Source organism: Trachypithecus francoisi, unplaced genomic scaffold, assembly GCF_009764315.1.
Source record: "Trachypithecus francoisi isolate TF-2019V2 unplaced genomic scaffold, Tfra_2.0 Lachesis_group17, whole genome shotgun sequence".
Lineage (NCBI taxonomy): Eukaryota > Metazoa > Chordata > Mammalia > Primates > Cercopithecidae > Trachypithecus > Trachypithecus francoisi.
Window position 1 is genome coordinate 100,870,519 of NW_022681462.1, and position 72,089 is coordinate 100,942,607.

A 72,089-nucleotide genomic window follows, 5' to 3' on the forward strand; every position below is an offset into this window, starting at 1 on the left:
TTGAGCAAACAAAAACAATTGGCAGATGTGAAATTATACCACAGCAGGCATTGCCAAATTAACTTTTTATCTGTTTCTGCACAAGCATCTTAGCTTTGGCCTTGAGCATTACTACCATTGATATTTTGATTTTTAGGGAACTAATTTGAGAATTTGATGTTTCTTGCCCAGTATATTTTATTGGGTTACACAGCTCTCTTCATGAGCTGATATGGTTTGGCTCTGTGTACCCACCCAAATCTCATCTCAAACTGTAATCCCCACATGCTGAGGGAGGGAGGGAGGTGATTGGATCACGGGGGCAGTTTCCCCCATGCTGTTCTCCTTAGAGTGGGTGAGTTCTCACAAGATCTGATGGTTTAATAAGGGGCCCTTCTGCCTTTGCTTACACTCTCTCCTGCCGTCTTGTGAAGAAAGTGCCTGCTTCCCTTCTGCCATGATTGTAAGTTTCCTGAGGCTTCCCCAGCCAAACAAAACTGTGAGTCAATTAAACCTCTTTCCTTTATAAAGTGCCCAATCTCGGGCAGTTCTTTGTAACAGTGTGAGAACAGACTAATACATAAGCTAATTAAAATAGTAAAGTGCAAGCTGATCAAAGCTCCGCCTTCCCGCTTAGGTACCCTTCCTGCAAAGCAGTCACTCCATCATTTGTTCATTCATGCCCTTATCCACTCTTTCATTTAATAAAAACAGTGAACAAACACCTGCTGTCTCCAAGGCACACCGCTAAACAATGTATTGCATCCAGAATTCATAGTAAATATTATACTGGGGTTATATATAAGGTGATACAAAAATACAGAAAAAATAATTGTAGACAGGTCATGACATTTGAACTGGGCCCTGAAGAATCTCCTCAATGATCCCTTTAAATGAGCCCACTGTTTCAAAACAAACATTCCCAGCCAATAGAAGGGGCTGGCTCTATTCGAATTCTGGTCCTTAGAATTAGCTCAGACATTTTTACTGCCTTGAACACCACTTGACTGAAATGCAATGCAGGCATCTTTTCTGGTGTGGAGCTCAGCCGTTTTCTTACCCGTAGTCACCAGCCCTGCTCCTCCAAGCCTGTGCAGCATGAGTAATAGGAAGGATGTACCCATCTGTGCCCCTGCCGGCTGTCTGCTCCCTCCTCCCACATGTAGCCCCACAAAGTGGATGGACAACTTCCCCCTGCACACCTCAGTGCTACGCTGTGGGTGTCTATGAGCATTTCACTCTATCTCTTTTTTTTCTCTTTTTCCCCTCCCCACTTCCCAACTATAAGCCAAAAATGCATCTCTATCTCCGATTTAGCAGCTTTACTGAACGAGGCCTTGGGCACACGCAGTGGACTGTGCCTGGGAGACAGACTTGATGCCAGGAAGGTTTGTTTATTCTACCTGCACTGTTCTTTTCTCTAGGCACAGTCAGGCAAGGACCTGCCAGGCCCGGTGGTGTCAAGAGTGGGACCAAGCCCTTATTCTTCCTACTGCAGAGGCACAGGCAGAAGATTCCATGTCTGGAGTGATGTCCCCGTCAGACTTCCATATAGCTAGAGAAGGAGAAAGGGTGGCGGGCCACATATCTAGGGGCTCCACTCTGCGGTTCCCAGGGGACCGTAGGGCACAGGGATGCTTGGGACTGGATCTGGGTCTTTGAGGCTATTGCATGGGGAGGATTTCCGCACCAAGCCCACCTTTATTTGTGCACAAAATAAGCAAATGTACTTAAACTGGATGATTTCTGAAGAGCATTCTGTACATGATAAAATCTTTGAAATACTCACAAAGTGCTAACAGGTCATCAGCAACCCCAGTCACCTGATCTGCAGGGAAGGTCTCATTGCAGGCTGCAGCATCTGCCCTGGAGGCTCCACATGGAGTCCCCTCTGGGCTGCACAGGGGGGGCTCCCAGCAAGCACACTCGCCCCTCTGTTGTGTGTGTCTGTACTTATGTATGTGGTGTGTGTGTGTATGTGGTGTGTGTTGTGGTGTATATTGTGGTATGTGGTGTGCATGTGTGTGGTGTGGTGTGTGTATCTGTGTGCTGTGTGGGTGTGTGGTGTGTGCAACTGTGTGCTACGTGTAGTGTGGTGGGTGTGGTGTAGTGTGTGCTGTGGTATGTGTGTGATGTGTATGTTTTTATATTGTGGTGTGTGATGTATGTGTATGTTGTGTGTTGTAGTGTATGCTGTGTGTGGTGTGTGAGATGTGTGTGATATGATATTTTAGTGGTGTGTATGGTGTGTGTTTCTGTGTTGTATATGGTATATGTGTGTGGTGTTTGTGTAGTGTATATGGTATGCATATCTGTGTGGTGTGGTGTGCAGTGTGCATATGTATGTAGCCTGTATGGTATGCATATTTGTGTATTGTGGTGTGTAGTATATGTGTGTGTTGTGTGTTATGGTGTGTATGTGCCATATGTGTGGTGTGCATGTTTGTATGTGTGTGTTGTGATGTGTGGTGTGTGTATATGCTATGTGTGTGGTGTGGTGAATGTGTATACACTGTGTGTGTGTGTGTGTGGTGTGATGTGTGTGTGTGGTGTGCATGTTTGTGTAGTGTATGGGATGTGGCATGGTGTGCATGTTTGTGTGTGTTGTGGTGTGTGGTGTGTGTGTGCTGTGGTGTGTGGTCTGTGCAGTATGAGTGCTTGTACATGTATGTTTTGGTGCATGGTGTGTGTGTGTTGTCATGTGTGTTGTGTGTGCTGTGTGTATGTGTTGTATTTGGTGTGGTGTGTCATGTGTTGGGATGTAAGGTGTATCAAGTGCATGTTTGTGGGGTGTGCTGTGAGGCGTGTGCGTGTGGTGTGCATGTTTGTGTGGTGTGTGTTTGTGTGTGGTGGAATATGGTGTATGTGTGTGGTGTTGTGGTGTGTGGTTTGTGTGGTGTGTTGTGTGTATTGTTTTGTGGTGTGTGTTGCGTGTATGGTTGGTGTGTTGCATGTTGTATGTGGTGCACATGTTTGTGTAATATGGTGGGTGACATGTGTAGTGTGTGTGGTGTGCATTTTGGTGTAATGTGTATGTGTGATGTGTGTGGTAAGCATCTTGTGTGTGTGTTGTGTGTATAGTGTGTGTGGTGTAGGTGTGTGTGTTGCATTGTGGTGTGTATAGTGTGTGTGGTGCAGGTGTGTGTTGTGATGTGTATAGTGTGTGTGTAGTTGTGTGATGTTGGTGTTTGTGTGTGATGTGGTGTGTGTTGTGGTGTGTTTGGTATGTATTGTGTGTGTCATGAACATGTCTGTGTGGTGTGTAAGGTGTGTGTGTGGTGTGAGTGTTTGTGTGTATTGTGGTGTGTGTGATGTGTGGTATGTGTGGTGTATATGGTGTGTATGTTGTGGGGTGTTTGTGTATGCTATGTATTGTGTGTGTGTGGTGAGGGTGTTTGTGTCTTTGTTGTGGTGTGTACTGTGTGTGGTGCGGGTGTGTGTGGTGTGGTGTGTGTGTGTGGTATGTATGGGGTGGTTGTGTGTTATGGTGTGGTGTGTGTAGTGTATGTGTGCAGGTGTGTGATGCAGGTGTCTGTGTGTGTGGTGTGTTTGGTGTGTACAGTGTGTGTGGTGAGCATGTCTGTGTGGTATGTAAGGTGTGTATGTGTGTGGTGTGGGTATTTTTGTGTGTATTGTGGTGTGTGTGGTGTGTATGATGTGTGTTTGTGTGTGTTGTGATGTGTGTTGTGGAGTATAGGGTGTGTGTGTGTCGTGTGGTGCAAGTGTCTGTGTGTGCAGTGTGTGCTGTGTGTGTGTGTTGTGGTGCACGTGTCTGCGTGTGGTGTGTATGGTTTGTGTGTATGGTGAGGGTGTGTGTGTGTGTTGTGGTTTGGTGTGGTGTGTGTGTCTATGTGTGGTGTGTATTGGGTATGTGTCTGTTGTGTGTTGTGTATGTGTGTTTTTGATGCAGATGTCTGTGTGTGTTGTGGTGTGGGGTGTGTGTGGTGCGTGTGTCTCTGTGTGGTGTGTATGTTGTGTGTGTGTGTTGGGGGGGCGTCTGCTGTGGGTGTCTGTGGGTGTGGCGGGAGCCGTGCTCCTGGGTGAGGTGTCTGAACCCCCTTACACTGTTGTGAACGGCCCTGCGCCCACGTTATTTGTTCAAAAGCCCTGTTTTTTGTTCACCTTGTCTCAGTGAGAGCAGGTGAACTGTGAGGAGAGCCCAGGGAAAGCCAGGGCCCCGGGCAAGGGGTGAGCGAAAGAGCTCGTGTCCTCAGTCTGGACTCTTGGCCGGGGGATGGCTTGGGAGCTGCCCACAGAAGGTACAGGCCCGCTGGGCACCGTGGGCAGGGGACACAGGCGCCACCTGCCCCGTGCCCAGCGCCAGTACCTTGGGTGCCGGCTCTCTGCAGGAGAGGTGCCTTATTTGGTAGCACAGCTGGCCTCACCGTGCTTGGCGGTCTCCTGGCTCCTGCCTGGGGGTCTGCGGTTCCTCAGAAGCACTAGGCTATGCTTTCTCAGGGTAAACACGCACTCCGGACAGTGTAGCTGCGACTTGGCAGGTGACGGCTGCCAGACAGCAGCTCACACAGTCAGGACTAATTTGGTCATGGGGAGCATCCTAGGGTGACATTTACTGGATCTTCTGGAGGTGCTGACAGAGCACACAGCGAGGGGGGGGCCTGCAGAGGGACGCCCGGTGGAGTTGGCAGGTAGACAGGGCCTGGGCCGGGCTGCCCTGCGAGACCGAAGCCAGACCAATGTTGTTTCTGGATGGTGGGATGTCCAGGACTCCCTGCCGCTGTGACTGTCCTTGACACTGAGCAGGCAAATCAACTTCATCCTCTGGAGGAACAAATGCCGGTTCTCTCACCTTTGGTTAGGACAGGAGCTATTAAACAAATAATTCCACAAATTAAATCTGTGTTTGATCCCAATGGCCTGCTATGAAGGAACATCTTCCTTTGAGACATTCATCTTTCAGCTCTGGGGCTGTCAGACGTTTCCCATCAATGGTAGGAGGTGAGACAGTGAATAGTTTCACCTTTGTGAGCCTATGGTTTCTGTTGTAATCACTCATCTTTGCTGGACGTAATGCAAAGGCAGCTCTAGAAAACACGCAGAGGGATGGGAATGGCTGTCATGCTGTGGGGCCTTCCTGCACAAAAATAGAAGCCTGGCTGGATGTGGCCTGTGGCTGTACATCGCCCACCCAGCTTTCATTTGTCACCAAATATGTAGTGGATGCCTACACATTCTAGGCCCTGCAGATAAAATGATGATCTCAAAGACAGAACTGTTTCCACAATAGAGTTATATTTTTATGGGAGAAAGAGGCCAAAACTCAAGTAATTATGAACTAAATGACAGAGTACTGATAGTTACTGTCAAAAAGAGTAGCACAAAAAAAAGTGTGTTAGCACCCAGTCAACTTCCTTCTCTTTAAGCTCAAATCTTTCATTTAACCCTGTGAGGACAGGGAGCTAGTGTCTGATTTATTTTGCATCCACAACAGCTTGCTTGGTATCTCCCTATCGTCATTTCTGACATTCTGGTGAATGCAACTAGATAAGAGAAAGAAACTAAAGACATACTAACTAGAAATCAGGCAGTAGTAGGGACCTTTTGTGGCTGGTGTGATTATATGCTTGTATAAGAAATACTACAAACAGTAAGGAAATTCAGTTCATAAAAAAGGGCATATAAAATTAAAAAGATGACATATATACCTTCCATATATGAAGAAAAGATATAGAGGAAGAACAAATATTAACAAAAACAATAAAACAATATTTAGGAACAATTTTAAGATATATGTGACTTACAATAAGAAAATTTGAAAATGCTCCTGAGGGACAGAAACATACAAGACTATGACAAACAGAAATTCATACTGTATTTTTGAATCAGAAGATTTTATCATTTTAAATGTGTCAATATTTTCAGGGTAAATTATATGTGTAATACAAGCCCTATATATCATTTCATATATATTCGTATTTGATTCATATATATTTATATATGTAAAGTAATAATTATTGCATATATAAAATGTTTAAACTATTACACATACAAAATTTAGTAATTATTACATAAAGGGAAGGTAAAACAAGAGTCTTTTCAAACTAGCAGCAACTTGGCTTTTTTCTAATGGAGGTGCTGCTAGTTTGAAAGGGCTCTTGTTTTACCTTACCTTTGAAGCCGTGGTGACACACAACATTTCATAAAGATGACTGGTCTACTGTTTAGACTCTGGCACGCTATTATTTTTTTAACAGAGCCTGTTTTCAGTCAGTACTTTTAACTTGACAAGAAATATGGGAGAATAAACTTCCTAACCCTGCCTACGATTGTATTATGTTAGTTTTTTTTATTGTTTTTGTGAGAAAAGAAAGTAGCCAATTTCATCTATGAAAAGTGGTGTAAAAATTCTAGATAAAATTTTATGATGCTCAATCTGATAATGTATAACAATAATCAAATAGGGAGTATCCAAGTAATGTATTGCTGGCTCAATATCAAAATATCCATTAGCCATGATTTGACACATGAATGATTTAAATAAAATAATCATTTTAATAGATGTGGAAAATTGAAGAAAATCAGTAAGCTGTATTAATTTTTTAAATTCTTAAGAAATAAGAAATAAAATGTAAGTGTCTTTACCAGAAAAGGCATCTATCAAAAATCTACATCATGCTTAATGGTGAATTATAAAATACATTGCACTTACCTTAGAAAAAGGTAAGATTTTTCATTATCATTGATATGGTTTGACTGTGTCCTCACCAAAATCTCATCTTGAATTCCCACATGTGGTGGGAGGAACCCAGTGGGAGGTAATTGAATCATGGGGGCAGGTCTTTCCTGTGCTGTTCTCGTGATAGTGGATAAGTCTCATGAAATCTGACGGTTTTAAAAACGGGAGTTTCCCTGCACAAACTCTCTCTCTTTTTCTGCTGCCATCCATGTAAAATGTGACTGGTTCCTCCTTGCCTTCTTCCATGATTATGAGGCTTCCCCAGCCACGTGAAACTGTAAGTCCAATTAAACCTCTTTCTTATGTAAATTGCCCAGTCTTGAGTATGCCTTTATCAGCAGTGTGAAAATGGATAATACAGTAAATTGGTACCAGTAGAGTAGGGCACTGCTGAAAAGATAACCCAAAAATGTGGAAGCAACTTTGGAACTGGGCAACAGGCAGAGGTTGGAACAGTTTGGAGGACTCAGAAGAAGACAGGAAAATATGGGAAAGTTTGGAACTCCCTAGAAACTTGTTGATTGGCTTTGAACGAAATGGTGATAATGATATGGACAATGAAAGAAATACAGATTGAGGAGCTCTCAGATGGAGATAAGGAACTTGTTGGGAACTAGAGCAAAGGTGACTCTTGCTATGTGTTAGCAAAGACACTGGTGGCATTTTGCTCCTGCCCTAGAGATTTGTGGAACTTTGAACTTGAAAGAGATGACTTAAGGTATTTGGTGGAAGAAATTCCTAAGCAAGAAAGCATTCAAGAGGTGACTTGGGTGCTGTTAAAGGTGTTCAGTTTGATAAGGGAGACAGAGCATAAAAGTTTGGAAAATTTGCAACCTGACAATGCAATAGAAAAGCAAGTTCCATTTTCTGACGAGAAATTCAAGTCAGCTGCAGAAATTTGCATAGATAACAATGAACCAAATGTTAATTCCCAGGACAATGGGAAAACATCTACAGGGCATGTCAGAGATCTTCATGGCAGCCCCGCTTATTACAGGTCTGGAGACCTAGGGGGAAAAAATGGTTTCTTAGGCCAGGTCCAGGGCCCACATGCTGTGTACAGCTTAGGGAGTTGGTGCCGTGTGTTTGAGCCACTCCAGCCATGGCTAAAAGGGGTCAAGGTGCAGCTTGGGCTATGGCTCCAGAGGGTGGAAATGCTGAGCCTTGGCAACTTCCATGTGGTGTTGAGCCTGTGGGTATACAAAAGTCAAGAATTGAAGTTTTTGAAACTTTGCCTGGATTTCAGAGGATGTATGGAAATATATGGATGCCCAGGCAGAATTTTGCTGCAGGTGTGAAGCCCTCATGAAGAACCTCTGCTAGGGCAGTGCAGAAGGGAAATGTGGGGTCAGAGCCTCCACACAGAGTCCCTACTGGGGCACTGCTTAGTGGAGCTGTGAGAAGAGAGTCACCATCCTCCAGACTCCAGAATAGTAGATCCACTGACAGCTTGCACCATGGGCCAGGAAAAACCATAGACACTCAATGACGGCCCGTGACAGCAACTGTGAAGGAGGCTGTACCCTGCAAAGCCACAGGGGAAGAGCTGTCCAAGACCATGGGAATCCACCTCTTGCATCAACATGACCTGCATGTGAGACATGGAGTCAAAAAAGCTCATTTTGGAGCTTTAAGATTTGAACTTCCCTGCTGGATTTCAGACTTGCATGGGGCCTGTAGACTCTTCACTTGGGCCAATTCTTCCATTTAAAGCAGCTGTATTTATCCAATGCCTGCACCCCCATTTTATCTAGGAAGCAACTAACTTGCTTTTGATTTTACAGGCTCATAGGTGGAAGGGAGCTGCCTTGTCTCAAATAAGACTTTGGACTTTTGACTTTTGAGTTAATGCTGAAGTGAGTTACCACTTTGGGGAATTGTTGGGAAGGCATGATTGGTTTTGAAATGTGATGACATGAAATTTGGGAGGGGCCAGGGGCAGAAGGATATGGTTTGGCTCTGTCCCCACCCAAATCTCATCTTGAATTTCCACACATTGTGGGAAGAATCTGATGGGAGGTAATTGAATCATGGAGGCAGGTCTTTCCCATGCTGTTCCAGTTATAGCGAGCAAGTACAACGAGATCTGATAGTTTTAAAAACAGGAATTTCCCTGCACAAACTCTCTCCCTTTTCCTGCTGCCATCCATGTAAGACGTGACTTGCTCCTCCTTGCCTTCCTCCATGATTGTGAGGCTTCCCCAGCCGTGTGGAACTGTAAGTCCAATTAAACCTCTTTCTTTTGTAAATTGCCCAGTCTTGAGTATGTCGTTATCAGCAGTGTGAAAACGAACTAATACAATCATCAACACTTCCTTATTCTTCAATATTTTCTTTAAGTACTAGAAAATGCGTTACAGCAACAAAAAGAAATAGGAAATATAATAATCAGCAAGATAGTAACAAAATTCTTGTTTGCATACAAAATTCACGAAAATCTATAAACATGCTATAAGAATTAGTTATAGTTTAGGAAAGTCGCTAAATATACGAGTAATATATAAAAAGGGAGTTTTTATGCCAGCAAAGGCAAATAATTAGATGTAAAAAATACAGTACTTATAATAGTGACAAACTATAAGGTACATAAAAATACATCTAATGAAAGCTGTTTATGGAAACTTTTTTATAAAAATTATTGATTTAGACACTTTCAGTTCTAGAAATGTCAGTCAAGATAAAACAAACTCTCTTGAAGAGGACTGCAATAGCAAAAAATGTATTATATGGAGTTTCGTTGTGAAGAGATGAAATGGTTTAAAAATAACTGTGGGGGAATGGTTGCACATATATTTACATATGTTGAAACCACTGAATTGTATATTTTAAATGTGTGATTTATATGGTATGTGAATTGTACCTCATGAAGGCTTTTTAAGCAAAACAAAAACTGCCATAACTTAGACCAAACCAAAGTTTGCGTCAAATCCTGTTATGTAATATTGGTTAAATTTTATAGTCTAAAATCTAAGCTTTATTTATGAGGATACTCACTTCATTGCTGAGGTGTGCCAACAAGACATATTAATAAATTTATAGAAACAAAATATTAGACCTGTTACTGGGAAAATACAAAACCTGGAAATAGGAATATATCTTTAAAAGAATCTTTTTTAGAGTCAAGGAAAGTTATGAAACATATCAAGGAAATTAGTAGTTGGTAAATATTGAGTTAGTATGTTAGACATTCCTTGTCAGTGATTACAGAATACTTATATCAAATGAAATTAGATTAAATATATATTTGAAAGGTAAACATCCAAAGTAGAATAAATGTATCATTTTGTATCCTAAGTAATAGAATTTCTTGCATTTACTTTCAATCAACAAAATAGTTAAGTGCTCTATTGCTACTACTTTGATTTATTTCAAAACCTCTTTGTACATCTAAAAGTAACTTTAATGTAAATTTTTTTATATAAATTGTGACTCTTAAAATTAAAAAAAAAATACAAGAGGGGAAGAGGATAGTTGAAACAAGTATAGCAAAATGTTGATGGCTATTGAAGTTGAGTTATGAGTACCTAGGGGGTTTTATTGTATGTTCTACTGTTATGTACATTTGAAAATTTTAATAAAAATTTTTAAAGCTAATAAAAGAAATAGCTGGGCTAAAATCTAACAGAAGATGATACTTTGTACAGATAAATTCCATTAAAATGTGCTTCTTTTTCTTGAAGACATTTGCTAATGAAGAAGAAACAGCAATAAAATACAGATTATAGGATGGAAAAATAAAATAAAAGCCCAGTATCTGTCTGATGCCTACCCACACAGTAAGCTGGTATTCAAAATGGCTGCAACCACAAATTAAACATAATTTGAAGTTATTCCATTATTATGTGGGTTCTATTAGGTTTGCACATCCTGGATTTCCAGAATATCTCCTGGATTTGAAATTGACGTGATAGTAGAATGTTTCTCCTGTAGCCATAAAAAAGAAAAGAAAATATGTTGTTAAGAAATATTACATTTTTATTACCTGAAATTATTTCTAGGAATAATTTTAAATATTAGGATCAGCACACAAAGATAAACAGTCAGACAATAAATAAAGGTTTATTTATGCATGCGAGTCAGAGAAAACAATAAACAACAGTAATACAATGACTCGGATACGGGAAACATACACAAACTCTAAAGTAGGTATGCCTATTATATATAAAGGTCTTTTTCTAAGAGGGAGCAAAGGAACTTATTAACATTAAACTTTGGTAAGTCAAGGGAGCTTCACAAAATTTCCAAATGTCCAAGTTGTTAAAGAGGCAAAAATTGGAATGGTAAAAATTCTCCATCAAGCTAAACAAGACAAAATAAAATGGTTAAGTTAATTCAAATATAAAAGTAGTTACATTCAAGCAACAGGTAATAAATTATTCAATAAAAAGACAAAGATGGTCTTAAAAGGAAAAAAATGGGGGAAGCAGGCACAGCTTATATACAAGTATATTAGTCCTTTATTGCTTTGTAAAAATTCTCCCAAATCTTAGTGACTTAAAGCAACACACGCTTATTAGCTAACAATTTCTGTGGACCAGGGATCCAGGCATGGTCTAGCTGGATCCTTTGTTTCAGGGTCTCTCACAAGGCTGCAGTTAAGATATTGGCTGTGCTAGAGTCCATCTCATCTGAAGACGTGATTGAGGAAGGATCCGATTCCAAGCTTGCTCACATGGTTATTGGGGATTTTCATCTCCTTCAGTGATGTTGAACTGGTGGCCTGTTTCCAAATGGCTACTCACAGTTTCTTGCCTCTGCATAGGGAAACTTGCCACATGGCAGCTTGTTTCATCAAAGTGAACATGTGAGAAAAGTCAAAGAGGGAGCTTAAGCAAGGCAAAAGTCACATTCTTTTATGACCTAATATTACAAGTGATATTCCATTATTTTTGCTGTGTTTTATATCTAGCAGTGAATAACTAATCCAAACTCAAGGGTTGGAGATTGCAAAAGATTGTGAATTCCAGGAAATTGGAGGCAATCTTAGAAGTCTGAATAATAAAATATATTATCTGTTGAAAATTAAAAGAAACAAAAAAAATCCTTTTGAGCATCAGATCATATGAACTCTAAGTCAAGAAGCATTGTAAAATACAAATGATTTCATAAGAATAAAAGAATGAGTTATAATGATGACAAATTCTCCAAGTATATGTTTCTAATAACATGGTGTCAGATGAACTGAAAACATTTAATACATTTACAAGAAGAAGTAAACTGACAAACTCTTGGGTAATTTCAAACTCCCAATGTTTTCAGATTTATAGATAAAGTAAGCTAAACAAAAACAATGATTATATAGTAGATTTGAATAATTAGAATAACAAATTTCTCTCAAATACATAGACTTTTACACATAATAGATGTTGAATATATTTTAAGTACATTTATATATTTGGAAAATAGAATGGAAAACAGATGATGTCAAATAAAGTCATATGGATTATGTTCTCTGATAACCAGGTGATTTTGGTGAAAATCAATAATGAAATATATGACTAGAAAATTACTATATGTTTGGAAAATAAAAATTACACTCCTAGATTTTGAGTGTGTCAAGGAAGAAATCACAGTAAAAGCTGCAAAATACTTGGAACTGAATAATGATAAAAACACTATGTACCAAAACTTCTGCAATGAAAAGAATATTGAAGCAAAATTTGTGTTCTTTAACTGAGGTGGGGGGAAAAGAAGAAGGGCTGAATGTAATTTATCACATATAAAATTAATGGATTTAAAATTAATGATTATATTAATAAATGCAAAATGTTATACCTTATAATATTTCACATCAATTAAAAATTAGCAGCATTATAAAATCTATAGTAAAATTACATAATTGGGAAATATCAAAGTTTTCTCTTTGTGATTTTTAATAAGATTGACCACTATCATTTTATTAAACTGAAGATTCTACCCAGCATAGAAACAAACTTATAAAATTGTAAAGGGAAGAAACTCATCATTTTCAAATGCTATGCATTTACATGCAGTAAACAATTTACAGAAAATGATCAGATTTAGCTCATTTGCTGAAGACAATATTAATGTATAAAAATCAACTTTTTTTCTACATACCAGCAACAAACAGTGAGAAAATGAGATTTAACCAACATTATTTGCAATATTTACAAATATAAGTAAGATAACTCTGGGAAAAAGTACACAATTTTGTTAACAGATATTAAAGTAGACCTTAATTTTTTTTTTTTTTTTTTTTTTGAGACGGAGTCTTGCTCTGTCGCCCGGGCTGGAGTGCAGTGGCCGGTTCTCAGCTCACTGCAAGCTCCACTTCCCGGGTTTATGCAATTCTCCTGCCTCAGCCTCCGAGTAGCTGGGACTACAGGCGCCCGCCACCTCGCCCGGCTACTTTTTTGTATTTTTTAGTAGAGACGGGGTTTCACCGTGTTAGCCAGCATGGTCTCGATCTCCTGACCTCGTGATCTGCCCGTCTCAGCCTCCCAAAGTGCTGGGATTACAGGCTTGAGCCACCGTGCCCGGCCAGACCTTATTAATAAACAGATGTACCATGTTCATGGATAGCACAACTGAATTTGTGTGTGCATGTGTGCACTTAAAGGTGTGTCTGTTAACTTGACGTGCTGATTCTAAAATTTATAGGAACATACGTTTTTGTATTTAGAGCTGTGAACCCACTAATCAAACATCCTTGCCATCTCAGAAGCCTCGTGATTAATAGAAGAAGCAACAGAGCAATAGAGAGTATTGGAAAACTTCTTCCTTAAACTGCAGTGGTTTGGGTACCTACTTTAATTGATGGCTATTTGTGGTAAAACCCAGCATAAACACTGTGATCCTTTTAAAATTTGGAATTAATTTGAAAATTGGCAAGTGGAAGGTCTCACAGACAGTCAGTTCAGAGCTCTGAGTCATTTAAGGATCCGAGTCCTTGGTAGAAATGACTATCCAATGTTGTTCTTACTATTGTTTCCCTTCTCATATATTTCAGTGAAAGTATAAAAAAAATTTGCATTACATGAACATTGATTTCAAAACCTGGTTTTGCTTTTAATGTGGAAACTGGTGTTCAGGTTCTGTTACTAACTAGTCATAGAGTATTTAGCTAAAAACCTAGCAAAAGTTGGTATGTATGACTTTAACTATCCTTTTATTAGAGATTGATACTACACACAAGAGAGCCCAACAATCAAGAGTGAAGGAAAAGTGTCTTCTATTGTTTTATGACAGCCAGCAAGCATAGGTGAAAAGAATGACAGTCCAGAATCCTCAGCCTAGTCCTGAGCTCTAGAACTAAATTGTCACCTGCTTCTTAGCTCCATATGTAACTCATTGCCAAACCTACTCAGTAAACCTTATTGTGTTTACCCCTAAAGTATGTCTCAAATCCGCCTGTCTCCCCATTCCCAAAGCTTCTATTCAAATCCATCATCACTTTCTTAAATATTTGCAAGGACATCCTCTAAAGTCTCCTTGTTTCTAATGCCATTCTCCCATTCACCCATTTTCTACCCATAATTTAAAGTCATATTTGGAAAATTTTTAAAAATCTACTTATAACTCCTGAGTAAATTCCCAATCCACTTCCAATTGAAACTCAAAAGCATGTAGGGCTACAAGACATACATGATCTAGCTACCATCTATCTTCCCATCTTCTACTCAGACTCCTTTGCTTTTGGGTCATTATATTCCAACTATATCAATATGTGTGTATTTCTTCAAACACGCCAAACTCTAAGGCCTGAAATTTTTTGCCTAACTACTATTCATCTTTCAGGTTCCAGCTCAAGTGTCACTTCCTCAAAAAGAATCTGCCTGAAATCCAAATGTTCTCTTTCATTATTTTTTCTTGTAGTACTCTGTTCTTTCTCTTTGTTGCACTTATCACAATTTGTAGCTATGTATTTATTTGTCAGATACTATATGAAATGTCTCTTTCTCACTGGTGTTGAAGGTCCCTGAGGACAGAACCACAAAAATATTTATTTATTTTTGCTTACCACTGTATATCCAGTATACTTAGAAATAGTAGACAGTGAATAAATATTATTGAATTAATTAATAAGCAAAATCATATGATCTCAAGCAATTCATTTACTTTCCCTGCTATCTAGCTTATTCAAATGTATCCAATGACCTACTGTTTTACAGAGTATTAATGGGACAGCAATCGATAGCAGTGAGAAAATAAATGACATTATCTGACTTTGTTTATATAATATAATTTTCATCGCTGTTTGAAGAATAAGTTGTAGGGAGGCAGGAGAAAACAACGAATCTTAGGATGAATGTGGAGACAAAGATGTCATTAAATATGACACATGCTTTGATAAAAGAATCGATTAATTTTGCTAATAAGTTGGGTTTGGGAGTGAAGCCAAGGAAGTAATTAAGGATTCTGAATATTGACTTGAGCAACTGAGTGGCGATTTATTTCGACATGAATAATATGAGGATGAACACATTTGAAGGACATATGACTTTTGAAATGACTTCTACATCACGTGGATACACCCAGTAAAGACTTGATGTTCTTCACATCTCCATTATCCTGAAATGTACGTCCTTTTCCTGGGATAGTTCTTCAACTTCATCTTTTATCACTCTGACCATACTGATCATGATTTGAGTAAAGCGAATGTATTCCTCCTAAGGGTGTTCTCCCCCAGTGATTATCATTGGCTGGCTCCTTCTTAACATTCAGTTCACAGCTTCAATCTTCTGCACAGAGCAGCCTTCCTGGACCACAAAATGTAAAGTATCTAAAGCTTGTTGTCATCTCTACAGCAGCTCTCCACATGCCATCTCTCACTATCAGATGTGTTCCCCACTTGCTTATTTTTACCTATGACCATTCTTTCAAGTAATGTTTCCATGAAGGCAGAAACAATACTGGTTTAATATGGAAATAAACAAACACACAACCTGAAAACACCTGAGAGGTTGGCCAACCTTTCCAGGGAACCGGGTAAACTGTTCTTCCCAAGAGGAGATAGCAGAAAACCAGTGAACATTTTTACAGATGCGGGAGCAATGAACCAGAGTTTCTATGATTTATTTTGTAGCAGATGTTCTTTCTGTTCTCTGACCTCTGTCCTGGGGACGGCAATTTAGAAAATGAAGGGGTGGCAGCACATGATTATGTCACATACACTTATTTAATTGAAATGATCTCATTTTGTAATAGAGACTGCAAACTGAGAGAGAGCTCTGAGTGGCAGCTGTTGCTGTCCTCCATGGGCCCTTCACCTGGACTCTGGGCTCATGGATAATTCTTTATTAATCTCTTTTCTAGCATTCTTGGTCTTTTTTTCTCTTTACTTCTCCCATCCTCCATGCTTTCAAGACTACTTGTCTTCCTCTTCCAGCAGTTAAATTTTAGTTATCCCTTTCCTCAAAATCTCATGGTATAGAATTTGCTTTACTTACATAAATTCTGTTCAATCTCTAATTTCAGGCATCCTGTTACAGACTGTGCACAGGAACAACCTCAGCCCATGCTCAGAATCTACCTCCCTTGTTGCTCACCAAAATCCTCCAGCTCTGTAAGTTCATGAACTAGGACTGAAGCTTCTGTGCCCTGCAGTGTGTTCTCCTTAGCCTAGATGTGCTATAAATTATTTGATAAAGTTGAAGATTTTGCCCTCTATCTCTTTCAGAATTTCTGTTTTTTGGGTCATTTGCTATTCTCCCATTATTTCTTATGCCTCTCTACAAAGCATCCCTGGACTACCAGCTAATGTAGAAGAATAAGAACGGTTAGCTTCTGCAGTGATTGTGAATTTCAGTCACAAACACAGATGTTCAGTTAATAACATTTTCTTTTCATGTATTCAAAGATGTTCAAGCACATAGTTTTTAGAGTCAAGTAGCTCTATAACGTTTATAACAAAAACAGCTAATTCTACCTTTCTCAAGTCTCTTACCATCTCAAAGAGGTGGCCACTTCCAACCCATCCAGCTGATTTTTCCTGTAGTAGAATATATTTACTATATATTGACTAACGTATTTCTATAAAGTATCCATATACTTCTATTTCTTAAGTCTTCAGTTTCAGATGGTACCAATGGCTTCCTAAGGTGTAAGACGAAGATTCAGCTTTCTCGTAACACCACTCCAATGCAGACATATGTGTACATGCCTGTATAGATGTGTCCCTTCCCCCTTTCCCAAAAATGTATTGATTTGTGTCCATTATGATGATCATTTTCTTTCTTGTAGAATTTGTTTTCCCTTGGAACCAATGCTTTGTCTCTTTCTACCCGTTTAGATCTCTAATTACTGTTAATTAATGCATGGTCTACCTTCCTGACAGAAGGATAAACCTCCTCTTAACATATTGAGGTTTTTTCCTTGAAGACATCCACTAGGAGTCTTCTGTAATCCTCCTCGAATAAGCCAGGCCTGTGCATAGTTGTTCCCAGGGGAATTTTCTTTATAAACATACTGGAAATTTACTTATTCACATATTTTTGTATCTTTTGGGTTACATATTTCTTTTCTGGTGTAAGAGCCAAGGAAAAGCTTTCGCTTTCACACTATGAGGAGTCACTGAAAAATCACCTGACAAAAGGCCAATTCACTGGAGAAAAGTCATAAAAATGTATTAACGTACATATGGGGGAGAACCACAGTGATTACCCTAACCCCCCAATGAGGTTCAGAAGCTTGTATACCATCCCGAGGTAGAAAGAATTGGGGTTGGGTCCTGACAAAAGTTATGAGAGAGGGAGAAGAGGAAGCCTGAAGAGCAAAGATGGTCCTGTTGTCTAGGTGAAATCTCAGAGATCACAGTTCTCAGAGAAAATAGATGGCAAATTTTTGGGGGGGCCTTTAAAAATGCCAAACTCTTAGTCTTTCCTACATCTGGACAAGGGCAGGTGTCAGAGAAAACCTGACTGCATTGATGTAGATTCTCCCCAGATGCAAATCTCCTCCCAAGAGACAGATTTTGGGGGCTGATGCTGGTGGCTGGCTCTTTGAACACCCAACTCAAAATATGTCACAGAAGTTTATTTTGGGGTGAAACATTTTGATTTTCTTCACTGTAATCCATCCTTTCCTCTTTCTTGGTTTAATTCCTTATTTATTGTAGTCCATGTTCCATCAAAGATTTCATGGGAAGTAAACATTTGAGAACTTGTTTGTCTGAAGGCATCATTATATCCTTTCACTTAATTGATGGTTTGAATGCAAATAGGATTGCAGGTGAAAAATAATTTTTCTCATTATAATGTGAAAGATGCGGCTCATTTTTTTCTAGATTCTTCTGTTGCTGTTGAAACCTCTTGTTTCGATTACTTCTTGCTAAGTAGCAAATCATCTCAGATCTTAGTGTGTAAAACAATGATTTTTTAAGATTTTATTTTATGTTCAGGGGCACATGTACAAGTTTTACATAGGGAAACTCGTGTCATGGGGATTTGTTGTGCAGATTATTTCATCACCCAGGTATTAAGCCTAGGACTCTTTAGTTATTTTTCCTGATGCTCTACCTCCTCCCACCCTTCATCATCCACCCTCACCCTCCAAAAGGCCTCGGTATGTTGTTCCCCTCTATCTGCCTATATGTTTTCATCACTTAGCTTCCACTTATAAGTGAGAAAATATGGTATTTGGATTTCTGTTCCTGTGTTAGTTTGTTAAGGCCTCCAGCTCCATTCATATCCCTGCAAAGGACATGATCTTTGTTCTTTTTATGGCTGCACAATATGCCATGGTGTATATGTACCACATTTTCTTTATCCAGTCCATTGCTAAAACAATGATTTATTATCTCTTACGATTCTCTGGGTTGGTTGTCAGTTTTCTGGCCGGATTCACATGTGCTATCTAACATGACACACTCAGCTGAACTGGGCTGAACGGGGAGGGTGAGATGGTTGAGTCTTTCTCTGCTTGTGATACTTTATCCCTGAGGGGACTTGTCTGGGCTGGACCTCTTTCACATGCAGTCAGCAGTGCTCCAGAAAGGCAAGACCCCGAGCACAATAGCAGTTTTTTAATCATCTGCTTACATCACATTTGCTGATGCCCCATTGGCCAGAACAATATCCATGGCCAAACCCAGCATCAGTTTGAGAGATGATTACACATGTGCATGGATACCGGGAGATATGATTCACCTGGCAACTTTAGTGTAACAATCTGCAATAATCTAGCCTCTGGCCCCAACGGTACATGTTCCTCCATGTGCAAAACATACTCATGACCCCTAAAAACTCATCAAACCACAGCATTGAGCTTAAAATCCACTGCTCTTATTACCTACATCAGCCCAGGTGTGGATTAGGCTTCTCGCTTTGATTCAGAGATGCATGAATTTAAAAAAAAACATGCTATCGGCCTTCTACACATCTATACATGATGGTGAGACAAGGGCAGGATATGTGCAACAGACATTCCTATTAAAAAGGAGGAGGAACAAGAAGAACATAGAGGTCACTGGTCCATAGCATTTCTGAAATCCAGATGATCACATATTGTAAGGAACCTGTGTCTGACCACAGAAATTTTTTCTTTATTAGGCTCAATTCTGTCCCTTGAAAGTAGTTCTCTGGTTAATGGTTTACCATGTTTCTTAAAGAAATCCTCTGGGATTCTTACCTCTGAAACATGTATTTCTTCCTATATAAAATGGGTCATATTTTCACCTGAAGAGCCTCCTTGTTTCCTGTGGAAAGTTGAGAACTCAAGAGCATCTTTATTTTTTGAGTGATTTCTACCTCTTTTGTTCCAAACTTATACAACTCCTTTAGAAAGTTTGTGGGCATTTTATAAATCTGATTGTGATTCACTCCATGTCCCAAAAACCACACCCATGATTCTTTTTGGGAGAACCACAGGCCATATGTACAGCTGCAGTGAAATAACACTTTTAAGAGTCTTAGAATGATTTTTCTCTAGCTGAAGGAGTCTTCTAAGCAGAGGTCTTTTCAGGGTCTTAACAAAGGATCTTATGAACACATCCTTGATTTACTCTTTATCCAGAGGCCATTTCTTATTTTGAGAGTCTTTTGCCAGCTAGAGAGCCTGGAAATGTGAAACAGTTTGATTTTCCAACCCAGTAAGTCTGAATTGGAAATTCTTCTTGCATACTGAATAGTTCTCTCTTTAGCTCATATTTATCTTCCCATATCTTTTCATACGGAGCTAACAGAAGCCAATTGGCACTTTCAATACTCTGCCTAGAAATCTTATCTGCATGCATAGGTTAATTTGGTACATTTTCTATTTCCCAGGAGTTTTACCACTTCTTTCATAACTATAAAACATGGGTCATCATCTTTTAAGCTTTCTATCAGTTTCATTACTGCACCTCCAGCCTCCATTATCAAGCTCCTCATCGCGGTGTCAGCCTCCACCACTGCCCCTTCCCAAAGCCAAGAGTATATACATCTTAGGTCTTTGTGATAGCAATGCCCTATTTCCGGACCCCTTTCTGTTTTAGTTATTTATTGCTGCCAAACAAAGCACCCTAAAATGGAATAATGCATGTAACTATAAAAAGCTGCATACAAATGCGGGAAATGATATTAACACTATTATTTCAAAGAACATTTAATCTGAAGATACAAAAATTGTTCTGTTTTGTGTAAATGATAGACGAGAGTGGACACCAGTCTATTAACATCGTTTACTGATTTTTGGAAATGTGATACTTGAAAAAGTCCAATTAGAAGCTTTCATCATCTTCCATCTCAAACAAAAGGCATGCTGCAACTCAACCGAGTAAATGGCATTTTGTTGTGAGAGATGTTTTTAGTTAGAGAGCTGATTAAAACTGTGTTTGTCTGGAACTTAGAAAAGGTGAGTTGGTTTGTATTTGCTCTTGTGAGTGCATTTTGGTAACAAACACCAAGCAGAGAGTTGGAAAGGCTGGTTCCCAATGCCGTTTCTGGCACTCAGGTGACCCTAGGCACCTCATTGCTCTAGCTGGGGTTCTCAGTGTTCTCATTCGTAATGTGACAAGCTTAGTCCATCCGCTCTTCATCATCTCCCCTAACCTTAACAGTCAATGACAGAATAATTTGAGGCTTTAAGTAAATCTTCTCCATCTGGAAATTGGACTTATCCTCAAAAGAAGTCACTGTGTCAGTACTGGAAATAACTTCTGAGATGATTTTTATAAAATACCTTGAGTTATTTTTGGTAAAGGACCATGACAATCCCAAGCTTTCATTTACTAACAAGTTTGATCCTCAGGTAAAAAAGTAGGGGTAAATACTGTCCTTAAAATATATTGATCACTCCTCAGAGAATAAAGTGATTCAGATAATCAATCCAGCTTCAATTTAATTGCATTGAAGACCGAATGTAAAAATTGCCGGGTTAGTACTGAAGGAAATGTTTACCTAATAAGCATAGGTGCAAGTTTGCCCATAACAATCTGTGTGTCTATGCCTGTATCTTTATCTATTTAATACATTATTTTTATTCTAGAGAATTTGAGCACAGACAAGCTATAAAACATGCACAAGAACATACTCTACAGGGATTAAAGTTATCTCCAAAGACATGAAAGTAGAAAGCATCCTTTCGACTACAAAATGAATTTGACTCTCTAAATTAACAGTGTTGACTGGGTGCTGTGCCTAACACCTGTAATCCCAGAACTCTAGGAGGTCGAAGCAAGAGGATCATTTGAACCTAGGAGTTTGAGATTAGCCTGAGAAATATAATGAGACCCTTCTTTATACAAAAAGTAAAATAAAAATAAAATAGCTGTGTAATTTATTTTTGAGTAGTTGAATTATTTATTAGATTATTGCAGCTTATCAGACAAAGATGCAAACTCAGAAATAAAAAGACTCATGCCACCTCTAAGATCTTGCTAAATTCAACACCAATTTGAAAAATGACAGATATAACAGCTGAATTCTCTTTTGGGCTATAATACTGGAAAAATACATAATTTTGGTCAAATAATTTAATTACATTAAGTTTTATCTTAATAGATAAAAAAGAAATGTGAAGATATTTTGTAAATGAAAAACTACTATTAAAGTATGAGGGCTTAATTTCATTTACAGTGTTTTAGTTTTATTGAAGACTTCTTAAGTGGACAAACTACAACAAATGTGAAGCAAGTTTTTTTAAAATTCCATATTCTATAAGTTATTTTGAAATATTGGTGAATACGAATATTATGTATTCCTAATATGTTTATATAGCATGTAATGTTATATATAATATATTCCATTATACTAACAAAATATATATTAGTTATATATAAAATATAACATTAATATATGACATACTAATAAAATATTCATGATATATTATATATAATATAATCAGATATATTATATATAATATGTCTATACAGAGAGATATTTGTATTTTTTAAAAATGCTATGTTGTAAATATTTTGTAATTTAATGAATAATTCCTGTAAACTTGACTTTAGGTGAAGGTATAATAGTTAATCTTCTCCAAGTTCCCAAATTTTCATTACTTCCATTGTTTACTCATTTAATTGGTAATTATTTCTATTTGTTGTCATTTTAATGTATTTTATGCTTTTAAAATCATAAAGGATGTGGTATTAATAGTTTTTATGCACAAATTATTATCAACATCTTTGACTATTTTGATAGGATTCCCTAGAAGTTTCCAGAGTTACTGGGCTAAAGTTTTGTACTTGATAAAAATTGACATATTATTCTAAGAAAAGATTGCAAATGTGTACAGATTTGAGCTTTTACAGGTAAATGAGAGAATTCTTTTCACATGTCATGCTCTCCAACATTAAGAGGTTTCCAAAGTTACTTCTAATTTGTAATGCAAAAACAGCTTTTATTACCTTAATTACAAGATTTTATCATTATAGAGTGGGCCTGTCCAAAGCTGTAGCCACCAGCCATATAATTTAATTTGAAATTCACTAACTTACATAGAATTTAAAAATTCAGCTCTTCAGCTGCATCAGCCACATTTCAAGTGCCCAGTGCCCAGTAGCCACATGTGGCCACAGTGTTGAGCATCTCAGAACAGGACACTTCCACTGTTATAAGCATTTCAGCTGGTATAGAGGCTAGATTTTAGCTTTATAAATTAATAGCTAGTTGTAATTATGTTCTTTCATTTGCAATTGACAGACACAGTCACATAACTCAAACCTGCTTAGAAAATAAAAATAAGGACAATTCTCTAGCTCATTTCATAGGCAGTCAGGGTGGATATGGATTTCCAGGCATGTTTTAGCATGTTATTTTAAACAATGCTTCCATCTCTCTACAAAAATCAGTAACCTATTTTTTTTTTTCCATTTTCTTCTATCACTCTCCATTTGGTTGCAAAGATGACAGCTTGTGGTTTATTTGATTCTCATAAATGTTCTGTCATTAGCAATTTGGTCTGACTTATTTTAATCACATAAATTAATTATGGAAGAATTTTTTAAAAGCTTGTTATAAAAATTGTTTATAGTATTCAATTTTTCCATTCAAACTATAATAAATCCCTGTGTATTATTTGTATTTTATAGATCATAGAAATATTTTTGTTTTCGTATATTTTCTACATAAATCTTACAAAATTTATAGCTAGGTACTTCATGTTTCTATTACTATTTTGGATAGGGTCTTTTTTTTTTCATTTTGTTTTCTAAAAGCTTACTGTTCATTTCTCAAAAAATTATTGAATAATCTGTATCTATATTTTATCTGTTTACTTTGCTTATCGAAGTTATCAAGTCTAATATTTTTTCAATTGATTTTCTTAGGCTATCTAAGGTATAATCTAAGTAAATTCTTTGAATTATAAATGGACTGTTTTTTAATTATTATTTCAAATAGTTCCAGTTATATTGGTTCTTGCCTTTTTTCATTCACTAGAACATTCAGAACTATTTTTTAAATTTGATTTTAGACATTAAGAGTGCTTGTAGTTTTTTACTTTGAAAAATTCACCTTGAAAAGACTAAATACAAATTTTAAATGAGTTCTTTACATCTTTATTTGGTTGTATACAGAACAATGAAAGGTCTTTGTTGCCATTTTTTCAAGAAAAATCTTACTGCTAGAGTTTCACTTTTCCTTCTTCTTGTTGGATGACTAAACAGGAAGAGCGTAGAGCTGCCAAGCCAGCCTTTGCTCAGCTGCATCCTGCCCAGCCTCAGGCGCTCAGTGATCTCAGTAGGATCTGCTGCTCCTGTCTTCTAGCCATCTCGTGGGGGAGGGTTTCCCAGGCTCCTCAGCAGGCAGTTGAAGATGTAGCACCAGGGGACTCCTGTCCCTTGGTCACATCCCTTTTTTCAACGTGACCTTCTCACTCGGGTCCTCTCGAGGCTGTCTTTACTGAGGACAGGCCATGCAGATCCCTGGCCAACCTTGCTCTGCACTCAGGTTGTCAGCATCCTCAGGGTCCACATCTTTCTCCCCTGCACAGAGGGGCTGGAACCCCACTGTGGCTGGATATGGGAACAGCATCCGCTGTGGTGGGAACAGATATCACAGGGCTGGCCTTCAGGAACTCTGGCTGAGCTCTCATTTCTCCCCACACTTTCACACGATTAGCTGTTCAGAGGCACTATACAGCTGCAGAGCATCTGTGACGGCTAAAATCGTCTGTTTTACTGGTTACATAGGGCCTGTTCCAGAGTCTGAATTTTAGTGGAACCTCCATGCTCTCTTGGCAGCCCCACAGCCTCTCCAACGCAGCATCACGACGTTTCTGGATGTGGATTGCTTTGTAAATGTCTTTAAATTCACTTTTCACTTTCAAAATACCAACACTTGAAATGTATATGATAGGTTACTTGTTCAACATGTAATGCACAATTATGATCAGTAGACATTTCAAAGAAAAGACCTTGGACCTATACTGAATTAATGATGAACAAATGTATTTTTGCATGTTTTAAAGTAACACAAAAATTTTAGCTTAATAGCCTACTTTTAATTCCCAGTGTTAAATTCTGCTGAAAAAGTTTAGTCTAAAGCTGCCTCCTTATATATTTTAAAATCGGCCTGAAGGTTTATTCATACATAGTGAACTGAAACCTAACTAGATGTGTAAACAGACTGGAACATACCCTTGTGCCCATTACTGAGTTTTGGCCAATCAAGGGCAGCCAACTGTCCAAACCAAGTTCAAGTAAGACACTGCCCAGCTGTAACCAATCTGGCTGTTTCTGACCTCACTTCTGTTTTTTGTACCTGGGATTTCCTTTCTCAGTCTTTTTTGTTTTAAGATAGAGTCTCACCCTCTCTCTCTCTCTCTTTTTTTTTTTTTTTTTAAGATGGAGTCTTGCTGTGTCGCCCAGGCTGGAATGCAGTGGCATGATCTCAGCTCACTGCAACCCAACCTCCGCCTCCTGGGTTCAAGCGATTCTCTTGCTTTAGACTTGAGAATAGCAGGACTATAGGTGCCCACTGCCATGTCCCACTAATTTTTGTATTTTTAGTAGAGATGGGGTTTAACCATGTTGGCCAGGCTGGTCTCAAACTCCTGATCTCAGGTGATCTGCCCCCCTCGGCCTCTCAAAGTGCTGAGATTGCAGGTGTGAGCCACTGCACCTGGCCCTTTTTCAGTCCTTAAATCTTCCCCAATCACCCAACAGCACCAGAGTCTCTCTGGTTCAGGGAACTGTCCAATTTGCAAATCATTGTTTGCTCAATTAACTTCCATGAAATTTAATTCGTCTAAGGCTTTTCTTTTCACAATTGTTATTTTTGTGAATTCTCAAATCTTGATAGAAATCTTTTTGAAGTTTTATAAAATTAATTGGGTAGCAGTCCATGTGTTTGTGCTCTGGATTTTATTAAATATTTTACAATTAATCCTTTATTAAATTTTGAAACAAAAAAAATCCATAGTGTTATTCTTGTTAGCATTCTACTCATTCTTTCTACTATTTTGGCAACTTAAAAATATCCAAGACAGGCATGGTGGCTCATGCCTGTAATCCTAGCATTTTGGGAGACCGAAACAGGAAGACTAAAGATTGCTTGAGCCCAGGAGTTCAAGACCAGCCTGGGCAACGAAGCAAGACCCAATTCCACAAAAAAAATATAAAAGAATTACCTGGACATGGTGGCATGCTCCTGTAGTCCCAACTACTCAGGAGACTGAGGGTAGCTTGAGTCCAGGAGGTCAAGACTATGGTGATCCACTGCACTGCAGCCTGAGTGACAGAGCAAAATCCTATTAAAAAAAAAAAAAAAATATATATATATATATATATATCCAGGAAAGTATCCATACAACAAGATTGTAAAAGTAATTGGCATTTAACCCCATATCTGACAGTCTTTCAGGTTTTAAATATTACTGTTATTATTCACTATTATTATATGAACTTTATGACTTCTAATACTTCTATTTTTCTGTGTCATAGATTTGCTCTTTCATTTTCATTATTTCAAAAGATTGATCCTTAAAATTTCTGATCTATTTTGCTATTTTCTATATTTTGACTAGTTTTATTCACTTTCAGTTCATTCTTTTGGTTTTCCTTAGAGTTGTCTTTTATTTTTCAAATTTTTTTTGAAATCAATCTCTGTTTCATATCTATTTGTTATTCTGTGATAAATAGGGTAGTTTAGGATATGAATTTAACTCTGGATATAAATTTGGCAGCACCCCTTATGGTGTATAACTGTAACGAGAGGCATTTTTTAATTTTAATTTTTATTTAGTTTACATATGCAGATTCCATTTGTTTCAGAGCTACACATGTGTTTCTCATCTCTGACTAGATGAGGGACCTCTCCTGGGTTTTAGCTATCCATGGAATAATGTCTTTCCTATATGGTTCTAAGTTCAGATGGAAGTGCATAGCACTCCCTTAATTTATGTTCGGTTGAAGGATTTCATCAGTTTTATTTTGCTAGCTTGAGTTTGAATATTCCAATTGGTCATTGTTCGACTATAGTAGAGAGTTTGAAGCATCCTGCAATTCTTTTTTGAGCTGATTTTTACAAGAAAGTGAATACAAGCTGCATCCATTGCCTATGAGCTTTTTCTGCCACTGCCTAGTTCCTTAAGTTAACAAAAAAGAAAAAAACATTCTTCTTAGAAGGCCAGTATCCCAAGATGCAAGGCTACTCTGCTCATGCTCTTTTTCTCCCTTGTCTCATGGGCTGGGAGTCTGAATGGGAATAGACGGGGGGAACGTGAGCAGGCATGGGACCCTGGGTCACTTAGGTAGCATGTTCACTCAGCAAGAGGAGCTCTGTCTCTGTTCATCAGTATTTGTTTTTGTTTACTTATTTTTTATTGTTTGGTTGTATCTTGGCTCATTTTACAGACACTACAAACCCTGAGATCCCTAAGAAGAGGCAGGCAACAGAAGAGTGTTCAAAAGTCTTTCCCTACCATTTTTGGAGCCATCTGGCTTATTTTGACATGCAGGATAGAAAGTGAGATATTTAGTCCAAGAATATATTTCTTGGTCCCTACACACATAGAAGATATATGCAGGGGAAATATTGCCCCTTCTTGAGTCTATTGTCCATTTTTATCTTTAACATACTGTGTTGATAGATTTCATTTTAATATGCCTTTATGGGTATTTTAATTAGATGGAAGGAACATTATCTGCCATTCTAAATGGAAGCTTCCTTTAATTCTTGAGTAACATGAAGAATTGGTAGAAACTTCTACTGATTGGAAGCATCTGTTTTGTCAATATGAGATTCATTTCAGTCTTGGAGATAACCTTAAAAGCAGTATGAGAGAACAAGGAGGAAGAGAAATCACTGTTACTTTTGTAGCCCTAAGTCTATTGTTTTCCACAGTCTTGAAGCTGTTCTAGCAGTTTCTTTTGATTGGTACAGATGTGAAAGTGGAGCAGTCCTTTCCTTGGGCTATGTGCCTGTGATTTATTTATTCAACAAGTATTTATTGTGTGCCAGGTTGCATACTCATCACTGAGTACAAAATGGTGAGAAAGACACTTGGCTCCTGCCTTTTTGGTTCCATATCTTAAAGAGGAGACACCAAGACCAAAAGCAAAAACTCTGCAGCAGCATGAGTAAAGAAAAGTCGACTGAATAAAAATATTGGCAAGTTGCATTGTGTAATGAATAAAAAACGAGATAAGTTTTTAAAAATATTAAGTAGAAAGTCGTTTTCCTCTGGTCAGGGAAGTCCTCTTCAAGACAGTGATATTTAAACAGAGCCAAGCTTCGAGAATTAGAAGCGGTTAAATGAAAGGTAAACAGAAACCACTATCGGTATAGGTAACAGCATTTGTAAAGGCCCAGAGAAACGAAAAGAAAACAACAACAACAACAACAACAACCAAAACCATAAAGCTCTATGCTTGAGAGTCAGAAAGATAACCACTGTAACTGGGGGTTCTGACCAAACAGGAGTGTGGCAGGAAATGAAGTCAGTGAGATAGGCAGGGGCCAGATCTTGCCTGGAATCGTAAGCATGGTGAGTTTATGATAAGAAGGTCCTAGTGAGAACATCATGGTAACAAGGTTGTCGTAAGATGGTCATGGTGAGAAGGTCATGGTAAGGAGGATAAAAAAGTATTGGAAGGATTTATATAGGACAGTAATATGATATCATTTTGTAATTAACAAACATTACTTTTACTGCTGTTGTAGAACAAATTAGAGAAAAGTAAATTAGGAACACTGTTAGGATGCTGCTGCAATAATCCAGTGAGAGTTCGTGGTGACCTCTGTTTTGACAGGCAAGGGAAAAGATGAATTGGTGCGTGTAGAGAGAGGTCATTGGCTTAGCGGTAGGCGTATAAGGGGTTTTGAGCCTGATGACCTCTATTTGGAATGATCATGAGGGTGCATGTGGATGGAGGGTAGAGGTCTGATTAACAAGAGGGTTGGAAAAACTAGTACAGGGAAAACATATTTTTTTTTTACTACTATATAGCATCAGTTAACGTTTGAGATCACGAGTTTAAAATGAATCCAAGCCAATTTAAAGTTATACCCAGCCATCAGAGAGCCTTAACGTATGTTGACACAAGTCCTTGCCCTATTGCTACATCTGCTGCTAATTCCTGGGCTGGTGATAACTTTGCTGGCACTTTTTTTGTGCCCTGGGACAGCAGGGCTTGGCTATTTGGCATGCTTCTTTCAAGAAAATGCCAACCTTTACCCCAAAAGTTCCCAAATAAGACTGTCTGCAAAATAATGTCAGTGTCTAACGTCCTACTTCTCCAAGAAACCTTCAAAAATCCTGAAATCTGAACATCCTCTTCCCTTCCCCATGGTAGTTTTTGTGTCTTTCTACTAAAGCACTGTGACTTTGTGCCACTGTCTGGCCCCACCAACAATCCCCGAGCCATCTCATGCCGAACTGGCTTTCTCTCTGAGATTGCACCGTGTTTCTTTTTGTCTTTGGTATATAACACATGTTGACCCTTTTTCTGAAAGTACTAACACCCACTTATTTTTCGGGTTAAAAATGCCCATGAAAAGATCTTTCTTAACACTTCCTACTAGTTTATGTACCCTCTGCATTCAAAAATATGTACCACTTTTCTCTGGGAGAGGACAATCCCTTCTCACCTATAGGTATCTCAGAGCTTAGTCATGTGACTCACCTTTTCCCAATGAGGTGTGAGTGGAAGAGACACTTGTCACTTCCAGGTGGAAACTTTCAGAGCTGGCGCTTTGTTTACATACTCTTTCCTCTCCAACCCCTGAGCTCTTAGATGCATGTGTCAATGATGACATAACCACCAGTACAGATCCTTTTTTGACTATGATGAACAGAATACCACTGTTTACGTGTAATGGGCATGTAATGTGGGAAATAAACTTTTTTTTTTATCATTAAGTTGCTTGGTTTTTTGGATTGTGTAGTATTGGAGCAGAACAATTGGTACCAAAGAAGGAATATATTCATAACAATAACACTAAACTATGTGACATTGACATTAGGATGGACAATGAGCAGAAAGAAAACTCTTAACATTTGTAAGGATGGTGATCCATATTAGGTTGTAGTGAAACACTTAGGAAAACTGCCATCCATGGTAAGTTGGAAGACAAATCAGTTTGTAATAAGAGCATAGTTTTAGACAAATAGATGGGAAGAGAAACTTTGGTAACATGATTTGGTTGCTAATGGTTACATTGGACAAAGGTCAATGAAAAAGAGATGAGATCAGAAAAAAATTGTTCAATTTACAAGCAGGAAGAAAAGGAATGGAAAGTTCCTAATTCAATGACTTGAAGGCTTGAGAAATATAACCAATTGTCAGTCTCCAAGCTTTCAGACTCAGATTGATGAAAATTCAGTCTTGAGGCAAGGAACAAATCAAGAAGGTCATTATCCTCTTTGTTAAACTACGAACATTTTACTGAATTACTTTAATTAGACACAATGTTTCAGGTATAAAGAGAATTGGCTTGGTTCTTCCATGAAACTGATAGGCTCAAAATACTAGCAATTAACTTTAGTGAAACAAAAATGCATGTCTGAAAAATAATTTTGAATGTGACTACTGAAACAAAGTAGATTTGAAAGAGTTGTATTTTTGAAGATCCACCAGTGTGGTCTAAAAGCTACTGACCCTTCAGGACTTAAGTTGAGGCTTGGGCCCCCAACCTTCTCTAGGGAGAGAGCATGCTGGGAAACCTGTGCAGCCCTAAAGACAGATATTTCCTATTGACCTCCTCATATGTGGTCAATATGGTAATTAAAAAGAAGAAACAATTTGAACAATGGCTCAAGAAGTTGAACAGAATCTTAAAAAGCAATGTCTGTCAGCAGGATTTCAGAGTGTTCATTGAAATTATGTAGTCCTTCCATCACCATGTTTTGCTTGTAGGGAAGAAAGTAGTTTTTGTTTGTTTTGCTTTTGCGTTTTGTTTTATTGGGTTTGTTTTTGGTCAGTATATAGATCTCCAAAGCAAAAAGAGCTGTAGCCAGACCTGCCTATAAAATAGTCATAAGCTCCTGGACTTGGAGCCTGACCCAGGAGTAGGCCTTGGATGGTTTCTTTTGGAGAAGGAGTGAAAGTATTTGCAAGTGGAAAATAAAAAGTGAATGTAGTATTTGTGACCAGAAAGGTCACTGTTGATAGCTGTCTGCTGTCCCTCATGCATGGTGGATGCTTCCTTCTTCATTGATGAAGGGCATGGCTGGGAAAGCGGCAACGCCTTCGCTGAGAAGTGCACAGAAATCACTTGAAGAATCAATGTGGTGATTCACTCTTTATCAGATCCATGGTTTGCATTCGTTTTCTTCCATTCCCTAGGTTGCCTTTGTAACCTGATTGTTTCCTTTGCTGTGCAGAAACTTTTTAGTTGACCTAGCCCCACTTGTCTATTTTTAGTTGACCTTGTCCCACTTGTCGATTTTTAGTTGACCTTGTCCCACTCATCTATTTTTAGTTGACGTAGCCCCACTCATCTATTTTTAGTTGACCTTGCCCCACTCGTCTATTTTTAGTTGACGTAGCCCCACTTGTCTATTTTTAGCTGACCTTGTCCCACTCATCTGTTTTTAGTTGACCTTGTCCCACTCGTCTATTTTTAGTTGACCTTGCCCCACTCGTCTATTTTTAGTTGACCTTGTCCCACTCGTCTATTTTTAGTTGACATAGCCCCACTCGTCTATTTTTAGTTGACCTTGTCCCGCTCATCTATTTTTAGTTGACCTTGTCCCACTCGTCTATTTTTAGTTGACCCTGTCCCACTCGTCTATTTTTAGTTGACCCTGTCCCACTCATCTATTTTTAGTTGACCTTGTCCCACTCGTCTATTTTTAGCTGACCTTGTCCCACTCGTCTATTTTTAGCTGACCTTGTCCCACTCGTCTATTTTTAGTTGACTTTGTCCCACTCGTCTATTTTTAGTTGACGTAGTCCCACTTGTCTATTTTTAGCTGACCTTGTCCCACTCATCTATTTTTAGTTGACCTTATCCCACTTGTCTATTTTTAGTTGACATAGCCCCACTTGTCTATTTTTAGCTGACCTTGTCCCACTCATCTGTTTTTAGTTGACCTTATCCCACTTGTCTATTTTTAGTTGACATAGCCCCACTTGTCTATTTTTCCTTTTGTTGTCTGTGCTTTTGGTGTCATATCCAGGAAATCACTGCCAAAACCGATGTCATGGAGTTTTCTCCTATATTTTCTTCTAGACATTTTACAGTTTCAGGTTTTAAACACTTGTCTTTAATCCATTTTGAGTTTGTGTGTGTGTGTGTGTGTGTGTGTGTGTGTGTGTGTGGTGTAAGATATGGATCCAACCTTATTCTTTGGCATGTGGATATTTATTTTTCCCAATACCATTTCTTAAAGAGACTGTAATTCCCTCATTGTGTGCTCTTGGTACCCAGAGTTAAGGCAATTCCAGAGCAAAGACATGAAAATTCAAAATTTGAAATAGCTTTTAAAATAGGCAAAGTACCTGAATAGAGATTTATCAAAAGAAAACATACAAATAGGTAGCAGGTACCTGAAAAGGTGCTCAGCATCACTAATTATCAGGGAAATGCAAATTTAAAGCACACCTGTTAGAATGGCTATTATTGAAAAAAGCAAAATATAACAAGTTTTGGCAAAGAGGTAGAGAAAGGGAACCCTTATACACTGTTGATGGGAATGTATGATGGTACAGTCACTATGGAAAACAGTTTGTAGATTTTACAAAAAATTCAAAACTGAGTGACCATATGATCCAGCAATTCTACTTCTGTGTATACACCCAAAAGAAATCAGGATCTCAAGGAGATCTCTATATTCCCATGTTTATTGCAGGATTATTTACAATAGTCAAGGTATGCAATAAACTCAAATGTTCATGAACAGATGAATGGATAAGAAATTTTCTATATACATATTATCGAATACAATTTAGCTTTCAAAAAAGAAGTGAATCCTGCCATCTGTGACAACACTGGATGATCCTGAAGGACATTGTACTAAGTGAAATAAACCAGGCACAGAAGGACAAATACTGCATGATTCCACTTATATGAGGTACCTAAAACAATCAAACTCAGAGAAGCAGAGAACATACAGTGGTTACCAGGGACCCGGGGGGAAGAGAAATGGGGGATTGCTGTTTAATTGGCATAAAGTTACAGCCATGCAGGCGTTTTGAGCACTAGCAGTCCGCTGTACAGTGTAGTGACCATACTCAACAGTGCTGTGTTATGCACCTGCAAATGTGTTGAGAAGGTAGATCTCATGTTAAGTGTTTTAAACACACACACACACACACACACACACACGGACCCAAGGAAGCTTTGGGGGATGATAGTTATGACTATTGCCTTGATTATGGTGGTAGATTCACAAGTATATGTATGTGTCCAAGCTCATCAAATTGTATACATTAAATATATGCAATTTTTGTATGTCAATTATACCTCATAAAGCTTTTTTAATTAAATTAAAGAAAGAAAGTGAAAAAAGAAAGAAAAAGCAAATGAATTAGTGTGTGGTGAGCTATGCTCTTTTTGCATCTCAGCTCTTGTGATTACAGAAGCGTGCATTGAGACAGCACCTCCAGGAGCCTGGATTCCTGAGTGACTAAAAGTGATCCTTACTGACCAGCAACACATATGGGGTGGGGTGGGGTTAAATAACTTTGCCACCCTCCAGCCAGGTCAGTTAGCTTCTGTTTGTCGTGTTCCCCTGTAGGTCCCATCCCATTCTAACTGATCCACCTTATTACCACTCACGACATCCTACACATTCTCTCACCAGTAAGTATATCATTAGTTTTGTAACTTTATACATATTGGGGTGAAAAACAGTATTACTTCATCACGTAAATATGCTTCATGAAGGATGCTTTTTTTTTGTTTAGGAACTTGCACAGATCAGACACTTAGAGACAGCAGGTAGGGCCCTAAGAGCGTGAGTTGGAGGTACAAGAAGAGATGGAAAATATGGGTCATTATAAACCACAAGCTGGAACTGAGGGCTCATCGGGAGATGGGAGAGCACAGAGATGAGCAAAGCTCTTGAGTAATTTATCAGACCAAGCTGGAGATGCCAGAAAAGGAATAGAACTGTTCCAACTACAGGGAGTTTAATGCTCAGATCTAAGTCTCTTGGTTGTCTTTGGAATGGTAACAACCTCCTCTGCAGGGCAGCGTCAGAGGAGTTCTGTACGAGGGGCTGTTCTTCCAGAAAGTATCAGGCCTGGGCTATATGTCCCTGCTTGCTTTCAGGGACATGTGAAAGAACAGGCCCCCAACAGAAAAGTAAAGAATAAGAACACCTTTAGAAATCAAAGGTGATGTGAAAAGCTAAAATTCCCAGGACTGACAGAGATCTTGAAAACAAAGGGCTTCTCATGGTTGATGAGATGTGCATTTGGGCAGGACTTCTCTGGATCTTAAGGGCGTGGTGATCCCAGCTGGTATCTATCTGGCTTACGTTTATGTGATGTATATATCCCCTCCACTATTGTGCAAGCTCCCTGGGTGCAGGGCCGGGTCTGACTTGTTCAATGTGTTTGTTCCCATGCCTACTACAATCCCAGGCATAAAAATAAGTGATGAATAAAAGGCTGAAGAAATGAACAAATGAATGAATTATTTATGTATAAATCTATCTTCTCCACTCGATTGGGAGTTTCAGAAAGGCAGAAGCCACATCCCATGTCTTTCAGCATCCTTCTAACCAGGAGAAGTGTCAGTGTTTGGGGATGTATCAGTCTGTTCTCACACTGCTGTAAAGACACTGGGACTGGGTAATTTAAAAATAAAAGAGATTTAATTGACTCACAGTTCCACATGGCTACGGACGCCTCAGAAAACTTACAATGGTGGCAGAAGGCAAAGGGGAACCACGGCAGTCTAACATGGAGGCAAGAGAGAGAGATTGAAAGAGCGAGGAAGTGCCGCACTTGAAACTATCAGCTCTCGTGAAAACTCCCTCACTCACATGAGAACAGCATGGGGGAATCCTCCCCCATAATCCAGTCATCTTCCACCAGGCCCCTCCTTCAACATTTGTCTGGTGAACTTCCTTGTGTCCTCAGAACTCAATGTCTTTGCCTGGAAACACGGATTGCTATCTCTGAAACGGAAAACAAAACAAAACAACAGCAACAACAAAAAGAAACAAAAACACCAGTGAAATAGAAAATTATGGCTTTTGAGGTCAGATTGGGTTCAAATCCTAGCTCACCCCAATATAATCTCAGGAATGTTCCTTAACTGCTTCAAGGGATATCCCTTTAAAAGAAGCATAGTAATATCTGCACTGCAGTTTTGTTAGCACAATTAAATTAGACACTATGTTCAAAGCCCCCTGCAAAGTGTCTGATGCTTGGTAGATGTGCAATCCATTTTGGCATCTCAATAAGGGCCTAATGCCACATCCAGAAATAAGAAAATCTCATCCCCAATTCCACACAACTTTGGCATAGTAAGTCCTCGTATTTGCAAGCCCTTGTTTGAAAACGCATTCTTTTCACTGCCACTGGGAGAACATTCTTAATATGTTACTACTGCCATCTTGATTACTGCCAAGCAAAGGTAATTTAAGATTTCACAATTGTGATAGCATCCTTTACTCGGAGCAAATCATGGATTCTCAAACAGACAGGCAGAAAGAAAGGGGAAAATAGATTGTAAGAAACTTGGAGCATTTTTGAAACCTGGACTCCACAAATCAAAACAAAGAAAAATACCCTCTCTATGGAAACTGTATTTATTTGTCTGAGTTCTGGAATTGGAGAGATAACATGGGGAGAGAATGAGAATGGGATGGTATTACCATTCTATACTGTCTTTTGAAGTTCACAGCTGGTTTTTAAAAAAAAAATTACAATTATGACATTTAGATTAAAATTTAATTACACATTAGATCTAAGACCAAGCATGAGGTTTTTAAAAAAAAATTACAATTATGACATTTAGATTAAAATTTAATTACACATTAGATCTAAGACCAAGCATGATGGGTTCATTGCCATCCTAGACTATGGTAGAGCTGAAACATTTAGTCACAGGTAGGTAACTAGGATTGTTGCAAATGATCATCAATCCCACAGAAACTTAATACCATGAGAAAGCTTGCAGTGTGATGCTGTGAAAATATTAAAGGCCTAGAACCCCAGCTCAGTGACCTGTTCCCAGGGGAAGTCTAGTTGTGTGTCTGATATCACCAACCCCAGGCTGCAAAACTTTTTCTTTCTTTGGGATCTGGGAACCTAACCAAATTAAGGCGATACCATGCAGGCTGTGGGATACCACAGAGAGCCAAGGGATTGGCTGCAGCCTAAAACAGGAAAGACACTTCACAGACACAGGTGGGAGGCCATTACTCACGACATCTGAGCTAGGAGCAGGAAGTGGTGGATTCTCTAGAAACACAGTTATTCTCTCGTGGCTGTGAGCAAAGTTCAGAGATGAGGCTGTCTGCTAATTAAAGAAGTTAATAGGAAACCTGCTCCTTATTCCTTGTCAGATCCCCCAAAGTTTAGAAAGTGAGGCCCTTCAGGCAATGGGCTTCACTCTCTGGTGCGGTTTGCTGTACCCCTTGGCCTGACTCAGAGATAGGGGTAAATGAATGTTGGTTTTAAAAAAAATGTATTTGGATTTAAGAAGACATCTTTGGTGTTCATATGGCATATTTTCTTTTGTTTAATCAGCAGCTTCATTATAATCCTGCCCCCATTGAAACCTTTAATTGGCTCTCCATTGACTGTAAGATGATGCCAACCTCCTTTCAGCTGATATATTCAGGCTCCTCCACGGGCTGGCCTCTGGTACCCCAGCCTCATTTCTCTCTGTGCTTTCTCTCAGATTCTCCATACATGACATGTGAAAGTGCTTGCATTTCATGGGTCAAGGTGCTTCTGCACAGACCCATATGTTTTCATTTGCAAAGATGCAAGCTTCTGCTCATCGTTCAAAACTGAACTGAGGAATCTCCCTCTCTGTGCTCCTTCCCTAACTTTCACACACAGAATCCATGCTTCCCTCTTAGGTAGTGACACTGTACCTGGTCAGTGCACTGTACCTCTAGAACAGCCCTTTGCATTGTATCATGGTCTATACATTACCTGCTTTCATGGCCTGTGGTTTATCTGAGGAGAAGGAATCAGTCCAGCTAATGATGAACACCACGACTGGGGCACTTAGGAATGCTTGTCTAGGTGCCTCCATCTCACTGTGAGACAGCAGGAATTCTAATGGCTGCCACAGGCACAGCTGTGGGGTGTTGTCCTTTGCAGCCAGGTACTCAGGACCCAGGAGGATGGAACCATACAGTGCTGCAACCCCTTTGCAGTTGCCCCTTTGTGCCTTGTGATTTCAGCAGAGATATATATTGACAATTGCTAGAGAAGAGTTTTCAACGGTCGCTTCAGACACTGAGTGAAAGGTTATCAATTTACAGCCAGGACAGCCCCAAGTGTTAGAAATTAACAGACTCAGCAATCACTGGATGCAGTGGTTTTTGTGGAGACTGTCTTGCCCTGACAAAGATTATTGAAGCAAGACTGAAGATGCATAAATATTCCATTAATAAGGTCCTGACTGCAGGGGCCATTCCTGCAACACTGTCTATGATCCTGTTTTCCGGGTGCTTCTTTTCATGCTAAGCTTGCATCACCATCAGAGCCTTTGATGAAGAAGGGCAGGGAGCATTGACCTGGTGGACACTTCCCAGAGAGACTCCTTTAGGGCTGCTCTGGCCCCTGCTAGATGCCCGGGCTGGTGTAAAGAACACAGAGAAGGAGGAACCCGCCCTGCTGTCCTTGGACGGAGCCTTGCGACTGGTGAAAGATGTCTCCATTTCTGTGGCCAAGAGAGAGGTGTTGACTGGAGATTCAGTCAGGGTTTGCACTGTGACTGACTGGGGAGGGTACCAGGGAGGAGACTGCTTCCCTGGGGAAGGCCTGGATCTGGCACTGTTATCATTAATCAATTCAGAACTGGTTAATTTTGTGCCTTGGCACTCTTGGATAAATTTGTTTATTGGAAAAGAAACCTGGGGAAAATGTTTATCTAATTGAGATAAATTTACCATCAAGTAAAGTATTAGGTTGGTGCAAAAGTAACTGTGGTTTTGCAATTACTTTTAACATGTTTAATCCTTAACGAAGCTGAAATGTCACACAGAATAAGAATAAAAGAAGAAAATGGCAATAGCAAAAGAACCAAGCAATGTACATCTAAGGCTAAGTGACCCTGCTTACCATTAAATCCTTATTCTAGGTTTCCAAATACTGTGGACATATTGCACAGAAACATCATTTCAAAAGCCGGTTTCATTTCTCCATTCATCTGAAATAGAGACCATAAAATCAGGTGGTCCAAGGGAAGACTGAGACAGGCATGACCTAGGATGAGCCACAGCCTGGGAGAGTTAACATAACAATCTAATAAAATGCTGTTTCCTTCCATCTGGGTACAAAGAAGTTCATCCTCACAGATATGAAAATCAGTCCCTCTGCAGCTGCATGGAGAGTCCAGGAAGAGGTTTCTCCTTAGCTCCCCTACACCATTTGTTTTCTGTATTTTTTGAGACAGGATCTTACTGTCATTGCCCAGCCTGGAGTGCAGTGGCATGATCACGGCTCACTACAGCCTCAACATGCCCAGCTCAAGCTATCTGTCCACCTCAGCCTCCCAACTAGCTGGGACTATAAGAGTGCACCACCACGCCCAGCTAATTTTTTATATTTTTAATAGAGATGTGATCTCTCTATCCCCCTGACCATTTCTAAACAGCAGCTAGATTGCTTTTCTTTTCTCCTTCCAAAATGTTTGATGGGCCATATGAACAGAATTACTCACAATGACCTCAGCAGCCTTCACTCACTCACTGTAATCATTGGGTTCTTTGTGTTGACTCTAGTTCTTTCCCTTTCAGAATCTGACCTGAATGGAAGCTCTCTGCAGCCTGACTTACAGGCATCGTCTCCACCTGCCCCCTGCAGAGGGGATTGCCAGGATTGCTCCTCACTCAGTTTTTGCAGAGTTGCCTTAACATTTTTCAGATACTTTGTTTCAGGCACACGACATACATGAAGTGGCATTTCCTTACTTAATTCTTATTGAATCAGAGGTATAGAAATGCAGCTGAGCTCATGAGCTGATTTATTGGTAAGCAGCGCAGTATACCCAGGTTTCTGACTCTGAAGTCCATTCTCCTTAAATACTGCACTTCCTTATTCTTTTTCTTCTGCTCCTGCTCCTTAAACTTCAGCTCTTCCATATGACAGTCACTGAGGCAGGACCAGTCCATAACCCCACCCCATAATATTTCTTAGCAAATACATAGCCCCAGAATCAAACACAATCAAACAACACTTTGCATAGTAGACAATATCTGGCAAATTTCACTCTTACCTCCTTAACACCATGCTGTTACTCTTAACGTAACAATTGAATCACTTTTACTAACTTTTGACTAAGAAGTCTGCTTTATCTTTGCTAATATTAAAGCAATATTATGAAATCATGAAAATATTACTCAAAATCATGACAAAATATTGAAAATGCAGAAAAGAAGGAAAAAAGTCCCCCTCAGAACACCAATCCAAAGTTAGTGACTATTTCACATAAATTACATGTTTTGTAGTCATGGCAGGCACAGATCTTTCTGTGTCAAGGTGGCCCATGGGCTCTAGGGGCTCTAGACCACCAAAGCCAGTCACCATCCACTGAGGACCCTGTTTTTCTCCTGCTTTAGTCACCTTAAAAAATTAAGTGTGTACTATATAACACATGATTTAAAAGCCCACTTGTAGATTACGAATTCCATGCCATCAAAACATCTGACATAGATTTGCCTCCTGTGAAGTCCTCAGGAAATGCTGTCCCCATTACCCCATGTCAAGGACTAGGGTCACCCCCCAGACTGGACTGGACATGAGTGTTCACTTGGAAGATCTCTGAGAATCAGCAAACCAAACAATTTTTTTAAATGCCCACTCTCTGTCAAGTGTATTGACGAGGGATCTTAAGTTTTATGAGAGGAAGGATTGGGTCTCTCTTATTCGATGCTGTTTCTCTAAGGCCTAGGACTGTTTCAAATACACTAGAATCTTTAGAAAGTACAAGAATTTGGTCAGGCACAGTGGCTCACACCTGTAATCCCAGCACTTTGGGAGGCCGAGGCGGGTGGATCACGAGGTCAGGAGTTCGAGACCAGCCTGGCCAACCATGGTGAAACCCTGTCTCTACTGAAAATACAAAAATTAGCTGGGTGTGGTGGTGCTTGCCTGTAATCCCAGCTACTCAGGAGGCCGAGGCAGGAGAATCACTTGAACCCAGGAGGTGGAGGTTGCAGTGAGCTGAGCTCGCACCACTGCACTCCAGCCTGGGCGACAGAGCAAGCCTCCGTCTCAAAAAAAAAAAAAAGGTACAAGAATTCATTGCATCTTGACCACAACAAATCCATAAGAGAAGCATTTCTAAAGGCATTAAAAGATCTGAAAACTAAGGCCTGTAAGAGTTCAGCAAGTTGCTCAAGGTTATATAGTATATGGCACAGTTGCCATTGAAAGTCTGTTTGATTTCAAAGCCCATCTTTTCTTGTACAATGCCATTCTGCTTTATTCCCTGTCAGTGCCTTTGATATACTGATAAATGGTTTCACATACTCTGATGTCAGTCCTAGCAAAGAAAAAGCTATCATCAAAAAGGCCTTATTCTAGTCACCATTGATTCATCCCTTTCTCAATTTGTTGCCAATTTTCCTTACATGCTGGATTTCCTGACCAAGCATTTTGTGTAGATAATAGTTTTTTCTTCCAGAATGTTCTAAACAGTACTCTTATTTTTAAAAAAATAAAATATGTAGTAGTTTCTGATTCTTCCATCTTTATCAAGTATTCTTTGCTTATCTTGTCTCTTACAGCCATTAAGCCACATGAAGGGGTTTGAACTTGATCCTAAGAGTAATGAAGAATTCCCAGGCAAATGCTAATGGATGAGTGACCTTATCACATTTGCTTTTAAAAATAACTATTTATTAGAGAGATGGAGAATGGATTGGAGAAAGGCAAGCCTGGAGTCAGAGAAACCAGTGGAAAGAATATTGTGTGACTCCATGTGAAAGACTAGGTGTTTTACGTAAGAAATCTACTCTTTCCAAAAAGAAGTCTGACATTTGTCATCAGGTCTTGGGAAGGAATCTCTAGGCTCTGGGAATACTGTGCTCAATAGGAGGGTTTCTGTTTGTTTGGGGGCCTTGGCTCACACCTGGAGGATCTAACAATGTGATTTCAGGTGAGGGCTTTGGGTCACGAAGTCATCCCTCAAGGGACTAGAGACTGAGATCAATGAAAGGAGAGGCCAATTAGCTTCATGTGATTGAGTACAGTGAACACTCTGGACACCAAAGCTCAGGGGAACTTCCCTGGATGGCAATGCTCTCTGCATGTTATCACACGTCTTACCTGAGAACTAAGGCTGCCCACCATCCACCAGAGGGCATGCCAGCAACTCCATGTTTGGAACCCCGCTGGACTGGTCCATGCACTGCTTCCTGTGGCTGACTTTCATCTGTGTTGGTTAGCTGTACTCAACTGTAACTAAGGGTATAACCACTTTCAGTGAGTTCTGTGAGTACTTGCAGTGAAGTACCAAAATGAAGAGTGGTCTTGGGAACTCTCAAACATGCAACTGGTGTTGAAGGTAGGGAAGCCTTAAGGACTGTTCCTTAATTTTGCAGTTGGTGTCAGAGGTGAGGGCAGACTTGGGACTGTTCTCTCAAACTCCACAGGGGTCCAGACCAAAGGAGCAGAAGTGGAAATGGAGAGGAGCAGGGGAACCCAAGAGATACTGGTATTCAGAAGCTGCTACGGCAAGGTTCATGGATGACTGGATAGGTAAAGGGGAGGTGGAGGAAGATTCCTCAAGAACATCATTTAGATTTCTGACTTGGCCACTAGTTGAGTGGTTTGTGATACTCACTTGACTTGATTTATTTCTTCTAAGACATTTTACTCTTAATGCTTAGAAAAGTCTGGGACATTTTAGATAAAAAACAAATGTTGAATGAAGAATAGTCTAAGGCAGTGGAAAAGATCTTATTGATTAATAAGAACAGGAAATGATAGTTAATTGACAGTGGAACAGTAGTTGGAAGACAAACCCCCACTCTTAAAATCCATCTAGGAGAGCAGATTGTAGATTGAACGGATGCTTTGAATTAAAAGAAGGTCATCATCATTGTTGATTTGCCACATGTTTATAAAAAGGGAGTAAGGAAGTTTCTAAATAAACAAATTTGATCTTTTGAAAAGCTAATTCCATCAAGCTACAGTGGTGAATATTGTCCCACTTCAACTTTGGATTATGCTGTTCAAACAATAGATGTTGTTCCTTGACTCTCCCAACACCTGGGAATTAAGTAGAAATGATACTTTTGTTCTTTTTAAATGTTTCTGGCTTAGTTTTGATGTACCAGATACTGAGTAACAATAATAATTTGTTTCCTAGAAATAATAATTGCAAACATCATAGCAAGGTGCCAGTATTATTGCATCTCATTTAATTAGAAATGGAGAGACTGAAAGTAAAACTGCTAAGTCATATATTCAAGAGAGACAGATTGTCCACGGCAGCGCTGCATGCTGAACCCAGGCAGCTGACTCCACAGCTCTGTTGCTCAGATTTGGCCTTTGGTAGTGTGACTCCAGCTTTTCTTGTTTCTCTTTGGTCCAGACATGACCACAGGAAAATCATTCCATAGCCATTTTGAGATGTTAGATCACAGTTACTTTTGCATTTTCCAAATGTATTGAGAATGCCTACAGCATGTCATATAGCAGTCACATTGTTTTAGTCTCATAGATACTTCAGGGAGAACAATGCAATTTTGCTAACTTTTCCACTGAAAGCAGTCACCTCTGTGTGGAGAAAATTCAGGAATCCCAAACCCAGGAATGATGTCTTGGTGGAAAATTGAAATGTTTGGAATTGGAAATTCAGAGCGGAAATGCCCTCCTAAATTAAGAGAGGCTACTCTTACAATGGCATTAATTATTTAAAAACAAGCAACAGAAAATAAAAAATATCTTAGGAAAATTGCATTCATACATGACACAGGAATGGTGCTGCCTTCTCATATGAAGTAGTTAGCAAAGGAACCCCTGTGAGAATTTGCATGCTAGGTATGAGGCCACCACTAGATCTGAGGTCAGCCAAGGGCCACAGCCAGTTTTATACATTGTTCTCTCCCATTTGACCAAAGGCTCAGGGAAGGGGTGGGACAAAACTGGGCTTTTCAAGCAGACTGCTTTGGTTTGGAATTCTGTCTCTAGTACTTGCTAACTATGGATGTAGGGAAGTTCCTTAACTTTACTAAACCTCAACTTTCTCATCCATTTAATTGGGATTAAATAACAGCCATGCCACAGGTTACACAGACAATTCCCACAACATCTTTGCTGCTTCTGTTTCCACGCTAAGCCCACTGCACTGAGAGCTACTTGAGAAAAGGATCCTGGGTGTTGTTTCCTTCCTATTTTCCTAGTGCTTAGTGCATGGTAGACATTTAATACAAGGATGATACGCAGGGATCATCTGATTTCTGCTTGGGGGACAAAAATTCTAAAGGTCGGGTTGAATTGAATGGTAAAAAGGGAAGACAGGAAAACAGTGACGAATGTTTGAATCCAAGCAAAGTTAGAACACTCATTTCTGGCTTTAATTTATTTAAATGGGCCCCAAAGTCATAGGTGTTGTTCCATCTAATTTAGAGAGACTGAAGGACATTCATTGAGCGAAGAGTAAGACTCGCCTTCAGTGGGTCCATTACTGTTAATACCAGTCCTATGTAGTTAATGTTGTATTTTCTAAAATTGTATTTTCCATAGATCAATTATGAGTCAGGCAAAAAGAAAACCTGTAAATTAATCAGGGCTTACACAGTAAACAATGCACCTAAAAAGAATCTTAATGAGCAAAGCATTGTCCAAGGCAGCTTGCTTTTAAATACACATTTCTGAGTAGATATGGCTTATGATGACCGCTCCTTTCTTAATTTCATTCATTTTGTTGGATGGATGATAGGAGCACAGTTATGAATGTACTGATATATCTTACACGGCTATATTCCGGTAGTGTCCTGGATTCATATAATGTCCCTTTCCCCAAAAACAGAAGCATCTTTTCCTCTGTCAGGTTCACTACCAATGGGGGCTCGGCTGGAAGGGCTTCATCCTTGGGAACACTGCTGCTCCCCTTCCCCATGGAGGATCGCACAGTGTGCACGCACACATGAACCTGTGCCGTTAACTGTAACGAGAGCCGCGTGCGGTGTGGGGGTGATTTAGCCTTTAAGCAATTCCACTTTGGGGTCCCTAAGAGTTTAGCTCTGCTCCCCTGATATGCAGTTTCCTGAATTCAGGCCAGGAGGACATCACCCATTTCTCAGTCACACATCAGATCGGGCTAACCATTTGGCTACATGGTGTTCTTTAATGAAGTTTTCCGAGGTGCGAAAGGAATGTGCAATGGCCGCCCTTTTCCAGGCACTTTCTTACATGACATTCTTACACGTATGAATGCACGGAGCCGAGAATCTGCTGGTTCTTTTGCATGTGTTGTCTCCAGTCCTCACCAGGCCCCTATGGGTGGCTACTGTTATTACTGTGAAGAGGGCAAGCCCCAGACTGACCATCCAGAGGCATATCTCACTGCTGCCATTTCCTCTGTCTGTGCCGTTCAGCAAGTCAATCCTTCCAAGCTTCGGTTTCCTTATCTGTCAAATGGGAAGTCTACTTCTTAGGTTGTTATCAGGACTGCCACACCTAACATATTGCTGGCCACACGGGAAAAGCTCAATAAACACTGTCATCAATCTCATTGTGAATCAGACTGAGTTCAAAAAGGTTAAAACCAACAACAATAATTGCATCCCTTTCCCTACAGCTTTCTTGTCTCTCCTAGACAAAGAATAAAGTTTTATAACTTTTCAGTCTTAAGCATAGAACTCATTTTATTGGTAGGACTTTATTTTATTTGTAGGTTAGTACAGATTGAATATCACTTTTGATAAGGGATTCAATCTGTACTACCCTACAAATAAAATAAAGTCCTACCAATAAAAACGGTGTCTCAAGCCTGTAATCCCAGCACTTTGGGAGGCTGAGACGGGCGGATCACGAGGTCAGGAGATCCAGACCATCCTGGCTAACACAGTGAAACCCCGTCTCTACTAAAAATACAAAAACTAGCCGGGCGAGGTGGCGGGCGCCTGTAGTCCCAGCTACTCGGGAGGCTGAGGCAGGAGAATGGCGTAAACCCGGGAGGCAGAGCTTGCAGTGAGCTGAGATCCAGCCACTGCACTCCAGTCCGGGCGACAGAGCGAGACTCTGCCTCAAAAAAATAATAAATAAATAAATAAATAAATAAATAAATAAAACAAAAGTGCTTGGGACCAGAAGTGTTTTGGATTTTGAATTATGTCGGATTTTGGAATATTTGCATTATGCTTACCCATTGTGCATCCCAAATCCAAATATTTGAAACTTGAGATGCTCCAATAAGCATTCTCTTTGAGTGTCATGTAACTGCTCAAAAAATTCTGGATTTGGGAGCACTTCATATTTTGGATTTTTGGATTGTAATGCTTAATCCATAGTAGGTAAAGGCACTTTATTAGCTCCATCAGAGCAAGCCTCTTCAGAAGCGCTCCCTGGTGATCACTCTCATTCCTTCCAAAAGTTTCATTTCTCTCTCTCTCTCTCTCTCTCTCTCTCTCTCTCTCTCTCGACAGTGTCTTGCTCTGTCCCCCAGGCTTGAGTGCAGTGGCATAATCATAACTTACTATACCCTCAACTTCTTGGGCTCAAGCAATCCTCTCTCCTCAGTCCCCTGTGTAGCTGGGACTATAAAGGTGCACCATCAAGGCTGGCTACGTTTTTTAATGTTTATTTTAGCAGAGATAGGGGGTCACTATGATGCCCAAGCTGGTTCTGAACACCTGGCCTCAAGCAATTCTCCCATCTTGGCCTCCCAAAGTTCCTAGATTACAAGTGTGAGCCACCGTGCCTGGCCTTAAAGTTTAATCTTAACATGGGTTCTGGCCCTGTTCTACTTGTAAAGATCTCTTTTGAAGTCTCAACACCACCTTTATCATGTGTTTCTGTTCTGCCCTTCAGAAAAGCCCACCAGAACCAAAGATACAAGTTCCAAAAATGGTGAGGCTAGGGACCCCCATTCACTTGTCCTCCAGTTAAAGCTCAAAGGGGTAAGGGGACTCTAGAGCCAAAATTATCTCAGTTGAAATAAGGAGTCTTGCATAAAAGCCTAAAAAATGTATTTATGATTCTGCTAGGCACCTATGTGGCACTGTCCCTCTACAGGACAGCTTCAAAGTCCTCTCTCAGCCTCATAGTATACATGACTTTTGCTGCCATAAATTCTTCGTGCAGCAGGCTTCACATCATGCATCCAGAGACCTCAACGGGGGCTCTCCCCTCTGCACATTTGCCTCTTGTTCTAACTATGCAAGGTAAGAACGAATGAGTGCAAAGGGCTGAGTTCCATGCAACCACCTGCAGCTGGGTGAGCTAGTGAAGCTGACCTTGAGATAAAGATTTAAAGTGAAGGATGTTTATCAAGGAGTGCGTTGGGGTAAGCACAAGTCAAAGGGACAGGAGAAAGCAGGAGGGGCAGAGGGGAAAGTTATCTTCCATGCAGGCTCAAGACAGCCTTACTTATGTTTTAGGAAACTCAGGGACTCACGTGGCTCTTCAGAAGAGTGTCTGAGTGAGATTGAGATAACCAAAGCTTTATTACTCCACTACCCTAACCCCTGGCATGGATTAGTCATACATGTGGGTCTCCCCAGAAGAGGCAAGATCTTGGGCCTGCTCTCTGCAGCCCAGGCAATCCCTGAAGATGGGACAGGATAGTTCCCGTGACCCTTTCACAGGACTTGTGACAGGGATGTGGCTTGTTTACTTGGCCGCTGAGCTTAACCCCTACTGGAGGGAACATGCCATGGACAGGAGCAGGAACCAGAGTGAGTGAATGCTGGAACTGTCAGCTGCATCTCTCCAGCAAAAGCAGGCCCTGTGCAAGCCTCGTGGCAGTGTCCAAGTGTGTTACAATCCTCTTTTAGCTCTGCTGTCTGGGAGGAGGTGTCTGCAACCCCTGATGTCCCAGAGTGCATTTTACCAGCTCAGTGGGCCTTTTGCCTTATTATGTGGGGCAGCTGTCCTCCAACAGCAAGGACAAAGGGCCAGTGTGATAGCCTTTTTGGGTTCCCATACCCACTGTGTCTCGAATTCTTGTCTGGTGCTTGAGAAGAATGAGGCCACATGGATTGAAGGACGGTGAATGTGGAGGTTTTATCGAATGGTGAAAGTGTCTCTCAGCAGGATGGGGAGCTGGAAAGGGGATGGAGTGAGAAGGCAGTCTTCCCTGGAGGTCAGCCATCCCTGGCCAAACTCCTTTCCCAAAGAAGTTTCCAATGTCCAGCTGAATCATCTCCTCTTGACATTCAGATGCTTCTCTCTTCTGTGTGTATGTCCTTCTCTGCCATGCCACTCTGCTCCTCTGTCAGTGGAGCTTGGGGTTTTTATGGGCACAGGATAGGGGTGTAGTGGGCCAAAAGGCAACATTCAGGTGGGAAAATGGATTTGAAGTTCTCATTTAGGGCCGTGGCTTAGGCTTGAGGGTGGGAGCCTTGTCAAGGATCCCGCCCTTTTCTACCTAGTATGTCCCTGCCTCTTGTTCATATGAAAAGTGTAGTCCACCAATGTCCCCAGCTCCAAGGACAGTTAGTTCTTTGCTGAAGAGCAACCTGGGTAGAGCATCATCATGTCCATACACCCCCACTCCACGACAGGCACATTCTACATCAACTACAATGAGCCAGTCACTTTCCCGGTGCCAGTTGTCATGCTCAGAACCATCACATAATGCAGAGGATTTGGGTAATTTTCCCATGAACTTTGACTTTGGGTGACCCAGGGTTAGGAGAGGACAGAGGTGGGGAGATAGAGGGAGGAAGAAGAAAAGTGCATTAGTTCGTTTTCACTGCTAATAAAAACATACCTGAAACTGGGAACCAAAAAAGGTTTAATTGGACTTATAGTTCCACATGGCTGGGGAGGCCTCAGAATCGTGGTGGGAGATGAAAGACTCTTCTTACATGGTGGCAGCAAGAGAAAATGAGAGAGAAGCAAAAGCGTGAACCCCTGATAAACCCATCAGATCTCGTGAGACTTATTCACTATCACGAGAATAGAACGGGAAAGATTGGCCTCCATGACTCAATTACCTCCCCCTGGGTCCACAACACGTGGGAATTCTGGGAGATACAACACAAGTTGAGATTTCAGTGGGGTCATACCCAAACCATATCAAAAGGTAAGAGGAAGAGTGGAAGGTAAGAAAACAATGAATATTTATTAAGCATCAAATTGTACCTGGCACCATGATAGGTGGTTTATAACCTCAATTCAATTTAATTTTCACTACCCCTTATAAAGCATAATATGGCTTATTGCCATTTTGAAGTTGAAGAAGCTGGGGCTCAAGAAATTAAGCAGCAACAACAGAAACTCTATATCATCTCCTTTACATTCCTGTGTCTAGAGCTGCAGAAACTCCAGTCTGGGTGCAAACACATCAAGGCAGTGATACAATGATGAGCAACTCCCATCCACTGCCCAGGCTTGGATACTCCCCATTTCTAGCCCTGTCCTCAGAAACATCAGGCTTTCTCCCAACTTTGAAAGCCACCCAAGTTTGGAGCGTGACTTGCTATTCCCATCTTAGTTCTCACTGCTTGCCTACAAGCACACTATTCTTTAGCTTTTGACCAATGAAAAGTGCTCAGCACATATTTGTGCAACAAAACTAACTGTGATAGCTCCAGGTGCAAAGCTGCCCAGTAACCACTGGACACAGTTCCTGCCCCACTGTGCTCACCCCACCTGAACTAACCAAATTCCCCTGGCATACCCATGTTAGAAAAGGACTCTTGGGGACTGCTAAGGGACAGCCAAGGTGGCTCAGGGATGCTAGACAATGAGCATCTCAAAGTGCTTCACAAATGATTGCTTATATTTAATAGTACATGCTCACATAATGCAATAATGGTTATCATTTTACACATAGTAGCTCAATCTGCACAAATAACTCTAAGAGACAGATTTTTCCTCTTGTTTTAGAGACATAGAGAGATTAAGGAACGTGCCCAAGGGCAATTTGGTTAGGCAGTGGTGAAGCTAGGTTGCAAATCTGGCTCTTTTGGGCCCTGCACTTTAGGCTTTAATTCTGCCAAGCCAAAATTCCAACACAAACTGCCACACTCCATCTACCATCTTTTTTTTTTTTTTTGAGACGGAGTTTCACTCTGTCCCCCAGGCTGGAGTGCAGTGGTGTGATCTTGGCTCACTGTAACCTCTGCCTCCACCATGCCGGCTAACTTTTGTATTTTTAGTGGAGACGGGGTTTCACCATGTTGGTCAGGCTGGTCTCAAACTCCTGACCTCGGGTGATCCACCCACCTTGGCCTCCCAAAGTACTAGGATTACAAGCATGAGCCACTGTGCCTGGCCCCATTTAGCACCTTAGCTCTGAGACCCGCCTACCAGAGCGGTTCCCTGTGGAGTGAGATGTGCACATTCTACTTTATTCTCTCTTCTAGGTCAAGTGAGAAAATGTATTTGAAATCACTTTGTAAGCTATAAGCTACCCTATAAAGAGTATGTGTATAAATGCACACATATCTACACACACGAGTACAACTACATCCCTCACAATTCACAAGCAATGTGTGATTCATGTTAAATATTCAACACATGTTGAATTTATTGGGAGTGTCTATCTTGATATAGATACTTGTTCACAAGCTATTAGTATGCTCTATCGACATTTCACACAAATAAACACAACACACACACACACACACAACCAGGTTGCTCTTCCCTCTTGGGAATGTCTGATCAAGAGGCTGAGGCTGAAGTTGGCCTCCTGTTATATCTGAGGGCAGCCCTTGCATAGGTGTGAGTGTGAGCAGGAATTTATTTTCTAACCAAGGGAGAAAACAACAAAGTGAATAGAAAAACCACAAAAGCATCTAAGTTAGATTTGGGTTCCAAAAAAACGCAGACAGAAAAGGGAGACTGTGAGGGGAGAGTTGATAGGTGGTTTAAGGATTGTCTGGAGAGAGGCGAGGAATAGAGTAAAGAAGAGAAAAAGTAATAAAAAGAACTGCAACACTCACCTCTGAGAACAAATGACTGTAGTTGCTGCGTGCTTAACGTCCCCATCTTAGGAAGCACCACACATCAGCAGAAATGCGATACACAGCAGGGAGGTGTTAGAAATCTGGTTTTGCAGATGATTTTGACAAATCACCTACAGCTTTGCTCCAAAGCAGGTCCAAAGACTTTAACCACATGGTTTGTTTATATGCACCTATTTCCTGAGTTGCTCTAAATTGCGTGACTTAGGGTGTAATGGCAATTCTTTGTGTTTTTGTAGCTCCATTTCTATGAGACACATGATTAGGAATCCTATTTGTTTTTTGTTTCTCAAGCCTTAATCAGCTACCACGCTGGGCTTGTGTGAGAGCCCCGATAATCAGCCTGCTTTATGGAGAAGGCAGAGTAGAAACAGGACAGGAGACTTCCCATGACACAGATATCCTTAAACTCGGAAAGTATCTCTTTTCTGCAAAATTGAAGTCACAATCTCTAATTAATTAGCTAACTAGCTCCCCCTCTTGAAATGTCTTTCAGATAAAAGCTGCATAATGCTACAAAGCGATGGCCTAAAATCAGACTAATCTATGTCTATGGCAGTCTGTAGGATCCATTGTGTCAGAAAAATACATAGAAATGTCTTAAAATCTGCCCAAACACAGAAACTGTATCTGTGCTATTACTTTTGTTAGGTTTATACATTTTAAATCATCTTTTTTGCTTGAAGGTATTTTGACACAGCTTGAAAAAGAAAGGCATCAAACAGCGTTAGCCTGTACAGTGAGCTATACAATTGCTGCAAGCTTAAACAGTTAAGGAAAAATGGCAAAAGTCATGCCACCAACAAGTAAGTTTGTGCTTTTGTCAGAAATGAAGACTCTTAAAATGTGATGCCATCCCATGACTTATTTTGTATTATTATCTTATTTTTGTTTTGATCCAGTCATTCTCTCCCTTTATCTTACATCGGAAACAAGAAAAGTTTTGCCTATGTCTACAACTTAAGTGAGGAATCTATTATGTGATGTATGATATAAAATTCAGAGCCAGTAATAGGCCATTGTGTGGTGTAAACATTTCAGAGGATAAGAATAATAGCAAAGAGCTAAATTGAAATGTAATCCATGCTGAGATACTGTAACAAAGCCTTATACTCTCTTTAAGCCAGCTGCTCGCAACTTTGGCTGCCTATTTGAATCTTGCAGAGACCTTAAATCTTGATGCCTGGGTCTCACCCTCCAGGGATTCTGATTTCATTTGTCTGGATTGTAACCTAGTGTCATGGGTTTTAGCAGCTCTCCAAGTGATTCAAATATGTGGCCACGATTGAGAACCCTCTGGTCAGATGACTGTACTGTATACAGGCATTTCTGACAGTATAGGCCATCACCTGGTTCCCTGATCTGTTCTGGTCCTGTTTGTGTGCCAATGGCTCTTTCTTGGACTTCCGAGTTTTATCTGCACGGGTGATTCTGATACTGCTTCTGGAACTGCTGACCCAGTGTGGGCACTTGGTCATGATAGCTTTTTGACCCTATGCTGGTCTATTAGGTGGCTAGGGGCCCTGTAATTAAGTATGAAGAATGGGTGGCTAAACAGTAGAAATTTATTGTCTCATAGTTCTGGAGGCTGGAAGCCCGAGATCGAAATGTCTGCAGAGTTGGTTCCCTCTGTGGCCTCTCTCTTGCTTGCAGGCAGTTCCTTCACCCTGTTTCCCTACGTGGTCTTCCCCCGGCATGTCTGTGTTCTAATCTCCTTTTATAAGCACACAAGTGAGATTCGATTAGGCCCACCCACATGACCAAATTTTAATTCAGCAACCTCTTTGAAGGCCCTGTCTCCAAACACAGTCGCATTTTGCAATATTGGATGTTAGGGCTTCAACATATGAATGTGGAGGTACAGAATTCAGCCCTTAAGAGCCAAGAGGATGTCTGCATTAGCAACATGCATGCTTTTGTCGTAGCTCTGCTCCAACTATGAGTTGGGAAAAATGTCAGAGATAATCAGAATGCACAAACCATTCTCAACCATCTTCCTGGGCTTGCTTCATCAGTCAAAGCAGCAACCACCGGGGGTCCCTTCCCAGGCAAACTCTCCTGTGTGGCGGAATCAGCCAGCAGGATTAACCTGTGGAATGGCCTGGAAAACTCCAGGCTGTCCATCTCAAGGATTCTGGAAAATGTCTGGGTGCCCATTTCCAGGGCTTTGGGAAGTGGGAAACCCCAACCCCACAGCCCCCAGCAGGTGCAGCAGGAGTTCTTTTCCTCTGCTACTGGTGTTTCAAGGCGGCTCAAACACCTGACCACCCAGCTGACCTCAGTGACACCGTGTGCCATCAGAGGCTAAGGTCTGTTGGAAAGAACATGTTGATTCCTTCTATTAATAGGAGATGAGTTCTTACATTCGGTGGTTCAATCTCTGGACTTTTAGTTTCTTCTTGGTTTTCCCTAAGTTTGACTCTCAAAATCTCCTTGGTTTGGACTTATTCTTCCAACTGGATACACTTCCACTTTCATTCCTGTAAAGGAAGTTGTAGTTAGATTCAGCTCCTGCATTTTCAAATAGAGCTTCTCTAACTCCTTCTGCATTCCCACGTTCTGCACCCAATTCACCTTCACCTCTTCCCAAGCTGGCTTAGCCTAGCTTAGCACTTGGATTGTTTAGCATTGTATTGGGTTCCAGGTATTTCTGGAAGTGTCGATTGAGTCCTCTAATTAGTCAGTGCTTCAGAATGTCTATGATTTTTCAAGTCCTCTTTTTTGACTTCACACTCTTAAAAATTACACTTAGTATCAAGGGTAAAATATTGATGATAGTAGTGCATTTTTTGAGTTCCCTGAGAGCATGTACCCGTCAGCTTCCGGCATCTAGTGCATGCCATAGTCCTCGCTTTGAGGGGTCTCTTTCCAAGGTTTCAGTTACCCTTGGTTAACTGTGGTCTAAAATAGTCCATGGAAAATTTCAGAAATAAACAATTCAGAAATTTACTTTGCTTGCTGTCCTGCGTCATGTGATGAAATCTCGCCTAGAAAGTGAATCAGTCTCTGTCCAGTGGATCCACGCTATCCACGCTCCCCACTCATGACTCACTGAGCATCCACCTCAGAGATCAGATCGACCACGGTGATGCCACCGTGCTTTGTGTTCAAATCACCCTGATTTTACTGCATAACCATCCCAGAGCGCAAGAGTAGTAATGCTGGCAATGTCGATGTACCGAAGAGAAGCCGTAGAATGCTGTCTTTAAGTGAAAAGAGGGAAGTTCTCGGCTTCAGGAAAGAAAAAAAAATGTATGCTGAGGCTGCTAAGATTCAGTCTTCTACTCATGAAATTGTGAAGAAAAAGAGAAATTCATGCTAGTTTTGCTGTCACACCTCAAGCTGCAAAAGTTACAGCTGCAGTGCGTGTTAAGTGCTTAGTTAAGATGAAAAAGGCTCTACGTTTGTGGATAGAAGACATGAACTGAAACATGTTCCACTTGATGGCAATAGGGTTCGGTACTGCCCGTGGTTTCAGCCACCTACAGGGTGTCTTGGAATGTATCCCCTGCAATTAAGGAGAGACTACTGTACTAATAAAAACCCAGTGATTCAAATTGAGACGGACTTACTGAATTAAACCTATCATTTTCTGTCAAAACTGATAGGGACCCAAGACCATTTATGTTTAGAGATGGATAAAATCCAGAGAAGAGACTTGAATGGTCTGAGGCCATACAGTGAGCTAAGGTCAGAGCCGGGATTTGCTCTATGTTAATGTGTCCCATGCTTCAAACTCATGAGCATTTTGCCTTAGGAAGATGGCACAGTCTTGCATTTAGCATACTTCTATATAGCACTTAATTTTTAAAAATAGAGTCGTATGGATGTTTGAATTTTTAAACACTCAGTCCTTCGGAGGAAACCATGCAGCCTGCAGGCTGTGGGGAGAAGATTGCCTGTAATAAAAGAGCTGGCCCGAGCCTCCCGATGGCCAGCTCCTCTCAACTCATAACAACCATCTGGATTGTATGTGTGGAGGCCAGATTGCCTGTTCTGTCCACCAAATGAGTTGCCTTGCCCTAGAAAAACAAAATTCAAACATCTATCAAAGAAACCTGTCATCTCCTTGTCTTCCTCTGCAGAAATCAACTTCCTTCTCACTTCCAGCGGAGGCCCGGTAACAGAGTTCATCCCTGCAAATCTGTAGGGTGACAGCTGCCAGGGGGACTTCTGGGCCAGAATCTGACTGGCAGGAGAAGGCTCCCAATGAGAAAGTCAAAAGGAGGCATTCTACGTAGGTTTTCTCCTGCACAGTTGTCGGTAATTTAAAACAACAATCTGTATGTATAAGTTGAGTAACATCCTCTTTTCCTACTAGTCCCCTTTGCTGAATAGAAGGTGGAAGTTGGGACATTTTGTCTGCAGAGCTCCATGCTCTACAACTCCCTCTCTTTTGTTTCTAAGAATAAGAGAATTACTAAAAGGCTAAAAATCTCTCCAAAAAAAAAAAAGAAAGAAAGAAAAAGGAAAAAAGAGTTGGTTTGGTTTGGCATTTAATTAGGGCTTTCTGTCTCCGTTTTAGATTAGTGGATCTTCTCCTGCTTAAGCACATGGTTGTTCTGATTTTCAAGTTTCTTCTTAAGTTGCTTTAATTTTGCTGTGAATTGTTTTGTGAGGCCAGCTCCAAGGAATGAGCAAATGCCTTCCTGGCATGGAGCTTTGCTATCAGCAGAAAAAACAACACAAATATTTTCCCAAGGAAAATGGCAGCCATTTAACAAATCAGTTGTAGCAATTGTACGTGACAAGCCTGTGAATTTTACACCTGTTCATAAAATATCTATTTCAGAAGCCCACAGCAGAATACATTTTGCAAACTGCTATACAGAGGAAGCATCCACTAAATCATTTTATTTCTTGTAAATTTTTTTGTTAATATTTAATTGTGATGGTACGTATCACACTGATTGCCACAGCAAGAGGGGGCATATAATAGGATAATCAGTTAAAAGAACATTCAAAAATCCCTATAGCCTACAGGATTTACCTTGAAAGTTACTTTGCAGGTAGACCGTGGTGAAGGCATGCCATTTTATTAAAATAGCAGAATATTTGTGGATAGTTCAGATACAATTTTCTCATGAGGCTCAGAATCTTACTTATATAAAAAACCCATATTATTCTGCTTTCTTACTCAAAGATTTCAGAGGTATACTCAAGGACTCTGTATGAAGAGAATAAAAGCTTATTCCCAAAATAAATGCTAAGTTCCAAAGCCTTGTTGATATGGTTTGGCTTTGGGTCCACATTCAAATCCCATCTCAAATTGTAATCCCCAGGTATTGAAGGAGGGACCTGATGGGAGGCAACTGGATCATAGAGGTGATTTCCCCACACTGTTCTCCTGGTAGCAAGGGAGTTCTTACAAGATCTGGTTGTTTGATAAATGTCTGGGACTTCCCCCTTCTCTCTCTCTCGCCTGCTACCATATGAGACTTGCCTGAATCTCTTACCCCATGACTGTGAAGAAGATGCCCTGCTCTCCCTTCACCTTCCATCATGATTGTAAGTTTCCTGAGGCCTCCCCAGCCGTGTGGAACTGTGAGTCAATTAAACCCCCTTTCTTCATAAATCATCCACTTTCAGACAATACTTTCTGGCAGCTTGAAAGTGGACTAATACACTTGTTTGCATATGAAGCATCATGCTAGACCAGGGGACATGGGGAGTAAAAACAGGAAGATGCTGACTGTTGTTGAGGAAACACGAAGTACGCCTGTGTACCTCTATAATTATACACACATACACAGTAGCAGTCACAATACCAGTGTTACCGGTGGAGAATGTTCAGGTTCTTGGTGTCTTGAAGAAATAATTGAACAAAATGCACAAACAAAGCAATAAAAGAAGCAAGCAACACAAGCAGAGATTTGTTGAAAACAAAAGTACACTTCACAGGGTGGGAGTGGGTGTGAGCATAGGGGCTCAAGAGCCCTGTTACAGAATGTTCTGGTGTTTAAATACCCTCTAGAGGTTTCCATTGTTTACTTGCTATAAATGAATAGTGAAGTCAGGTTACAAAGCCATTTACTTGGTGTATACCCTGTGTAAATGCAGAGGATATTGCCTATCATAGCTGAAGTGTTTCCATTTGATTTAGTTCTTGAAAGTCCTTAGGGTCCCTGCCTCCAGGTCCTGTTCTCCTGCCTCACTAGGCCATACACACATGTGTATAAATATATAAATATACATATACATTTAATGAATCCAGGTTATACATGGTTACTCACAGGTTTGCTTGTGCTTTCACAAGCTAACAAAGATTACTCAGCTGGGCTCAGTGCCTCACACCTGTAATCCCAGTACTTTTGGAGGTCGTGGTGAGACGATCACTTGAGGTCAGGAGTTTGAGACCAGCCTGGGCAACATAGTGAGAACCCTGTCTCTACAAAAAAATAAAAATAAAACAAAACAAAAGGCTGCTCTATATGTCTGCAATACTTTTCCCATATACACAAATCTTCCCCACTGCTTTTTGGTGAATTCCTTTTCTATCTTAAAATTGTTGGCCAAATAGCACTTCTTTTGGAAGTCTTCCCAACTGTGCTCTTCCTTCACCTTCTGATTGACAACTATTCCATTTGCACTCGATTAATTGCTGGGGCATTCCTTCTTGAAATTTTATTATGGCATGTCCTTGATCACACTTGATTTAAACCACAAAAGTACATCTCTGAAGAGTCTCATTTTATCTCTCCCAATCCCTTCCCATTAGAAGTTAACAGGATGGGAAGAGACGTGCCTGCATCATGAAGGAGCTCAGGCAGCTGCAGAAGAAAAATCAGGTCTAAAGAGGGTGGTTTCCACTGGGCTGGGGAAGCACAGTCCTGGGAGATGAGATTGGGAAGTTGTATAAGGACCACTGGAAAATGTACTTTAAAGCTAAGAATATCTTTTTCGGATGTAGTATAGTTTAGTTAATAAAAGCATAAATTTTAGAGCTAAATTGTGATAGAGAATCCAAACTGACTTATTTACTAGTTGTGTAAACCTGGGACAAATTTCTCAACTCACTTTTCTCACCTATAAAATGGAGTTAAATTATCACCTACCTCCTGGGGCTGTTGTAAGGTTAAGATGAGTGAAACTGTGCAAAGCATTTAGAACAGTGCCTGGAATTAGTAAATACTATGCAAGTATTTACCATTGTTATTATTGTTATTGTAACGTATTCTTTAGTTCTGAAGGAAATGGGAAGCAAATGAAAGTTTGGGGAACACAGAAATTAAAATTGACAAAACATGCCCCAATGTATCAAGTCTATTTACTGTTTTACTAGATCCTTAGGCTGTGGAGAGTTTAGATAGGTAAAATAGGGCAAGGTACTGGATCACTTTATCCCAGCTCCACATTCGCTCTGGAAAAGCACACAGCACACACTATGTCCAAACTTGGGTCAGCCCATGATAGAAACATTTTTTTTTTTTTATTAAAAGTAAATTGACCTGATACTAGCATTCAGTTGGATTAATAATATATATATCAAATGGTATAGTAGAATAGTTAGGAGTAAATTCTCCTAATATTAATTTAAAATGCAAAAACAAATAGATCACTTTGTATGTAGACAGTCTAATGATACTGTTGACTATAGATTTTTACTGCTTAAATAATGCTGATACATATTTAATAAATATATAAAAGAAAAAAGTTGGCCAGGCGTGGTGGCTCATGCCTGTAATCCTAGCACTTTGGGAGGCAGAGGGGGCAGATCACAAGGTCAGGAGTTCGAGGCCATCCTGGCCAACATAGTGAAACCCCATCTCTACTAAAAATACAAAAATTAGCTAGGTGTGGTGGCACATCCCTGTAATCCCAGCTACTCGGGATGCTGAGGCAGGAGAATCGTTTGAACCCGGGAGGCAGAGGTTGCAGTGAGCCGAGATCCTGCCACTGTACTCTAGCCTAGCAACAGAGCAAGCCTCCGTCTGAAACAAACAAAAAAAAAAAAGCAAAGCACTGGAGGAATCCACAACTTACAGAGATTCAGCTTTTGAAGACCCCAGTTCTGTCTGGGAGGTATGACACAGGGAAGGACAGAGGAAACTTGAGCCATCCCACCTGATTTTCACTCCTTTGCAGGAGTTAGCTCTTTAATTTGGCACAACAGTGGAAACGCTAAAATGGGACAATTGTATTATCCCAATCAAGTGCCTCAAAATGCTGTCAATAGCAGTGACTTGGCTTCTAGAAGGCCTGGCTATTGCTTCCTCTGCTGTCCATCAGTCCTTTGGGCTCGCCCTAGGCCATGTGATGTTTGTGCAGAAGAAATTCTCAACAGACTGGAGTATAAGGCAGGCTAAGTTGAACTGTTTGTTGAGCTCTGAGGCCTCTGCACTCCAGCCTGCGGACAGAGCAAGACACTATCTCACAAAAACAAGCAAACAAACAAACAAACACTATCATACATAAAGAAAATACATGCATATATAGGCAGAGGTTGCAGTGAGCAGAGATCACACCACTGCACTCCAGCGTGGGGACAGAACAAGACTCCATCCCTCCCCCCAAAAAAACCTGTCATATAGAAAGAAAAAATACACACATATATAGGCACTCATGTATGTGTCTGTGATACACACAGGCATACATATATAGGCACATACACAGGTGCCTATAAAGTCTGTTGAAATTTGAATAAGGCAATGTAATCAGTAGATTGCATGAAGGTCAATTTCCTGGTATTGATCTGGTGCTCCTGTCATGTAAGATGCTTCCATTTGAGGAAACTGGGAGAAGGGAATAGATTTCTCTGTACGATTCTAATAGATATTTCAAATTATTTAAAAATGTGTCATAATTATTCAGATAAAAACCTAAATAGTAGCATGCTGCTATAAATACCACGATCTAAAATTGTTTCTTCATATAAAAGACTGGAGAAAAGATGCCAAAATGAATGTGATTTTATTGTAATGCTGGGATTGTGGTTTTCTCCCCTTTTAAAAATGTATTTGCATGCTTTATACTATCTTTTCCATAATATTTAAATATAATTTCAGTTCAATTTAATTAATATTTAAAAGAAAATGTAGTTTAACAATGTATTTCCTTTAGAAAAGAGTCTATTTTGAATAGTTGCTTCCTAAATATCAAGGAAAAATAAAAGATATTGTACAAATTCTTGCAAAATCTAATCCATTTTATCAACCTAACTCTTTAAGCATATTTTCTGTCATGACATATCAAATAATGACATAAAACTGTGTTGAAATATCTAATAAATCATCATTTTGGATTTCAAGCATGTTCTCAAAATTCTAGGTACTGCTCATAAAAATGAAGCCATAGGCTTATCTTGAACAGGACTCGATTATTACAGTAACTGTCCTAGTTACTCCTTAGCTGTTTGTTTGCAGTTTGAGCAGTCAAAATGAATATCAACAAGTCACCATCTTTTTAACTGTTAATGGAATTATTTTATGTGTTTGTATCTTACCAGAGTAAAACTTTTTTTTTTTTAAATAGAGTCTCACCCTGTCGCCCAGGCTGGAGTGTAATGACACAATCTCAGCTCGCTGCAACCTCCACTTCCCGGGTTCAAACGATTCTCCTGCCTCAGCCTCCCGAGGAGCTGGGAATATAGGTGCATGCCTCCATGCCCAGCTAATTGTTGTACTTTTTAGTAGAGACGGAGTTTCACCACATTGGCCAGGATGGTCTCGATTTCTTGACCTCATGATCCACCCGCCTCAGCCTCCCTAGCTTTATCTGGGATAATGAAGATGTTCAGTATGAAAACTATACGATCACCTTATTGAAGAAAATCACACAAAAAACCTTCAGCTATAATTTCAGTTTTCTAAAAGATTGTCATCAATATCATAAGTTTCCATTCAACTAAAGACAGAATTTTATTTACTATTATTTTAAAAATTGGGTCATTGGCTGATACCTACTTGTTGAATGACTGCTACCCTGGAAGATTGAACGTGCTACATGGGGAGGGAATGTCTCTCTTTATTGGCCACTGTATCCCCTCTCGATCAGATATTTTTAGCTGGTACTTTCTCTGGTGTTCCTATTTTATTTGATATTTTTAGTAGATATTTGTTGAATTAAGTAGTTATCAAGTAAACATAAAATATAGACCCTCAAATTGGTATCATGGCAAAAATTCCAGATTTATCATTATCTACATATAGGGTCAACAAGAAACAACACGTCACCCTTTCAGGTGGACATGAGGGTTGAGGCAGGATAAATTTTTCAGCCTAAGGTTATGTAAACCCCACACTCTTCCTGGAATGCCTTGGCATCTCAGTGATGCTCAGCCTAACGTGATTACATTGATTTGAGACACCATCCTGGTACTTTTCAGAAGGACCAGAAACAGAACTTAGACTTTCCCTTCATTCATGTACTGCTTTGGCAGAACTTAGACTTTCCCTTCATTCATGTACTGCTTTGGCATTCAAAGAGAGCCTTGCATGTATCAGGAACTTGATCTGCTGAAAGACATGTATTTTATGATTTACTGGAAAAGAGACAGGAAAAACCATTGTTAGAAGGATTCTTGCTAGCTAGAAGTAAACACAAGGAATCTCAGGAAGACTTCTGAAATCCCTGTGAATGCGTTCATTTAGAAACACGTATGTGTTAAGTGAGGTGTACGTGTCTAGTACTCTGCTGAGGTCTGGAAAGACAACAGGCAAGAGGACAGGCATGTGGAGACTGCAGTGGGGTGGAAGGGCAGGTAACTGGGTGAATGTCTATTGCAATTTTTTAGCAACACTAGAATAGAATGAGTGCAGGATGCTATGGATGCATCATACTGAAGGGCAGATCCACACCAAGCTGTGTGATTAAGGTTTCATGGAGAAATGATGACTACCCCTAGCTCAGAGTGGAGTGAGGAAAGCAGATGAAAACAAATCACAAAGGCACAAAGGAGTAGGTGAGAAGGCTGCTGGGCAGGACAGGGGAGGAGCAGACCCAAGCTACAGGAGGACTTCTCAAGTAGGTGATGACAGAGCAGAGTGTGGAAAGATACCTCGGGTTGAGGGCGGGGGAGGAGGAGCAGATATTAAGGATACCGTCAAGCTAACAGGACATTTTCACAGATTTGTTTATTCCCAGGGATCCTGAGTCTATTTCCTTTTAAGCGAGAGGGTTCTCTACATCTTGGAAGCATCCACACTTGACTTGAAGGCAAGAAATGTAACATAAGGGCATGGAGATTCTGGCAGGGCATGCACCTAGATACTATTTTCTCATTCTTCAACCATTCATTTATCTCTTCTTGTGCTTAGAGGTGTTAAAAAGAAATAACTTAGACAAATTACATTTAACAGAGTTTAACTGAGCAAAGAACAGTTCATGAATCAGGCAGCCTCCCAAGCTAGAATAGGCTCAAGGTAGACTCAGAGAGACTCCAGCGTAGCCAAGTGGTGGAAGAAGATCTATGGACGAAAAGGAAAGTGATGTACAGAAAATGGAAGTGAGATCAGAACAATTGGATTGTTTACAGCTTGGTGTTTGTCTTACTTCAACTGGTTTTAACAGTTGGCCACCGCTGATTGGCTAAAACTCAGTGATTAGCACGGGAGTAGGTTAAAGTCTGTTTATTCATCCAGCTAGGTTGCTGTTTACTAGGTATGGAGAACTTCAAAATTTAGGCTGGACATAAAATATATAAGGAGGCAACTTTAGGTTAACCTTAATTAGTAGAGGGCAGTCACGGGTCCCTGCTAGTTAAAAGCAAGGGTGCTGGGGCTCAAGGAGAGACCCTAACACAGAGTCTTCCCTGGAAGTACTGGAAGTCCGGGTGGCAAGATGGAAATCTGCTATCCCGTGTGGCGCCTGGCCATGGTGGATGGAATGGCTTGCTAAATCAAGATGATGGAGACAATTTGCCAGGGGAGGAGGGCTCAGAGGCAGGGATGACTGGAGAATGGTGACAGCCTTGCTGACAGAGGGATTAGCAGCAAGCGAAGAGGCCATATGGAGGATTTCACTTGCATTCACAATGGTCTCAGCAGACAGAGAGGGCAAGCCACGTGCTTGGGGTTGGGTAGGGAGATATTTGCAGAACCAGGATTCAAGCACACTTTTTTTGACTCCCATTCTAGTTGTGTGCCTTCCGTGGCAGAGCCTTCTAGAGGGAAGAGGAGAGGCACAGTGTGTGCTCCTGCCACATCCAGATGAACGAGTGATTCAAGGAAGAAGAAAGGGAATGAATTCAGGGAAGAGCAGAGGATGAGTAGAGTCACACGTGTGCCCTTGGTGCTTTCTTGCATCCCTGTGTCCCGCTGTTTCCCCACTCTGTGCTCCCTTCCTGCTCACAGGCTCTGCATGCCCTCACCTCTAGCTCAGGATGGGGGACTGGATCCAGCTTCTATTGCTGAGCCGTCATGAAATTAAAAAGTTTAACAGGGTCAAGCATTGTGGCTTATGTCTGCAATCCCAACATTTTGGAAGGCGAAAGTGGGAGGATCGCTTGAGCCCAGGAAGTCGAGGTTGCAGTGAGCCATTATTGCACCATGACATGCCAGCTTAGGGGACAGAAAAAGACACTATCTAAAAAAAGAAAAAATTTAATAGGTGCTCAGAACACCTAGAAATTCAAGGGTTTATAGGCTGTAAACAGGGCTCTAGAGGCCACAAATGAGTCTAAAAGATCAGGCCTTCACTTAATTATAGGGGAAAAGGTACATTTTGATGTGAATTCATGAACTGTGATAGAATCAACCAGGCTGAGTGCCCTGGGTACTGGAGTCTCTTACAACAAATCAAGAACGTCACCAGCGCCTGAATTTTGGCTGCAGAAGACAAGACTGTCCTGTTATGCTGAATTGGTCAGAGATGAAGAAAGGCAGTTTATAGTGGGGCTGAAGGAGAGAGAATCAGCAGACCCTTCCAAATGAAGAGAAATAACACTTCACAGTACACATCATGCCCTCCGATAGTGTCAGTATGTCTGACTGTGTCAGGTGCGTCCTGTGATAGGAAATGCATGGGCTGTCAAGACCCACAGACCTCAGTTCAAATGATGCTTCCCATACATACGCAGATCTCTCCAAGTCTCAGTGCTCTCTTCTCTGCAGTGGGCATGACGGCAGCTCCGTCACAGGAAATCCACGTGGATCCCAAGAGATCTCATGCACATCAAGTGCTCAGTAGATGGTGGGTGCTTGGTAGCCATCCTTCCTGTCCATTGCTGTTAAAGAACTGGGAGACTTTGCTTTTCTCCCTTTAGCTCATTTCTTAGTTAACTCAGACTGTGGTAACAGAATACCACAGACTGGGTGGCTTAACAACAAACGTTAGTGTCTCACAGTTCTGGAGGCTGGGAAGTCAAAGATCAAGGTGATGGCAGATTCAGGGTCTGGGGAGGGCCCGTTTCCTAGTTTGCAGGTGGAGGGTGGAGATGGCAGAGAGGGAGAAGCAAGCTTTCTGTTATCTCTCCTTGTAAGGGCACTAATCCCATCACAAGGGCTCTATTTTCCTGATCTAATCACCTCCCAAAGTCCCCCTCTCCTAATATCATCTCAATGGGAATTGGGAGTTCAATGTAGGAATTTTGGGGAAACACAAACATCAGACCATAACAGCTCACCCTGCCCATCATCATTCTGAAACTCAGTTCACCTCCTAAGTGCTATGGGAGTGCAGCATAGGGTGTGGATTCACAGCTGGGAGGAAAAGGGTGGCCTGAGAGCAGGGGTTAGTGACCATGTGATCTGCTCTGTTTATTCTCAGTAATGGGAGACAGACAGCCCAGTGCTGCAGCACAGAAACTAATACCCCAAAATACGGCATCTTGACATGTTCAACTGAAGAAGCCTCAAAGCCTCTCTGACCCATCCACACCCAACTGTCTCTCTGGAAGAAGCTGACATTCCTTTAGCTGCCTAGGCTCCAGACCCACCAAGGAGAAGGATTGTTTTTTCTTCCCCTCCCTGTTATCTCATTATCTATTGCAAAGAAGACCAAGATGTAAGCACACCTGAGAAGGCCCTTTTACAAGCACAATCACTGTCTCCAAGGATCACTGATATTACAAAAATAACTATTTACGAACCACACCTGTAATCCCAGCACTTTGGGAGGGTGAGGCAGGTGGATCACTTGAGATCAGGAGTTTGAGACCAACCTGGCCAATAGAGTGAAACCCTGTCTCTACTAAAAGTACAAAAAAAATTAGCCAGGTGTGGTGGTGGGTGCCTGTAATCCCAGCTACTTGGGAAGCTGAGGCAGGAGAATAGCTTGAACCCAGGAGGAAGAGGTTGCAGCGAGCTGAGATAGCACCATTGCACTCCAACTCCATCTCAAAAAACAAAACAAAACACAACAGCTATTGACAAGTTAATCTCTGTTTCTAGGATCCAATCATTCTTCTTAGTAATGTGTATTGCCATTCAATATAATTCTGTTCTTCTTCTCCCACCTCCCTTAACCCGTTTGACCAGGATCCAAACCCCGATTCTTTTTGTAACCCAAGGTGGTGTATAAGCTTCTGGGTCTTCATTCTGAAGGCTCCTGTGTATATGCGTAGAATAAATGTGTATGCCTTTTCTCTTGTTCATCAATCTGCCTCACGTCAGTGATTTTTTAAGTGACCCTTTAGAGAACCAGGGGGCTGTGGCCCCATATGAGATCTTTTGGGAAAGTCACAGAGGTTGTGTTTTGTACCTAGGTCATTTGGAGAGAGAAGCTTGCAGCACAGATGCCATGAAGCAAGACAAGGAGACAGAGAAACGTCAAGGAGGAGGAGGAAGAAGAAGCAGCTGTTTTCCATGCTGGAGCCATGGGAGGTGCAGGCCTTTCCAGGCTGAGATATGTGGGTGTGCAACTGGATTCCAGTGAGCGGAACTCACAGCTCTTCCACCCCTACCCACCTCACCTACAAAGATGTTTCTGTCCCTACTAGCTGAGCTGAGTGACTCACCCCAAGCAGTTGAGTCAGGCCACAAAGAAAGCTGTCTCTACTATGGGGAGACTATGAACTTTGGGGATGTTTCTACTTGAAGATGATGCTATTGTTGGCTCTGTGGGAGCATGAACTTTAGCCTCCTGCTGAATTCCGCATGTCTTAGTCTGCTCGGGCTGCTATAAGAAAATACTGTAGACTGGGCAGCTTAAACAACAGACATTTATTTTTCATGGTTCTGGAAGCTGGAAGTCCAAGAACAAGATGCTGGCAGATTCTGCTCCTGGTGAGGGTTCTCTTTTCCTGGTTTGCAGGTGGCTGCCTTCTGACTGTTCTCACACAGCAGAGAGAGAGAGAGAGAGAGAGAGAGAGAGAGAGAGAGAGAGCTCTGGTCTCTCTTCCTTTTCTTATAAGGATAAAAATCCCATCATGAGAGCCCCACCCTCATGATGTCATCTAACCCTAAGTACCTGCCAAAGGTACGACTTCTAAACACCATTACACTGGGTGTTAGAGCTTCAACATATACATTTTGGAAGAGCCCAGATATTCAGTCCATAACATTGCACCTTCATGTATGTCTTCTTATTGTGGGTATGATGGAGAAAAAGAGCCTGGGAGAGAAAGGCCAGGCTGGCTTGGCCTAAAATGCCTGTACATTGAATGGAGGGCGGTGCTGCGTGGCCCATGATTATGATGATTCTTTCAAGATATATAATATTTCAAACCTACTTGAGAGTGACTCTTTCAGCTATCACTGTTTCTGGAACTCCAGTATTTTGCTGCAAGAAGGTGAATATTTAGAACTTTTAATAACCTTGTGGGTATGGGGTTGAAGCAGGGAGTAAACAACTCTCAGATACTGAGCTGGAGCTTTTCCCAGGTGAATCTGGTTTTCTGACAAACATAATTACATGCCTCAAATACCTCTTCTCTCCGCAGCCAAATCTGTTTATTGTATATATGAAACCGATATCCCATTAAATGTTAGCTCAATATTAATCTTTATTAAAATTAAACAGCAAGGAAGGAAGACTAAGGTCTGTCCGTCACTTACCTCACTAGCGCACTACTCATTTTCCTCCTGATGTTTAGCATAAGAAAGTGGGACTAAGGGGAGGTTCCCAGGAAACTTTTTTTGTTCTTTTCTTGAGACAGACTCTCACTCTGTTGCCCAGGCTGGAGTGCCATGGTGTGATCTCGGCTCACTGCAACCTCTGTCTCCCAGGTTAAAGCAATTCTCCTGCCTCGGCCTCCCAAGTAGCTGGGACTACAGGCAAGTGCCATCATGCCCGGCTAAATTTTGTATTTTTAGTAGAGACGGAGTTTTGCCACGTTGGCCAGGTTGGTCTCGAACTCCTGACCTCCGGTGATCCACCCACCTCGGCTTTCCAAAGTGCTGGGCTTACAGGCGTGAGCCACTGCACCCACCCAGAAATGTTGATGAGGGAATTAATTGGATGCTGATATCATAGCCCATGACTTCTTGAGAAACGGGGCTGACTGAAATCACAATTAGTGGGCCATGGGGCCATGAAGAAAGGGCTAGTAAGGTAGACAGGAGGATACTCCATGCTCAGCAATATTTCAGGAAACTCATTCTCACCCTCTGTCCCTTTCTTCTCCTGGGACCTGGATGTCATTCTAGTACAGTTCAAGTCCATCATGGGTTCATTAGGGTTTAGTCAACTGACTGAGGACCGAAGCATCACGTAGAATGTTGACATGACTAAAAGAAAATGTGGCTTAGGCTCTCAGTAACCAAATTTCAATTTAATTTTTGTGCAATAGTCAGTATGGAAAGAAAGAGGGACTTCTTATTACACTTGCAAATGTATAAAGCTGTGTTATTTTCAGAACAGCCTGGGATGTAAGGACCATATGTAACCCTCTGGTCATCTAATCCCAAACCTTTAATTAAAAAGGAGGAAAGGGGTCACCAGAGAGGATGAGTGACTTGCCCTAAGCCAAGCTGCTGACTGAAGAATAGGGACCCCAGAGTTCAGCTGAGGGTCTTCTCTTCTGTCTGTGATGCCTCCCTCAATCTACCTCCCTTCCCATCTCTTCCTTCTGCCTCTAGTACTGCTCCCACCCAACCCCACCCCCATCTCTAGATCCTCCCTATCTACACTTACTTCTGATTCATGTGGAAATAGCTTTGGCTCTACTCATCTTTTGCCCTGGCTCTACTCATTTCTTGTTAGTTAAGACATCTTGACTTTAATGAAGGTAAAGAGCCTGCAGAGGTGGGTGGAGTGGAACTAAAATGCCAGTGGGATAAGTAGAGCATGATTCATTCTTAAGTCTGTCCTGGCTCAGGGAGACTTTGAGGAGAAGGAGAGTCGAGGGGCTTATAGACTCATTACTTAGAAAAGCGTTATGATGAAGGATATGCATCTGTGATAGACCCACAATGCACACAGGAATGATAGGAATTAACATTATGTTTTAGGAAAAGCAGATTTGTCCTTGACTGGAAATGGAAATGGTGATAGTAAGAAGCAATTCTCCATTGAGCTATGAATATAAATATCTAATTTTAATACGTTGAAAAGGTTTGCTTTTTGGAATTAAAAAAGTATATATTTTCCTAAGTAGTGGGTGCATGTTTAATTAGACACTACCTTGAATTCACTGGGCCTGCCATGCTTCTGGAGTTTGACACTTTGATGTCTGGATGGTGGGTGGTGGGAGCACCAGGGCCACAGCTGAAGTGGTAAAGGGAGACTGATGTTCAGGCTAGAGTCAGCAATCCTGGGTCTGAGGCCTTTAAACCCTTAGAGGATGTCAATAGACTGATGCTGAGAAAGCCAGACAGGTAAAGGGTGAAAATGAGGAGCAGCTGCAGTGTATTAAGAAAAGCACAGAATTAGAGCCAAGCTGCCATGGGTTTGAATCTTAGTTTCATACCATACAAGTTGTGTAACCTTGGAAAGGACTTGTCTTTTTTTTATCTCTAAAGAAAAGTTGGAATGATAACAACTTCTTTCACAAGAATATATTTGACACTAAAAACTAACATATGAGGAAAAATTTAGCACAATGCCCGGCATGAAATAGATGATTAATAATTGCTGAGCATATTTGAATATTAAATAAGTAGGCAAGTAGCAGAAGTCAAGATGCAAGCAGTGAAGAAGCCAAGATTTGTTGTGAGTCATGGTGATGTGTATGAACAGTCAAACCTCTGTGATCTGAACCATGGAAAGAATCAAGACTATAAGGGAAAGAACAATAAAAAGTATCTAACAAGCAATTATGTATAGCCTTTCTACATTCTCTTATATGCATTCTCATGGAAACACCAGAAATAATAATTTTTGTCTCATTTTATAACAACTGTAATCAAGAAAATGAGACTTCTAAGAGCTTTTCCAAAGACTCACAGTTGGTCAGGTAGATAGTGAATGGAACCCAAGCCAATTTGATTCCAAAGCTCAGGATTATTCCATGCTGCTTAATGTTTCACTTAACCCAACCTCTAAGGCTCTGGTTCTGTACAAGATGGAGCAGGCTCACCCCTTCTTCTCTCTCCCACTGAATGCAATTTAGAGGGAAATAAAAGCAAGGGCTCAAGTCAATCAAAGAAACCAGAAATAAGAGAGCAATATAAACACAAAGCAGGCCGAAGGGAGGAAATGAAAAAGAACAGAAATGAATGAAATTAAAAAGAACAATAACAGAAACCCAGTAGAGACAAATCAGTAACATCCAAAACTTGTGGTTTGAAAAGGCCAATGGAATTGATAAACTTCTAGCAAGAATGACTAAGAAAAAAGGAAGAAAAGTATAAATTGACCAATATGAGGAGTGGTAGAGAAGACGGCAGCAGACTTCACAGACATTTAACAGCAAATAAGGAAAGTCCATTTATGATCATTGAGATATTGGGAAAATTGCTTAACCTTAGTTCTTCACCCCATCACCCAGGCTGAAGTGCAGTGGTGTCATCATGGCTCACTGTATCTTTGACCTCCTGAGGTCAAGCCATCTTCTTTCCTCAGCCCCCAAGTAGCAGAGACTACAGGCACATGCAACCTGAAGTTAAAAAATTAAATTAATTAAAAAGTGAATCTTTCAATTTTTTTTTTTGAAGAGTGGAAGTCTTACTGTATTTCCCAGGCTGATCTTGAACTTTTAGACTCAAAGGAAACTTCCACCCTGGGTTCTTAATTTAACTGTAACTCTTACATCAATAAAATTGGAATATATTACCATAAATAATCATGGAAGACTGTTTTAGGGATCAAAAAACATAACTAGGTAGATAGGTAGGTAGATAGATAGATAGATAGATAGATAGATAGATAGATACAACGGAAGGAGATTCCTGATATTTGAGAGGGTTCCACAAGGATAAGAAGGCATTTCCCTTCTTCCATGGAATCTTTGTGTTCTTGGAGTTTGGAATCACATACTGAGATTTTGCAATTTTAAGATTATATTCGTGTTTACTTCTTCCTCCACATTTCACAGATATCCTTTATTTTTTGTTGGTGGATAAATACCTGCAGGTTTTCACACCTGTTTCTTTTTCAGGAGAATGCAAATCTACACAAAATAATCAGTTTCTTTACTGACAGGTGGACGTTTAGTAAAGTTTCATGGTAATTAAAACCATATTCTAAATATTTAAATAAGCAGCATAAAATATGAAAATAAGTTTATATTCATTAATTTCCTGCACATTACTCAAAAATATCAAATGTTTCTTAAAAGCCTTTTGTTTGATTAGGGAATTTGTGCGCCTTCAAAGAGCTGACTTAGAAATTGATGAGACTGTAGGATATCCATTTCCTGTTAGAATTATAAAATCATACTTCAAAAATATAAATGCTAGAATAATGTTAACCACTGGTAATGGATAGGGAAATATGATTTCTTAAAATTCACATACATCTGGTAATTTTATTATTTTAACATTTATCTCAAATCAAGCAATTTTTAAATGTAATTTATGTGGCCATCCTATTCCAGAGCAAATTAGAAGATAAACATGAGAGGAATATATGGAGTTGAAATAAATGGAAAGCTTATAGAGCAGTCACCATCACACAAAACAAATTTGTACTTTTAGAAAACGTACTCAGCATGCTGTCTTGTTATATAAATGACCCTGTGCTTGTTGCACAACTTCTAATATGCAAAGATGTGAAAAGTCCTCCCTCCCTGATTCAGGAGGCCCAGTGAAGTACAGGCATTTAGGTACTTGTAATTTTCTTTCCATCTTCTTTCTCCTTTCTTCTGCAGGCATATTCGAACGGTTAGCAGTCTATTTTTGAGGCATAAGAAGTGAAGGTCAGACGTCTTCTGCAGTAACTCACCTTCAGCCAATCAAAGCACAGAGTAATATCGCTCTTCTTTCCTTTCCCCGTTAGCAATGCATACCATACGCCAGTTAAAACTGTCTTTTCTCCTCTGTCTCTTTCTGATATTTCAATACACACAGAATCTCTTCTAGATTATTATTACCAATCAGCTCCATTTATAGACAATGAAAAACAGAAAGATGTACTCAGAATAGACACGCAGCAAATCACACAGTCCAAATGCCCAGAGTGAGGACATCGTGCTGCAAAGCAGTAATTCTCCTGGACAGACTTGGCCATACCAATCTTGACACTGGGCAAATTAGCCAGGCCAGGAGCAAATAAAAAGAGGAAACAGGTGTGAAATCACCTTCCTGCCTCCCAGGATGAATATGTTGCACACTGAAGCGCGATGCACCTGCACTATTGTTTCTGGGGAAAAAATAGCTTTTAAGAGCAAATACTCTTGAGCCTAGATGGAGACAAGCGACTCCTGTGTAATTTGAGTATAAATGGGTCCTTTTTTCCTTTTATGATGGTTCATATTATGTTAACTCTTTGAGGAAATGGCTTTAAAGCTCAATTTAAACATTTATCTGCTGCTTGCTTTACATAGAGAGGGGCCAGGAGGCCAGAGAGAGATGTAATTTCTGGAATGGCTGCTATTCTTTAGGAACGCCTGCATCAGGGTATCCCACATGCAGCGCAGCAGAACCCAGCCCTGGGTTCTGCGTAGTCAGAGCTCTATCCTGATTTCTTTGTGACCAGAAGGTAGAGGTAGTTGGTTTGGTTCTGTGCTTGCCATCCTCCTGGCTGCTACGGCATGGCCTCCATCCACCCAAAACCAGATCACGTGCCGCAAGGGCTCAGTACCGACAGTGGTAAGGTGACCCTCCTCAAAATAGAATCATTAACAGCAATGCCAGGAACTCACACATCCCTGCTTTTTTTCTCTGCTGACTACTTCAATGTCTTTTTAAAATACAATTTTGTATAATTTCTTTTTTTTTTCTGGTGGTCTTACTTGCTTATGCCATAAACACACGAGGTAAAGGAAACCAAAAATATTTGACCCCAAATACACTTATTTGACACATTTTGAGATGACTATTCAGTGAGCCTGCAGAGAAGAACAGCCCTGCAAAGCCGCCTTTTGTGGAGGAGATTTGCGTCGGATCTACTTTGGTGAAATAAACAGCCAGGCTTTCCCCTTGGTCTGGACCTATGAAAAACTAACTCAACCACAGGCTGCTACCTCTGGTTCTGAGAGCAGCTACCTGTGAGGTTTCATCTGCATAACAAGCCCACTTTTGCCCCAGATGTTTCCTCTTCTGTTCCTGCCATGACTGGTCTTGTTCATTCCAAGACACTAGCCTTTCTCTAACCTCAGGATGGTGTAAAGCTTCAACCATTCTGACCTTTCTTTGAGTTTCATATTTTTTTTGTAACTCCAGTGTTCATATGTGCACATAATATATTTGTATTTTTTATTTTATATTTAAATATAAAACATTTATATTTTATATATAAATATTTTTTATTTTATATTTTATATATAAATTTAAATATAAAACATATTTATATTTTGTATTTAAATATAAAACATATTTATATTTTGTATTTAAATATAAAACATATTTATATTTTGTATTTAAATATAAAACATATTTATATTTTGTATTTAAATATAAAATATATTTATATTTTGTATTTAAATATAAAATATATTTGTATTTTATATTTGCTTTTTTCTGTTAGTCTATTATCAGTTTGTTTTATAGACTCAAATTATGAAAACTTCAGGGGAAAAGTCTAAAGTTCTCTACAAAGCCTGGCACCCACTGGGGAGTCTAGGGGTGCCCCACACCTAGATCCCCACCTTGCCGCTGGCCAGAGCACCCTGCAGTGAGGCCCCGACCCTCTCACCATCCCTTGTTCTCTGCCAGTCCTGTGTCCTGGCCTCCCCTGTGCTCTGCCCTGCCCTGCCCTGAGCTGAGGCAGGGAGGCGGGGATAGAGACGAAGCAGCTGCAAATTCATATTTATTAAGTCAAGCTAGTTCTTCAAAATGAATAATGATCTGCTAAAACAGTTTTGAAAATGGGCTTTCTTCTTATTTTT

At 40.5% G+C, this 72,089-nt stretch overlaps 1 long non-coding RNA gene across 5 annotated transcripts; it reads right to left on the reverse strand.

The window, feature by feature from the left end:
• Nucleotides 1-25,759: 25,759 nt before the first annotated feature.
• LOC117062768 lies at nt 25,760-51,077 on the reverse strand. 5 transcript variants are annotated; one of them, XR_004428575.1, is made up of 5 exons: nt 49,766-51,077; nt 40,971-41,105; nt 37,761-37,848; nt 34,496-34,630; nt 25,772-25,807 (listed from the first exon to the last, which is right to left on the reverse strand). It is a non-coding gene; the product is annotated as an uncharacterized LOC117062768 (long non-coding RNA). The 5 variants fall into 5 exon arrangements; XR_004428576.1 differs by lacking the exon at nt 34,496-34,630 and having other exon boundaries at nt 25,760-25,807; nt 49,766-50,493; XR_004428574.1 differs by lacking the exon at nt 25,772-25,807 and having other exon boundaries at nt 34,345-34,630; nt 49,766-50,492.
• Between the last annotated feature and the right edge of the window lie 21,012 nt (nt 51,078-72,089).